The 71,223-nt window shown below is 35.7% G+C and overlaps 6 protein-coding genes across 8 annotated transcripts; 4 read left to right on the top strand and 2 right to left on the bottom strand.

Annotated features, from left to right (window-relative positions):
* Positions 1-5,147: 5,147 nt before the first annotated feature.
* On the bottom strand, positions 5,148-6,451 carry LOC115971617. The gene is made up of 2 exons (XM_031091618.1): positions 6,437-6,451; positions 5,148-5,648 (listed from the first exon to the last, which is right to left on the bottom strand). Exons 1-2 carry the CDS (start codon positions 6,449-6,451, stop codon positions 5,148-5,150), a joined length of 516 nt encoding a protein of 171 aa, XP_030947478.1.
* Positions 6,452-6,746: 295 nt separating this feature from the next.
* On the top strand, positions 6,747-12,171 carry LOC115971932 (syntaxin-22-like). Its single transcript, XM_031092037.1, has 7 exons — positions 6,747-7,286; positions 8,098-8,191; positions 8,625-8,764; positions 9,112-9,186; positions 11,134-11,291; positions 11,381-11,481; positions 11,686-12,171. The coding sequence occupies exons 1-7, from the start codon at positions 7,099-7,101 to the stop codon at positions 11,749-11,751; spliced, it is 822 nt and encodes a 273-aa protein (XP_030947897.1). The 5' UTR covers positions 6,747-7,098; the 3' UTR covers positions 11,752-12,171.
* An 11,112-nt stretch (positions 12,172-23,283) lies between these two features.
* On the bottom strand, positions 23,284-31,785 carry LOC115970850 (bZIP transcription factor 16). 3 transcript variants are annotated; one of them, XM_031090467.1, is made up of 13 exons: positions 31,405-31,785; positions 30,899-31,015; positions 30,717-30,773; positions 30,549-30,623; positions 29,897-29,983; positions 29,737-29,796; positions 29,430-29,599; positions 28,746-28,800; positions 26,277-26,313; positions 25,876-26,165; positions 24,070-24,147; positions 23,826-23,951; positions 23,284-23,733 (listed from the first exon to the last, which is right to left on the bottom strand). In XM_031090467.1, exons 2-13 carry the CDS (start codon positions 30,971-30,973, stop codon positions 23,617-23,619), a joined length of 1,227 nt encoding a protein of 408 aa, XP_030946327.1. In that variant the 5' UTR covers positions 30,974-31,015; positions 31,405-31,785; the 3' UTR covers positions 23,284-23,616. The 3 variants fall into 3 exon arrangements, with proteins under 3 accessions (XP_030946327.1, XP_030946328.1, XP_030946329.1); XM_031090468.1 differs by having other exon boundaries at positions 30,549-30,773; positions 30,889-31,015; positions 31,405-31,689; XM_031090469.1 differs by lacking the exon at positions 31,405-31,785 and having other exon boundaries at positions 30,889-30,971.
* Positions 31,786-44,838: 13,053 nt separating this feature from the next.
* LOC115970003 lies at positions 44,839-47,046 on the top strand. The gene has a single exon (XM_031089652.1). The coding sequence runs from the start codon at positions 44,984-44,986 to the stop codon at positions 46,871-46,873; it is 1,890 nt and encodes a 629-aa protein (XP_030945512.1). The 5' UTR covers positions 44,839-44,983; the 3' UTR covers positions 46,874-47,046.
* Positions 47,047-55,847: 8,801 nt separating this feature from the next.
* LOC115970002 (protein IWS1 homolog 1) lies at positions 55,848-63,617 on the top strand. The gene is made up of 11 exons (XM_031089651.1): positions 55,848-56,094; positions 56,181-56,712; positions 57,309-57,428; positions 57,803-58,023; positions 58,128-58,257; positions 58,359-58,421; positions 58,513-58,590; positions 59,111-59,202; positions 59,301-59,366; positions 59,480-59,633; positions 63,281-63,617. Exons 1-11 carry the CDS (start codon positions 56,075-56,077, stop codon positions 63,377-63,379), a joined length of 1,575 nt encoding a protein of 524 aa, XP_030945511.1. The 5' UTR covers positions 55,848-56,074; the 3' UTR covers positions 63,380-63,617.
* Positions 63,618-65,714: 2,097 nt separating this feature from the next.
* Positions 65,715-70,353, top strand: LOC115972009 (ATP-dependent Clp protease proteolytic subunit 4, chloroplastic). Its single transcript, XM_031092145.1, has 2 exons — positions 65,715-66,214; positions 69,549-70,353. The coding sequence occupies exons 1-2, from the start codon at positions 65,838-65,840 to the stop codon at positions 70,030-70,032; spliced, it is 861 nt and encodes a 286-aa protein (XP_030948005.1). The 5' UTR covers positions 65,715-65,837; the 3' UTR covers positions 70,033-70,353.
* The last annotated feature ends 870 nt before the right edge of the window (positions 70,354-71,223 follow it).

The raw sequence follows: 71,223 nt of genomic DNA, 5'->3' as shown, positions 1-71,223 counted from the left end.
ATTTAATCAAGATTAAATTAAAATCAAGCTTATGGACACTTATTCCCAAATATTGGCTATGTTTTTAGCGTGTTTCCAATATTTTTGCGATTTCTTGCTCCTTTTTAAGCCATATTAGGGCTCATGAACACACGGACCATTGTTTTGAGGAGAATTTAGTAGCTCACAAAATTTTCTTGAATTTATCACAATTGTACAGTTGGATTTTGATAAAATTTGGATTGAGCCTAGGTTGACCGAAGTTAAACTACTTTTTTTTTTTTTTTGAGAACCCAAACCATGAGGCCCAGGGAGGAAAACTTTTATTAAGGAACATCAAGTAACAGAAGAGGAGCCATGTCCTCTGGTACGTCCTCAAGCCTAACAGCTAGGCCCGATAAAATTTTAGCCTTCTTGGCGAGAGCATCAGCAACTACATTACAGTTGCGTTTAACATGAATGAAATGACAAAAATCAAAATCTGCAGCTAGAGCCCTGATATCGTCTATGATGTTTCCGTACTCCGCTGACGCTGAATCGCCTTGGATGAGAGCCTGAATGACCATTGCAGAATCACCTTCGAAGAGAACTTGTCTAAGTCCAATTTCCTTGGCGAAGAGGACCGCCCTTCGACATGCCAACGCTTCCATTGCTGCAACTGAAGTAGAGAGGGGTGTTGGAACTGAGAGAGCACCAATTGCATCGCCCTTATTGTCTCTGATGATCACGCCAATCCCAGCTGAGGAGCTTGCTTTGAAAACCGCCGCATCGAAGTTGGCTTCGTAATACGGGAACTCTGGAGGGTGCCACTGAGTTGAGACCGCAAGAGATGGTGGTTCGTCTGGGACTTCTTGAGCTATCACGAACTCCTGAAGAAGAGAACCTGCTCTTGGGATGATATTGGTTACCGGTATTGCCGGACGCCCAAATTTCAGAGAATTCCGGCGGTTCCATATTATCGATGCTGTCATGATGAAAATCTCCTTTCTGTAATCGTCCTACCCTGCAAAAAACAATCCAATTAAGCGTTAAAGGATGAAGGGCGGGCCTGGGCAGCAAGAAGAGTCCAAGACAGAGTGCGCCAGACTACTTCCAGCTTGCTGCACGCCCACAATGCATGAAGGGTGTCCTCGGGTTCAGTTATGCACTGCTCACAGAGGTCGATGGTGCTGATATGTCTGTGCTGAAGGTTAACCACTGTGGGGAGGGCATTATTACAAGCACGCCAGGTGAAATGTTTCACTTTGTTTGGCACTCTCAAAGACCATAAACCCTTCCAAAATTTCAACTGGGGATCAGGGGAAGAACTACCTGCCTCACCATTATTATCCAAGGCAACCAACATCTTGTAGGCACTTTTAGTTGAAAAAATACCATTAGGGGTTAGACCCTATGTAATGTCATCAGGAGGCATTCTAAGACTCAAAGGGATCCCCGAAATCAAAGAAGCTTCATGGGGGAGGAAAAGCCTTTGCACCACATCAGTATTCCATATTCCCAATTCATGATTGATCAAAGAGCACACCCTTGCTTCGGCCTGGACTGAAGTAAGGGGTGATATAGCAACTCTATTGGACTTAATCGGAAGCCATCTGTCCTCTTTTATTCTAACATCTTGACCATTCCCTATTCTCCACACCATACCCCTGCGGATCACATCTCTAGCTCCTAGAATACTCTTCCATGCGTATGAACCAATGGTAGAGTCTTTGGCATCTAGAATTGAGCAATCCAGGAAAAATCTTGCTTTGAACACCTTATGGCAAAGGGAGTTTGGGTTTGGGTTATTTATCATGCGCCACACTTGCTTAACCAATAATGAGTCATTAAACTTCTCAATCTCTTTGAAGCCCACACTCCCAACTTCTTTGGCCTCACATAAGCGCTTCCAATTCACCCAATGAACCTTCCGACTATCTCCATTATATCCCTACCAAAATTTTCTAATCAAGACCTCCAACTCCTTCACCAACCCCTTAGGGAGTTTGAAACAACTCATAGTATACGTGGGGATGGCCTGAATCACCGATTTTATCAACACTTCTCTGCCTGCATGAGAAAGAATTTTTTCTTTCCACCCTTGGAGCTTCCTCCAAACCCTCTCTTTTAGGTAGACGAAACTTTGTTTCTTAGCTCTCCCCACTAAGGCCAGCAAACCTAAATATTTTTCATATTGCCGAATGGTTGGTACTCCAAGGAGCTGCCGGATATTGCTCTAAACCTGTGGAAGAGTATTAGAACTAAAGAAAATATCGGTTTTCTCTCTATTAATTTTTTGCCCCCACCCTCTTTCATAGATTGCTAACAAATCCAAGATAGTTTGGCATTCTTCCTCCTTGGCTCGACAAAATAGGACACTATCATCAGCAAAGAAAAGATGGGATACTTTAGGACCATTACGACAAATCGGCACCCCATTTATATCACCCTGCACTTCAGCTTTTTTTTAACAAGCCCTAGAGACCAAGAGAACAAAGTAGAAAAAGGTATGGGAAGAGTGGGTCACCTTGTCTTAACCCTCTAGTGGGTTTGATGTTACCCATGGGTTGGCCATTCAAAAGGATAGCATAAAAAATAGTTGACATACAGCCATACAAGACATAATAGTTTTGATCAAACTGTCAGCAAACCCTAAATGCCTCATAACTTTCTCCAAGAAAATCCATTCTACCCTATCATATGCCTTACTCATATCCAGTTTTAAAGCCATATAACCTAGTTTCCCTTGGGTGTTTCTTTTTAGGTAATGGAGAGTTTCAAACACCATAAGTACATTATCTATAATCAACCTCCCCGATAATAAAGCACTTTGAGAATCAGAAACAATATTGGGCAACACTTGTTTAAGCCGATTAACCAACACTTTTGAGATAAGTTTGTAAATCACATTACACAGGCTTATCAGTCTAAAATTGGAAACCCGTTTATGATTTTTGATTTTTGGAATAAGGGAAATAAAGGTGGCACTAAGGGAGTCATGGACAACACCCATATTAAGAGCATTAAGGACAATTTTGGTCACATCATCACCCACAATTTTCCAAAAAGACTTATAGAAGATAGGGGACATACCATCAGGGCCAGGAGAGTGGTGGGTGCCATTTGTTTAAGTGCTTGGTGGACTTCCTTAGAAGTGAACTCACGAGTGAGTGTTGCATTCATGTCATCTGTGATTGAGGGTTGGATTCCACATAAAATTTCATCAAAGCCTAAAGGATCTGATATGGTGAACAAGGTGCCAAAATAGTCCTCAATGATCTTTCCCATTCGGCCTTCCTCCATTTGCCAGGTACCTGAATCATCCTCCAAACTTGCAATATAATTCCTTTTGTTTCTTTGGTTAGCTTTACAATGAAAAAACCTGGTATTTTGATCACCCTCTTTTAACCAATCTAGTCTTGACCTCTGCCTCCACATACACTCCTCCCTCTTCTTAAGTTTCTCAATCCTAGACCAGAGCTCAAAAATATGCCCAGGATTGTTTCGGTATCCATCAGATTCCTTAGCTTGCTTTAGATCTTTAAGACTTCGCTGTAGGGTAATCCGGACATGCCCAAAAGTATTTCGGTTCCACTCCTTAAGACCCTCCTGACAAGACACAATATTCTGATTAAACTTATCCACCAAACCAGACCACCTAGCACTCTTCCAAGACGTTTGGATGACTTTCTCACAGGAGTTGTCCTTAAGCCACATGGCTCCAAAACGGAAAAGGCAACCGTTTCTATAGAACCTGTTCACTTCAAAATCTAAGCCAAGGAAAACCGGTTTATGATCTGAATGGAAGCAATCTAAATGGTGGACTCTGATAGTGGAGAAGCGAAGGATCCAATCAACTGTAGCAACTCTCCGATCAAGCCGAACCCAAGTATTGTGGTTACCCGGTCTCCTATTGCACCAAGTGAAGGGAAAACCATTAAAACCCAAATCTTTATAAAAATCCAATGCCTCCCTGAAATTTAGCATATTCCATTTAGGCCTATCCAATCCTCCTTGTTTCTCTTCAGCTAACAGAATTTCATTGAAATCACCAAAAACCACCTACAGATAATTGCTTTGTTGACTCAAAGCTTTAAGCAGAGACCAGGATTCTTCCCGGCTGGCAGTGTCAGGGTCTCCATAGAAACCCGTGAACCACCAGGCGTCACCCACTCCATGGTTAATGAAAGCATCAATGTGATTATCAGAGTAGGTTTGGATATCCAAACTAATCTCCTCCCTCCACAACAAAGCAAGACCACCTCCTCTATTAATACGTGGAACCACAAAAATATTACGAAATTGCATACAACGACCTATTCTCTCCATTGAAGTTTTCTTAAGTTTTGTCTCCATTAAGAAAACAATTTTGGGATCTTTGTTGCTAACTAAAGCAACTAGTTCATCTTTTGTCTAGGGGTTACCAAGCCCCCGACAATTCCAACTTAAGCAACTCATTGCTGGCAGTGGTGCTGGAAACCAGCCACCACCTGAAAATTTTACTTATTCTCAATATCACAAATGTCCATACATTGCCTTTTACCACCCTGTTCATCACTAAATTCTAATCCTAGTCTATGGTCAAAGTCCATCAGAATTGGTGCAGCTTCATTCTCTTCATTACTATCACAAAGCAACTTGGTCCATTTCCTAGTTCGCTGTGCAGGGATCAGTGGAGATGCCACATTAGTGCAATCACCCAAAGGCATGGGTGGAAGGTTGTTTGCATGGGACCCCACGTTCTCCATGCATGGGAATGAGTTTGCACAAGACTCCTTATTTTTTTTGCTCACATTAGGACCCTTCTCATTATTAATCTTCAACCCCTCAATATCCCTTACCATGGTCACGGGACTACCAACCACAACAATATTCTCATTCCCTAAACCTCTAACCGATGCAACCTCAGACTGACCAGTGGAGGAGTGAACTTTGCTTCCTGGTTTCCTCCGCCATGGGGCTTGTGATCATGAAGCCCCCAATATTACAGTGACAGATTTCTTAGCCAAGCGAACCGAATCAGCCCGAAGCCATTCGCCAAACTGTTGGTCCTCCTTCCTTAGATTACCCTTGCCACGGAGCCATCCCTTGCAATCTCTCTCACCATGAGTCACTCGGCCACACCAGTAACAGAAATTTGGGAGTAGTTCGAACTTGAACCCCACCTAACCAATCTATTTACCTTCTGCCTATAGCTTCCTACACCTCGGAAGAGGTTTTGAAATATCAATGGACACCCTCACCCGAAGGAACTCATTGCCTGCACCATCATCCTTTGGGTCAGCAATTTCCAACACCTTCCCAATTGTTTTACCCACTAATTTGCCGGTGGAATGGGTTAGAGATCTCTCAGGTACATTGTGAATTTGAACCCAGAAAGTAACTCTACCAAACTCCAACAATGGCACATTCTCAATCTCTGAAACCCGTTCAAAAGCAACCATATGCTTATCATACGACCAAGGCTCTGACTCTAAAACCCTCTCCATGTCAAGCCCTTCTTCAAAATCAAAAACAAGAATGTTATCACCCAGATCACGGATTTTTACCTCTCCTTTCAGTTTCCACAACGGTTTGAAGGTGCGGCCCACTGCTTCCACGTTCAGCACCCTTTTAGTGAAAAAACGACCAGCCAACTTGTTGATCTCCTTAACATCGTCCTTTGAAACTTCTACACCACACTCTTCTTCCTAGTTTAGTGAAAATTGGGACCACATGTCCGCCAGACCATCCATTCTGCAGATAAAACCACTACGAACATAGAGAAACACAACCACTAATAGACTAAACAAACACCACCACGGGTTCACTCCAACCTAACAAGAGCAGCGATGCTTGGAGGGGACAGGAACCTAAACTGCATAAGGGACGAAAATACTACAGGAAGCCAGAAAGGAAAACCCTAACCCTAACAGCTAGAGAAACTCCATTATTTAGATTTAAACGTCTAAATTAAAGTAGATGAATATCGAAATTAAACTTGAGATAAATGTTTGAAATTGTGAATTTTGATATTAAGTGACAAGGTTTAGTGTAAACTTGACTTCATTTGACTGTTAGTCAACTCAGTCAAAGGTTAACTTAAAAAGAGCATTTTGGTCATTTCAACTTAACACTATAAAATTGGGCATTTTGTCATTCAATTTGGGCAAATTAGATCACTTTTGTTGTTCCTACAACTCCAACATGAAAATATATGTATTTTGACATATTTTAAGGTGAAAGTTGGCATTTGAACACAAAATGAGATTGAACATAATATAATATATTGAACATAATATAATATCAACGCTCTCTCTCTCTCTCTCTCTCTCTCTCTCTCTCTCTCTCTCTCTCTCTCTCTCTCTCTCTCTCTCTCTCTCTCTCTCTCTCTCTCTCTCTCTCTCTATATATATATATATATATATAAGCCATTTTAACTTTATTAACCTGTAGTTTAAAAATTATCATTTTAACCAACTAAAATTAACTACGTTACACCATCGTCACCCATCTTATTACTCTCATCATTAAAAACTTAATTAACATAAAAACAAGAAAGAGATCAAGATGTGAATACCTACCTTTGAAAATCACAATGAAACAAAAACACACGAAACACAACCTAGAATTTAATTTGGCGAATTAATTAAAAACAAAACAAAAAAAAGGGGCCACCACCACCATCACCAGCACCAGTTGAAGAGAAGAACAATTCCCCAAAATAGAAACAGAATGATTGTGTCCTATCCCAACCCCCCACGTGTCCCTTTTGAGAAGTGGTCCACATCGACGTGCCCGCACCGAATAATCAACAACAACAAAGCTTCTTTCCTTTCCTTTTTCCACAACCCCGCCACGCCACAACTGAAAGCTCAAACCCACCTCACCTCACAACACAACTAATCATTTAGCTGTGCCTGTTTCTCTCTCTCTAAAAATTCATATACTTTTTTTCTCCACCATCGAATTCCTTTCTCTCTCCTCAATCTCCGCCCTTAGACCAGGATTTTCCAGATCCCTGTAACCAAACACTCCCCCTCCTCCCCCCCATCTTTTCTCTCTTTTGATTTTCTCGAGAAAATAAATATATTTATAAAAAAAAAAATTAGGGTTAGGGTTAGGGTTTCGAGAAGAAACTCTCAGAGACAGAGAGATATAATGAGCTTTCAGGATCTCGAGGCTGGGCGGCCCTTGTCTTCGAGGCGAGACCGAGTCAATGGCAAGCAAGACTCAACCCAAGCCGTTGCCTCCGGGATCTTTCAGATCAACACCGCCGTGTCCACGTTTCAGAGACTCGTCAACACGCTCGGTACCCCGAAGGACACGCCTGAGCTCCGCGAGAAGCTGTCAGTTCCATTCTCTCTCTCTCGCTTTAATGCTATGAATTTTGCTTGGAAGAAGAATTCAATTCTTGCGTATAGGATGTATTTATTTTGGTTGAATTGAATTGAATCATTGAGATCAAAATGTAGGATTGATTTCAAGGCCTGGTTGCTATTTGTAACCTTTTGAATTAGGTTCAATTTTTGAGCAAAAATCGTAGTTGATGTTTGCTTTTGAAAGCAATGCCGGTTTAGTGTTTTAGTGTTGAATATGATGAACTTTTATTTTTTTTTATTTTTAACTTGTATTGGTAAATTACACATGCACTTAATGGGTTTTGAACTCACTGACCCACCTAGAAGGTGCATTTTGAGCTAAATTTATATGCTTTGTTTTATATTACTTATCAAAAAAGAACCTTTTTTGTATCATGAAAGCACAGTTAGATGCCCTTCTAATATATGTGGTATTTGGAGATTGGGTTATAACAGAATAGAATAGTCCATTTCTGTATGCAGTCTTAGGATTAAAAATAAAGGGCATATGATATGATGCTTATTTTTTAGATGAAGATTGGGTTATAACCTCAATTTTGTAATGAATAAATTTCAAATAAAATGGCTGCTAGATGTGGTGTGTATTAGTGAAATTTAAGTTGTGTGCTCTGGAAATTCTATACATGATATCTTTAAGGGCTACAGTTTCAATGTGACCGACTTGTTTCTTTATTTCTTTGATTTGGTCACTGCCTCTGTTTTGAGCTTTGTCAAGAAATTAATTTTATGACAACTTCCCACCTTTGCTGGTCCTCATTGATTTTCTTTGAACTTTCAGGCACAAGACAAGGCAACATATTGGGCAATTAGTGAAGGATACATCGGCTAAACTTAAACAAGCTAGTGAAATAGATCATCGTGCTGAAGTTAATGTAAGTAGTTTATAATTTTAATCTCTCATCTCTGTCTGTCTACCTGCTTACTTCTCATAAATGGTGTAGAAGCTCTCTTTGACCTTCATCTAAAAAATTAAGATGAATATCCAACTATAACTTTCCCTTAAGTTTTTACGATTGTATACCGAAGAATTATTGTGCCAATAGTTTTAATTACTGAATATTTCATGGGCTGTTTGGAATTTCATAGACCTGGTTAGTTGAGAATAAGCTTAAAGCTCACTGTTTGTTAGTCTTAAGGTGATGGATAAGAATCCTAGTATGGGGATTGATCCACTATCTAGAAGCACCACTTGGATGGTGCTAAAAGTGAAACCAAATGTTTTTAGAATTCAACATTTTTCCTCTTTGCTTTAATTTTGTTTTATACTTCTGGTTTTTAAAGGATGTGTCTTCCATCTAATTTCAGGCCAGCAAAAAAATTGCCGATGCTAAACTTGCAAAAGATTTTCAAGCAGTACTGAGAGAATTTCAGAAGGCTCAGCGGCTGGCAGCTGAGCGGGAAACAGCATACACTCCTTTTGTTCCCCAATCAGTTCTTCCTTCTAGGTAATTTGGATGGTTTTTAACAATTAAGCATGCAGCTTTATTAGTTTTTTCCTTCTTTGTCTGTGACTTTGTTCACACATGCTTGCAAGAAACGGAACTTTTTGAAAACTGAAAAGTGAGCTGATCTACCAAATAATGAGAATACTCTAGTTTTTGGTATGCAATAAATGAGAATACTCTAGTTTCTTGTTGTTTAGAACTTTCTGTGCATTCATTAAAAAAACAAAGGACTTGCCTGTGCAGCTCACCTAGTGGTTGGTAATACATTATACCATTATGCAGTTTAATTTTGAAGTTTCCTTTCCATGTATAATATCTATCTTACATTTGTTCCATGCTTTATTCAGCTACACAGCAAGTGAGATAGATGTAAGTTCAGATAAGAGTCCAGAACAGCGTGCTCTTCTTGTGGAATCCAGAAGGTGAGTTTTGTTCGCATTAATGATGTCTTTACATCGTCCATTTGGGCCCTATTCAATTGTTCTAAAACAATTATTGCGAAATTAATATTATGGTAACCTTAAAACTACGTTGTCCAATTTTCGGAGTCTTTTTTTATTAATTATTTTCTTAGTCTTGAGCGCTTTCATTTTATACTTATTCCTTTTTCTTTTCTTTTTTTGGGTTGGGTTTCAGAATTTATGGTTATATTTTAAATTTCAAACCAAAATTTGCTGATTGTGGTTTCTCTTCAAGTTTAGGTAAAATGGACATGTATCTTTGCTAATCTACATACAAGCATACAACAACAATAGCAACCATGCCTCCAAACAATGAAAAACTCCCATTTTTTAATCCTTTCCATTTTCCACCCAACTAAATGGACCATAAGTGAGATTGATATATGATTTCCCTTGATCTCTATTATATTGTATCGTGGTCAAGATCATATTATCAGGTTGTTTGGTCTCCTCATTTTAATGAAGAATGTCTCTGAACTTATATTTTTTAGGGGTAAAATACTTCTGTCTCCCTTAGAGGTAATGAAAACTAAAGACAAGTCCTCCCTCATAATTTTTGAAATTCCTCAGGCCTTCCATGTGGTGCATATGTGGCAGACACTCTGGATCCATTCCATCACACTGCCAAAGATGAAAACTATTAATTGCATTGTTGAAATAGTACGAAATGCATGCAATACCTGTAGTCTTGTTTGCTCAAAATGAAGATAATCCTAATTTTTGTAGAAAATGCTAGGACCAGAATGTCAGTTTGCATTTAATGACAAACTTGGATTTAAGTGTAGTTATAGAAAACACAAGGGATGTCTGTGTCTTTGCCTAAATCAAAGGGAGTTTGGCATATTGGATCCAATATTTTATAGGAAAGGGTCTTGAAGTAACATATTGAAAGAAATCTCTTCTTTTTTCTTCTCCTAAACATGATTGCAATATATTTAGGGGCAAAGTTTATATCCAAAGTAGTTTGGATATAGTCGCTCCAAACCTTTAAAAAGATGATATGTGTCCTTCATCATATACAAGGCACATGACTAACTTGACAAACCACACTAACCCCACTTAACTCCAATTTCTCTCTCCCTCCTTTGTACAAGACCCACCCACCCAACCGGATCCCCTCTTCTCTCTCCACCAATCAAGCCTCCCAATCCCTCCACTGTTTCCACCGCTGGCCAATTTCCACCTTGTATCCACCACCTCACCCACTTTTCCACTCCACCGGTCTCTCTCCACTTGATTTTCTAAAAAAATTACGGTATGCTCGATCAACTAGATCTAATAATTGATGTGAAAAATTCAAAATTCTTATCTTCCCATAGATTGATTAATGGGTATATTGTTGTAAGTTTTGAGCTTTAGATAGATATTTAAACCAAACACTAAATTTGGGTGGGTGGATATGAAGGAGAAAGAGAGAGAGAAAATAGGAGGGTTGGCCGGTGGTGGATACAGGGTGGATGGGTGGGCTGATGGTCGAGGCAAGGAAGGGGTTGGGAGGCTTGATCAGTGGAGAGAGAGAGGATCCGTGGGTCTTGTACACAGAGAGAGAGAGAGAGAGAGAGAGAGAGAGAGAGAGAGAGATTGATTGATTGAAGTCAACCAGGGTTGAGTGTGGTTAAATTTTGTCAGCTTAGTCATGTGCCTTGCACATGGTGAAGGAAACGTCATCTTTTTAAGGTGGTTTGGAGGGACCGTATCCAAACTAGTTGGATATAAACTGTCCAATATTTAATGCCAGAAGAACATTGAAACCTCAACCATGGAGGCCAGTGCGCATGTGAAGAGTTATATATATTGTGTGCATTTCTCTTTTTATATACTTTGATTATAGAGTTTGCATTTAGGCTTTGTTTAAACGAGTTTCATTAATTGCATCCACTTTTAACTTTTGAGTGATTTGTGCTGCAGACAGGAGGTCTTGCTTCTGGACAATGAAATTGCCTTCAACGAGGCTGTAATTGAGGAAAGAGACCAAGGTATACAAGAAATCCAGCAACAAATTGGTGAAGTGAGTGAGATCTTTAAAGATCTTGCTGTACTGGTCCATGAGCAAGGAACCATGATTGGTAAGTCATCTGACTTATTCTCTAGAAGTCACCAATTTTTGTTTGTGTCTGGCTCATGTCGTCACATGTCAAGCTTATTTTGTTTGCAGATGATATTGGCTCCAATATTGAGGGCTCTCACGCAGCAACTGCCCAAGCAAAGTCTCAACTTGCAAAAGCTGCAAAGACCCAAAGATCTAATTCGTCTCTGGTAATTTATGATGCCTACCCCCCCCCTTTTTTCCTGGGACAAAATGACAAAGGGCGTTGACCTCCTTGTTTACACTTGTATTTCAGAATGAGGGTCAGAGTGTGGTTGCCCTCCTCTTGAGCCACTGATTTCATCTGTTAACCTTCAAAATTTTATTTTATTTTATTTTTTTTTGGTTAATCAGGTTTTTATTTTTCTGTGCAGACATGCTTGCTCTTGGTGATATTCGGGATTGTGCTTCTCATTGTAGTCATAGTACTTGCGGCTTAATCAGAAGCTCTCTGATTCGATAATAGAGTGAATTCAGAATGTGGTCACTGCTGCAGCAACAAGATAGAATTGCTTTGTTAATTCTTCAAAGGTGTTGTTTTACGAGGCATCAAGGCTGACGGAAGTGTCATTTCTAGTCCAAGGTAGTATATAAATCGGTTGTCTGCTTATGATATTGGGTTGTTTTTATTTGGGTGGTGGGGTGTTTGTTCTCGTCTGTAAGTCGGTGTTTGGGGTTTTGAGATGTGTTACATAATTACAGCTTCTTGTGGTGTTTGGGGTTTTGGAGGATGTGTTTTACAGTCTTACAGCTTCTTGTGGTGTTTGGGGTTTTGGAGGATGCGTTACAGGCTTACAGCTTCTTGTGTAATGGTCACTTTATTCTATTTATAATAAAATTCATTATTCTTTGGGTTTATTTATTTATTTTTTCATCCTTATGCTGTCAAATTGGCAATAGCTTTTCCCATGTTTCCTTTCCATCTACACAACCATTGGCAGGGACATTTGACTTTGTGCCTCGGTTGGCATGTACTTTTACAATGTTGGAGTCGAAAAAAATTCTTTCCTTTATTACCATTTTAGTCTCCATTTTTCATGGACTTTTTTTATTATTATAAATAATTTGAGTGATGTCAAGATACTATAAGTTTGTTTCAATTTTTTTTTTTTTTTTTTTAATTTTTGGTAGAAAATTGTTAGTAATTTTAGCATTATGCTTTAAATTTTGCCGAAGTACATTTTCCGGAGGGCTGATGCTCGCTCCAACGAGTATTATTGCTAAGCTAGAGTCGCTCGTTTAGGATCCAAAGACCATCAAGAAAAGAGGTAGGCCCCTTGGCGAGGCATATTTTCGAAATGATTGCTTATTCCCTCTCTTGAATACCCTACACCAACCCCGATCGCCAACCAAAATCTTCCCTCTCCCTTCATCATTAAAAAGAAGAGCCACCATAAAGTTGGGCGTTGGGGAAATGGTTGAATTTTCCATGTGTGTGTTAGGAATAGCTTTGGATCTTGAGTAAGAATGTAGGGATTGTTGCCTTTGGAAGTGATATTGCCAATGCCGTTTGTGCTTACTGAGCACAGGTTGACAACTAATTCGATCTTCAAACCCAAAGTCAAATCTTGCTACTAGAAAATTGAGGTTAAGAGTAACCTCCAAGCATATTTTAAAATTGATTCTCAAAAAAAGAAAACAAAACAAAACAAGAAAAGGATATTCTAAAAACGATCCTTACAGTTTTGTATTTAAATTAGGGTGTGGCTTTTGTCCAGTGTCACAAGACACTGGACCCGTTGTGATTATGACACGTGTCTGAAAATGGACATGTGTTATGATCGCAGCAGGTCCAGTGCACTGGAGGCACTGGACAGAAGCTACACTCTTTAAATTATATGGTTACTTCAAGTTAGGGAAATTGTTGAATTTGTCAGCTTTTCACACCAAGTAGACATTACTGCCTGGAGGAATATAGAAGTGAGTACGTTAACAAGAGAGGAACTACAAGCAAAAATTAGTAGTCACTCTGGGGCAAGGGATATAACTCAGTGATAGAGTGTTACTTTTGATAGGCGAGAGGTGTAAGTACCGCAAGTTGTGAAGTGATCTTGTACTAAAGAAACAACTTTTATTTTCCATAACAAAAAAGAAAGAAAGTCAACTTATACAACCTTACTCTAATAGGGTGTGGCGTTATATTCCAAACTTAATTGTGCACTCTTTCAAATGAAGTAGCTAAAGCGTGAGTCTCTATTGCTCCAAAAACTAAGGATTTAGAGAGGTAGACAAAAAATGTAGGGATTGTTATCTTTGGTAGTGATATTGCTAATGCTGACATTCAAGCACAAGCTAATCATTGATTCAAACTTCAAATCAAAAGCCAATTTCTATTTCTAGAAAATCGAAGGATCAACAGCTAAGACCTAAGAGTAATGGCTAAGAAAGCAAGGCAAAGATAATTTCTTCTATTCAATAAGAAAGGAAATCAATGGGAAGTAAATTGAAGCGAGAAATGCTCTCTCCCTCAGGTTCACATATCTTTATTCGTTCAAAACCTAGTTAGTAAATACACGTACGTATGAACAAAACTCCCGTCCAATGTTATGTTTCCAATGGTACAAAAGTTCCGCGTTTTTTATAAACTAAACTACAATAGGCGTTTGTTACGGAAGCAATAAAAATCGGCTTGTTAGAGCATCCATAGCAGTGGAGCTAAAAATTTAACTATTTGGCACAAAAAAAAAAGTTATTTTATTTATTTTACCTACTCACTTTACAAAACATGCTGCAGCAGTGGATCTATTTTAGTTTTCATCACAATAAAATAATATAAACATTACAATAAAATAATATATTTACTACAATAAACAACAATCACAACCACCCACAACCGCTACCGCTACCACTACCGCTGCCGCCGCCACCAACTCTAGTTAAAAGATAGAGTAGGATAAAACTTTAATGAAACTTACTGGCGTTAAACATTGAACCATGGTTATAGTGTAAAAAAAAAAATGTTTAAGAAACCTATTTGGTCAAACACAATGATTCCTATCTAATATATTTATTTTATTATATCCTTATTCTTGAACTTAAATCCAACCATATTTTCTCAAAAATTAAAAATTAAATAGTCCAGACTTAAAATAAAAACAAAATCTGCAAATAATGAGAATTAACTCATGTTCCCAAGTATCAACACAATATATATATCGAGAACCATTTTGAGTGGCACAAAAAGTTTTGTGTTCTCACCAAAACCAACTGGACCAAGAAAAACAAAGAAATTATCTGGTCTAGTCACCCTTCTCTAGAAGCCATAACCTTTAAGCACAAAAGAGAAGATGTAGTTGCTACCCCCTTTAAATTTCCTTCCGCATAAGAGGAAATTGTCAAAAAGTTGATAGAACAAAACAACTACACTAACCAGTGTCTAGAAGTCATAGGAAAACAGCTCGATAGGGTAGAAGAAAGGATAGAAAACAAAGTTATCCTCCAACTAGGAAACCAAGCCAAACCTATCCTAACTCTAGAGAAACCTCTAGTCAAGCTACCAGTTACTAGGCAAACCAACCTCAGGTCTAAGGATAAAAAAGCCTTAGAAATTGTCACCCAGAAGCTTGAGGAACTAGTTAAGAAGGAACCAACCACCCCTTCAAGGAGTATTGATCCTCGACTTGCTGTCTTAGACACCCATACAGCCTCTAGTAGTTCTAGCAAAACCTCCTATATATATATATATATATATAATTTTTTAAATCAATAATAATTAAAAAAAATTAAATCAAAATTTTCCTAATAAAAAAAGAGGAGAATTTATCACTAAATTACGAAACTCTTAACAATTATTTTTAGTTTTGTAAACGTGGTTATATTGGGTTGTTTCGATAATTATTGAAATGAGTGTTTTTTATATAATAATTCAATAGTTTGAGGTAAAGGGAATTTAAACTATGGATATCTCCATCATTAGAAAGTGTCAACTAGCTGAGTTACAAGACTTTTTGCCATGTTTGACAAGAGTTAAAAGGTTATGATGCAAAAATTATTGTATTTATCTCAAAAATATATGTGGTATATGTTTCTGTATTTTTGTTACAAATTTTTCATAAATAAACATATTATACTTGTACAATATGTTCCTTTTCTTCACTGTTTTTGTATTTTTCTACCAAATTTTTGAAATGTACTTTTTTTTTAAAGATGTCGATTTATTCTCATCCGTATACTTACTGTATTAAACATGTACCATGTTTTACTAACTATGGTTTAAAATAGAGAGATAATCTTAAGAGGAAAATATAAAGAAGAAAAATTTATAAGTTTGACCGTCATCTTCCCAAGTTCAGAACAGGTCAAATCTTTGTAAGATATCGAAGTTAGTGATAAAGATCTTACGAAATCTTGGGGGAATTCTTGTACTGTAAAACTTTGAAGGTCACCTTCATTTGTTTATAACACAAGAATGATTAGTTTAATTTTTCCAGAGAAAATCAATCATATTTATGAACATATTATGGATTTTTTTTAATAGATTAAAAAAGGAATGATTTATTCAAGAAAAAGTAAGGGTAGAAGAAGTATTAGGGATCATTAAAAATACGAAGTTGTCATGTTGGAGTTGTCATGAGATCCCAAACAAGAGATTGATACAAAATGAAAATGGGGGGATAACCTGATGAATATGTTGGCTCATGTTCGATCTTCTTCCTACAGTTTTCTCAAAATGTGAACAGTACACATGTTGGCTTCACGATACCATATGTTGGAAAATCTCGACTCAGCACATTTTTTGCAATCACGCAACGAAGGAGAGAGCTTACTCTAATTCTAATATGATATGAGGAGACCATATAACAAACAAACCATTAGTCCAAAAATAAAATGAGACACCTCCAACTCCTTCATGCTTTTAATTTCCTGAGCTAGCTGTGTATTGAATTTAACAAATGGAGGAGTTGATGGAAGTTGCCATGTGAGTCTGTGACCAATGTTTCTACAGAATAGGTACAAGAATTCGCCCTCCGTATTAAAGCCATTATTAGACTGATTTATCTTCAAACAAGCCGCAAACTCTAAAACTAGCTGTTAGGGACGTACGCACCTGTTCCTTTGAAATTTTTTTTTACTTATTATTATATGATAAAAAAAATTAAAGATATTTGTTATAAAAGCACACTACGAACTCCAGCTATGACAACTTTTAAAGGAGAGTGAAACAAATTTTTTATGTAATAATATCATTTTAAATTTTAGTATACTTGTTATTCTTGAATATTCAAATATTCCAATTCATGTTCTCCCCCCTCTCCCCTCTCAATAAAGTCCTAGTTAATAATGAGTAATTCTATAGATACAACAAAAAGCCACAACAATTTCACAACATTCCCAAATTAACATGCCAATTGGAGATTGTGGTGGCCCATGTGTGTAAGTTGGGTCACTAATTTAAGAATATTGTGAAATTGTTGTGCTTTTTTGTTGTATCCATAGCATTTCTCTTTTTTAAAATGTTGCTAATTTATGATATTCATCCACAATGCTTTAAATGAAATCTTAGTTCTCTTTTTTTTTTTTTATAGGTAAGAAACATGTATATTCAATAAATTGCTAAATGCAAAGAAGCACTAGCATATCAAACGTACAAGAAAAGAAAGAAAAGTACAAACATAAGAGAAGAAGAACACTAAGAACAAAGAAGAAGAGAGCTAAGGAAGAACGGAAGAGAATCACTAGATGTGAGTCCCCAAACCCTAGCCTAATCAAAAAGGGAACCCGAAAAAAGAGCAAGCCTTTGGTCATCGGATTTATCCAAATCCTCAAATGTCCGCCGATTACGTTCCTTCCAAATACACCACATCAGACACAATGGAACTAAATTCCAAATGTGAGATGAACGCTTCCCCAACCAATTTCACCAGCTAAAAAGAATATCAGACTTCGTACCAAAGGGGAGCCATGAAATCCCAAAGATTCTATAGACAAAGCACCACAGTCGATAAGCCTTTCCACAATGTAACAACAAGTGATCCACTATCTCCCCACAACACCAACACATAATACACCAATCAACAAAGTCATAACCTTTAGACCTCAGATTATCTCTTGTGAGAATCCTATCCCATGCCGCTATCCAAACAAAGAAAGAGACACGCCGGGGTGCCTTAACCTTCCAAATACCTTTCCATGAAAAGACAATGGAAGAAGAATCATGTAACTTGTGATAAAATGAGCGGATAGTAAAATCCCCTTTCTTTGTCAACTTCCATCTCATACGATCACCCTCAATTACAAGGGGAAGATAGGATGCCAAGAATCAAAAGAAATCATCCACCACATTTGCCTCCCAATCATAAGGACCCCGAATGAAGCGAACATCCCAAGTTCTCCTATTCTCCGCTCCTTGGAACAACAAAGATGATTCTACGGAAGCTTCTTTGTTTGCAGCAAAAGTGTACAAGGTCGAAAAAGCCAACTGGAGAGGAAGATCTCCACAAGTTTGTCCAGAAATTCACTCTATCCCCCATCTCAACCTTAAAGTGGACATTTTTGCAAACAATTTTCCATCCCATCCGAATACTTCTCCACAGACCACACCCATGAGCACCCCTTTCAAACTTAGAGGTCCATCCCCCCCCCTAATCTTCCCCAAATTTCAAAGCTACCACTCTCCTCCACAGCCTATTCTCCTCGATCCCAAAACGCCAAAGCCACTTTCCAAGTAAGGCTTTATTGAACGTGGTTAACTTCCTAATACCCAAACTGCCATCAGCCATAGACATGCACACCTTATCCCAACCCAACAAATGTGTCTTAGTGTCACCCCACAAGAAGTCCCTTTGCAGCTTCTCAATTTTGTTCACCACATGTGTAGGAATGGTGAAAAAAGAGATAAAAAATAAGTAGGGAGGCTAGATAGCATGCTTTTAAGCAATGTCAGTCTGCCACCTTTTGACAAATACAACTTCTTCCAACCTGCTAACTTTCTTTCAATTTTTTCTAATATAGGGTTCCAAATAGAGGGGGCTTTATGGGACACTCCCAGCGGCATACCAAGATAAGTCATTGGCAAGGTCCTAACCCTAAAACCCAATATCTCTGCCAAAGCGCACACTATTTACCTTTGCTATAGGAACCATTTCGCTCTTAGCTACGTTAACCTTCAAACCGGTCATAGCCTGAAAACAAAGTAGCAATAATCAAATATGTAGGATTTGCTCCACCGCTGCCTCACAAAACAAAATGGTATCATCTACAAACAGCAAATGCGAAACACATTCCTTTCTGCCCCTCCTGCCATCTGCCCTAAAGCCACTAAGAAATCTTGTCCCCTCCATTCTCTTCTCCATCCTACTAAACACCTCCATCATAATTAAAAATAACATGGGAGACAGCGAATCCCCTTGTCTCAAACCTCTAGAGCTTCCAAAGAAATTAGTTGGAGACCCGTTGACTAACACAAAAAACTGCACTGTCGAGATACAAGTTCGAATCCAGCTGCACCATTTCTCCCCAAAGCCCATTTTCTTCATCAACTTCAGAAGTGCCTCCCAATTCACATTGTCATATGCTTTCTCAATATCTAACTTACAGATTACCCCAGGAATCTTACTCTTCGTCCGACTGTCCACACACTCATTGGCAATGAGAACTGAATCAAGGATTTGTCTACCTCCCACAAAATTATTCTGAGATTCAGATATTAGTTGATCTAACACTACTTTCAATCGATTTGCCAAAACCTTGGCCAAGATCTTATACAAGCTCCCCACTAAACTAATAGGTCTGAAATCTCAAATGTTAGAGGCATCATTCTTCTTAGGGATTAAAACTAAAAAGGTGGCATCTAGAGATTTCTCAAACTTACAGTGCTGATAGAACTCTTCAAAAATTGCTAAAACATCACTTTCTACCACTCTCCAGCAGTGATGGAAAAAGGCCATAGAAAAGTCATTTGGACCTGGAGCTTTATCCCCTTCCATATCTTTAACCACTTGTATTATCTCATCCTTCTCAAACCTCCTCTCCATCCAACCCCTCTTCGCCTCCTCAATTTGATCAAACTCTAGACCTTCCATAAAAGGTCTCCACTCTTCGGACTCTTGATACAGAGTTTTATAAAATTGAACCACCTAAGCAGCCACTTCTGCTCCTTCCTCATAAATCACCCCATCCACTTCTAAGAAACTCAAATGATTATGCCTTCTATGGGAATTAGCCATCTTGTGGAAGAACTTAGTTTTATGATCACCCTCCTTAATGCACAACATCCTCGATTTCTATCTCCATGAGATCTCCTCTAAAGAAAGAAGATGCTCTATTTGCGATCTCACTTCGTTTCTCAAACATCTCTGTTTCAGTGAGTCCAAGAACCCCATCCTTAGCGTCTAGCGACTCTAAAGCCCCCAATAATTCTTTCTTCTTGCAGCCAACATTGCTGAATTCTTGGCGATTCCATTGAATAATGTCTTCTTTCAAAACTTTCAATTTTTTGGCAAACACATAACTAGGTGTACTCGAGAAAGAATGGTGATTCCATCATGAATCAACTCTATCAACTAACCCATCCGTTTTCAACCAAATATTCTCAAATCAGAAGGGACTTTTCCCCCTCGCCATACCCCCTGCCTCCAAAAGAATTGGGAAATGGTCTGAGATAGGTCATGGTAGAATCCGCTGGATCACATCAGGAAAGTGTTGCTCTCAGTCATATGACACCAGAGCTCTATCAATCCTAGACATGGATGGTTGGTTAATACCACTAGACCATGTATAACTCCCTCCCTCCAAAGGAAAGTCTATCAAGTTTAGGTCCTCGATAAATTTAGAAAACTTTTCCATAGCCAAAGTAAGCCGAGATCCACCCCTCCGTTCACTGGGGAAGCGAACAACATTAAAATCCCCAAAACATCACCAGGGAACATTCCAGTACTGCTGAATACCAACCAACTCATCCCACAAATAACCCCTCATATTGTTGTCATTTGGGCCATACACCCCTATACATGCCCAAATAAAACCATCCTCCACCCCTTTCCATTGAACCGACACTAAGAATGAACCCACTAGAACCTCTAACTTTTCTAAAACCCTTCTATCCTAAATAATCAAGACTCCCTCAGCCGTTTGATCAGCATCTAGAACTACCCAATCCACATATGGACAACACCACAAACCCCAAACCATCTGTCTATCAATGTCGACAAGCTTTGTTTCTTGAAGGCAAATAACATCATACTTCCACTCCCATAACAAATTTCTGACCACCAAACGTTTCTGGGCGTCGTTCAATCCTCTAACATTCCAAGAAATCATTTTCAACTTCATTAATACTATCAATTCCCCACTACTTCTTCTACTACACTACCAACACCCTATCGCCCATCATAATTAACCAAGGAGATTAAATTCCTCAACTCTCTTTTCCCTTTACCCGTTGAGAAGGCTGCCTTTTGGTTAGCCGTTGCTTTCTTCCATCATTCGATAACTACCTCCATCCCCCTTTCTAGACTTTGAAGATAGTCGATGCATAACCTCTCATGAAGATTCACAGAAAGCTCAACCACTTTACTAAAACCTAGGATCCTATGCTTCACCCAACTTGAGACATCCAACCTACTACCCAGACCCAACACCTCATTATCCTTGTACATTTTCGTCAACAAGTCCAGCCCCGGAGGAGCGATAAAGGATAACGGCTTACAATTTGTAAAACTCTCCTCCTCACCCAAACAAGCTACTTCTGAGCTAGCCCCTCCCTTCTCCATCGAGACCCCCAGATCGGGCTGATCATTCTCAAAAACAACAATCTGCCTAGTGCACTTGTCATCCACCCCCTGAGACAAATGCACTCCATTCCCACTTCTAGCCTTATTCACACCATAAACACCATTATCCACCAACCCAGCACCCATCATTCTAAGAAGGGTTGCTGCCAAGAAGAAACCCATAGAAATTGGCATAACTACCCAATCGACCTTACCCTGAAGCATAACAGAGTCACCAGAGCTGACCCCAGCTCTATCCAACTCCATTGGAGTCACTATGTGTCCATCGGAGCTAAACCCATCATAGGAACTACAACCAATCTCCATCGGAGCCACCCCAAGGCAAAAAGAACCATTCCCAGCCGTCATTTGAGGCACCACTAGGCCGTCGGAGATGAACCCATCCAAATAGCTACAAACAGCCTCTGTCCAACCCACCGTGAGGCTATCGGAGCCGGTTGGAGACTCTGCTTGACGATCTGCCATCTCTTCAGTAGGCGTCAAGGACTTGGGTTTATCTGAGGAGGCTTCTGCCGTTGTTGCAGATGACTCGCCCATTACACAAGTGCTTGGGCTTGAGAAAATTGCCTCGGGCAGCTGGGTATATCCCAAACCAGGTTGGGCCAGCTTGGTTTTCACACTTAAACCCACAATTTTCATTTTATTACTTTCCCTTGAAGCCCACTCACAATCAAAGCCCACCACAGGAAGTAGTGAAACTTTGATCTTCTAGAGGGACCCACCACGTGTTCCCTCTGACTGACCCACTTGGAATACCTCAATCCACCTTTATTCACCTTAGGATTTGTGTGAACCCGTGACCCTCTTGGAGTATCCACCACCAGCTCCCTCCGATTTCTTTTCACCAAATAGGACTCCTCAAACCACCTTTATAAGAATTCCATACCACCCTCCTTTTTCCTTCCCCATTCACCTCTATAGTCAATCATATTGCTGTCCAGTCAAGATTCCTCAAATCACGTTTATTTCCATAACCATGTACACTCCAATTTGACTTGAATTTCAATAGAGATCTCTTATTAATTCCTATCGGATTTTGCTCACCTAATTCTGTCTCCACATTAATGTCCTGCTCCCTCCTATCCCCTCCTCCCACCACCATCTTATCAGGCTTGTCCACCGGAAGATCCCCCATCTTGGCACCTGAACATCTCTGATTCATCACCAACTGTGTCATCTTCCCCTTGTCTGTGGTACCTAATTGCTGCTGCTGCTTTCTATCCTCTACTTTTCCATGATAGCCTTGCACAGCTTCAACAAAAATTCTAAAGTTTTGAACCTCCAAATTATGCCTATGCACCTGAGGGATAAATTTTGGATGACCAGTTCCACCCACCACAAATTGGGAAGGATACAACATCTTTCTAAGTTCAAGCCCAAAAACCATCCAACCATATTTCTCTTTGCCTTCAGGGATAATAATCGACCTCCTAGACCCACCAACTTTAAGTTCAGTCAATAGTAAGAACTGACTAGAAAAATTGGTGCTCCGTTGGAGAGTATAAGCAATGTCACCGTCTCTGAATGTAAAAAACTGTTTGGAATTTGCCCCAACAACAATGTGTTCAATATTCCATCAGCCATTGTGCTACAATCTTGCCCATGAAGACTGGTCTCATAAAGTATTTGCCCCTCTCAAAAATACGTAGCAAGAAATAACATCCCCTTCCTCTACAACTAATTGAAAAAACTTGGATTCAATGAAAAATCTGCGAACTCCCCCCATGACTGATTGGAGAAAATGATGAGAGAAGAATGTCTGGCTAATCAGAGGCAGCCGGGCCTCTCTCCTAAACTATGGTATCCCCTTTTTTTTTCCACAAGCAAGTATTAAAGTCTAGGATTGTTCATTTGATTTTTTTTCAAAGACCCTTCCATAATCCATACAATACAACTTCTGTGCCTGATTTTCCCATCAGGTTCTACACATCTCTCAGACACAGAAAGTCTCTGGATTACTATATTATAGTAACTGGTGAACTCCCACGCTTTCTATGGTTTAAAGTGGACTGACTTCTGTTGATATGCAATTCTCTTCTTGGAATAGGATTTGGAAGTGAACAAAAACAAAAAAGGCAAAAGAAAAGTGCTAGAATATGATGAAATCTTAGTTCTCAGATAGTCAGATGTATTCTTATGCACCAGAAACAACTCGGTCCTTTGGTCCAACAAATTCAGCATTGCATCATCATCAATTAGCATGAAGATTAACAAGGAGATGGCAAGAAAAAAAATAAAACATTGAAGGAAAAAAAAAATCTATATAAGTTGATTATCATTCCATCCGAGTTACACTTTCATTAACCAATCTAATACAGATATAAGTGTGAGTATTACCCTCTAAAACAGTTACGGGTACGATCAGTTTCACACTTAAACACACCATTCAGGTACTTAAAATGTTATATAGGCCAAATTGGAAAAGGGGGAGGATGTGAAAATAAACAGATCCTAACGCTATAAAGGTCAGCTTTGATAAAATTTCAACTACACGCTATGCAAAATAGGAACTTCCTGTTGCTAATTGGTTAGGTTATGCTCCTGGAAAGCAGCACGAAGCAAGGTAGCTACATCCTAGTGACTACCCTGCACAAGCTCTGTTTGCCTAGTCTGTTGAGTGTCACTACTCAAATGTTGGTCATTCCTGCCAGACCTTAGATCTTCATGCCCAGGAACTTCCCCAAGTCTCTCCTGCAGATACAGTATTTTAATAACTAGATGAGTAAGAAAGTTTAAGCAAACAGAAAACTTAAAACTTTTAGTGGAACTGATCCAACCATCACCTTGAGTGAAGCATTTTCTGCAAGTAGCTGGTCATACTCGCTCCTGATCCGGTTCACTTCTGATCTAAGATTGGAATTTTCTTCTTTCAAGGCTTCGGCACGCTGAGCTAGCTCATCGCATTCCGCCTGACTCAAAAGAATGCATGCATAAATCAATGAATTGATATGGAAGCAAGTGATGCAAGGCAGCTAGAATGGACTTCAGGAAAAAAAAAAAAAAAAGATTCAAGGGACACTTCCTTACCTGCTTACGCAACCTGGATCGACGAGCAGATTCTCTATTCGACTGCTTCCTTCTTTGTCTCTTAAGTTCTCTTTCATCCTAAATCCACAAAACAGTGTATATATGTAAAATACAATTTACATATGACAGTGAAGCTTCAGAATAGAAAATGCTTGGCTTTTAATTGTAGCTACTATTAGCTGGAAGCTCTCGAATCAGGTGGAAAGCAGTACATAATAATAATATACATACAAGTGCAACAGTAAGTCTTGAACCATCACAAATGTCAACAAAACACAAATCAAATTTAAAACACCTAATAAAACTGCTACTCTTGACATGAAATATGGTTGAAGGATAAATTTTTATTTACTGTTTTTTTATATGGAAAAAAAAAAAAATATATATATATATATATATATATATTCCTCTTATCCCTTTCTATGTCACCTGTGAGGGTTTCTAGCTAATTTTTGTATTAAATCCAATATGAATTTTGTCGAACAAATGTGAGACAACAGTGCTCGACAGTTTAGAACAGGAGGAACTTAAGCACACATCTTTACAATTGAGAATAGATCCTCTTGCCGCAAAATAATTATTGCCCAGCACTGAATGCCCTTGCCTGGAAAATTCTGAAGTCACTTGATCAAAAAGATATAAAAACATAGAAGCAGAAAAAGTTATCTTTTTCAAAATTTCATCTTTATTTTAAAACCGGTTTAAAAAATGTTTGGTTTCCAGCTATCAGCAAAAAGGTTATGGATGGGTAAGTGATAACTGATAACAAAATGTAACAGAAGCAGTTGAGACCAGAGCAACATTGTCTCAAATAGGCTGGGTTGAGTCTGTCATCAAACTGATTTATTGCAGATATACAATACCAGAAAAGAAATGATGATATTGATGGGTAAGTGTCCAGAAAAAAAATAAAAAACAAATGTACACACTCGAAAGAGACTACAGTAAAAGCAGAACAGGAGAAAGAAAGGAATTAGACCGAGCTGATATGGGGATGGAATGAGAATGAAAGGTTACAATAGTAAAATAAAGTTCTGGACTACGATTATATGGGCTTTTACTTGAATGAGGCTACAGTGAAAGCAGAACAAGAGAATACAAGAGGAATTCTAAAGATGATACAAGCATGGCAAAGAGAATGAAAGGTTACTTTGGTTACTTTGGTTGTGCACAAGATGGAAGCCAAATATAAGTAAAGCAATTTACTATGAGCTGTGATTTGATAGAACATATAGCTCCAATGAGCAAATCATAAAAAATAAAATAAAAAAAGACTAAGGTGGTAAATGCTCTTTTCAGTAAATTAGATATCAGAGTTGTGTCCATTTATATATATGCTTGATCCACACAAACTCTTCCAATTTTATGCATCATTAAGAACTCCATCTGATCAATGCATATCATGATCAAAATAATACAGCCATTTCAGGATCTTATGATAACCGCATATCTGCATAATTTCCTATCTAGACACATAATATCATTTTCACATTGCAGTTTGTACAATTTTCCATACAGAAACTTATGACTTGAATCATAATATTGAGCCCATATGCATACTTGATTTTCAAACTTAAGCAACTTGGAGATGCACACTTCAGCATGCACTGAAATGTATCCATCTTCACCAAGTTTCACAGCCAGCAACCAAAAATTTAGAATGCTATTACTAAGCCCATGTTTCATGGGTTTTCATAAATGGGGAGGACCTGTGAAAATAATTTAACATGGCCTTACTAGAGAACTACTGCGGTTTAAGCAGGTCAACAGAATTAGAAATTCAACAATTCTTGGACTCAGATTAACCTGTAGCCAAAGCTGTGACTGAACACTGTCCCGTGATCCAGTAACGATTCCTCCTGCAACAGGAGTAGAAGGAACCTTCCCGCGCATTCCAGGAATAGCTGATGAAGTTGGAGCACCCCAATAATCCATTCCGATATTTAAATTTGTGGTGGGACCAGCAACAGCTAAGGGAGCAGCACCAGCACCTGACATTGGCACCATGGCCATTGCTGGATTCACCATTGCATGAGGTGTATTTGGTCCCCCATTCTGAGGTCCATGCGCAGAATTTCCATTTTGAGATGCTTCAGCTGGGCAAAAAAAAAACATGGAATTATTCAAATATGCATATCGTTGCAGCTGGAAGATAAGATCATTATCATGTATGCTTTTTTCATTAATAAAAAAAATCATTGTTAAACCTTCCATAGAATCTTGCCCCGACTTCAGTTGTGAATCCTACAAAAACCAAAGTAAGATGTGAGAGTTTTCTCTTATCTGGAATGGAAGACAGGAGAACAAAACACAAATAATAACTGCTCCAGGGATTACCCCACGCGGTGATGGCAGATATAAACACTAATTCAGACCAAGTAACACACCATCTCCAGGTTAAGTATTAATAGGATGCATTTTCAGAAGCTCAATGTAGACTTACCTCAAGGCAAGGCGGTCAAAGGATGGCTTGGATGTTATTTCATTTAACTTAACATACACCTAAAATACATATGTTGCTATAGACCTGAATTTTTTTTTTTTTTTTTTTTTAATATCTAATAAATTTTATTTCAGAAGAGTATCTCATGTACATAGGATATACATACTGTAAAGCACAGACATGGCAATTTGCCTGCCGTGCCAGTGTCGGACATGTACGGGACACAGCTGCATGCATGTCCTTCCCTTTTTTTTGAATAATCGAACATAGCTTGGACACATTTGGGACATGGTCAGGACACGCCTCATGCAAAAAAAAAAAAAAAAAAAAAAAAAAAAATGACTAACAAACACAGTATGGTAGGTCGCCACCTTGTGCTGGTTGCCTGAAGAACAACCCCAGCCCATCGCAGACGAAGCAGAGCAGTCTTCTTCCTCTGGTCCTTCCTTTTGTTCTTCATTTTTTACTTTTCATTTCCTGCTCTTGTCTAGTTTCACTGCCTTGTTTATCTTTTATCTATCCTTTTTAGTTTTGTGAGCCTGGGCACGTGACAAAGCATTGGAACTCTCAGACTTAAATAAGTCTTGGACCCTTCCCCAAAGTCCAACGTGATATTTGAATTAGACACACATACGCACACAAGTTATATATATGTATAACTTGTGCCCTTTTTTTCATTATCAAGTCCATAATGCTGTTTTAACTTGTGCCCTATTTTTCAATCTTGTATTCTAATTTCTAAAAACCATTTAATAGTTATGTATTCACTTTATTATCCACTATTGCTCTTAAATTGATATATGTTTTAACATTATATATAAAAAAATACTTAACAATATATAGAAAATATAAATAAAAATATATTTAATAAATAATTAATATATGTATCCTTGCCGTACCCATGTCCTACTTTTTCAAAAATTGCCATGTCACCTATCATATCTGTATCCATGCTTCCTAGTACATAAATTACTTTATCTTACATACATAAGATACTCTCATGTACACAAGACCACTCAAAAGAAAATTTTAGCTGGATAACCACGACTTCCACACCTTTGAATGCAAGATGATTCCTCTCCCTCCACAAAGAACACAACAGGGATAAAGGGGTTAGGTTCCTCCAACAACAAAGTAGCTCAATAACACTTTTCGACATAACACAACAGACCCCAAACATAGAAAAGATCTGAAGCAATACATTTAAAACTTCATCTAATCGTTATTGCTCCTTTTTATGCTTTTAGCTGTGAAAACAGTGATCAATTTGTGCTTAATTGTTTCATTGGAGAACTATAGTAGTTATGAAGTACTTCTACATTGTCTAAGAAAGATTAATATTTATCCTCCACATAAACCTTCTATAAATTAATTGTTATAAGTTTTTTTTTTTTTTAATATCAACTTTACATTAGTCAGAGTTATTCCATTAGTCAGAGTTATTCCACAGCACACTTTTTTTTTTATTGATAAGCCTACAAGTCACACTTTTTTGTTTGCTGTCACATTCCAGTGATAACTTATCTCCATGGGTTTTAGAGGGCAAAGCACAATAATAGAATAGGTGGTCCAAATGACTAGCCAAAGATAAATTATAAAGCAAGACTGTTCTCAAATGATACAGGTGTTGCAACAACAGGTTGGAAAATCAGAAATCAATTCTAGCAAGGCTTTTGCAGCCCAATCTTGTATTCAGACCCTCGCAGTTGCTTTAATAATCAGAATCTTTTTGTTTCAAAATGCCTAAGAATTTACCACCTGATACTTGTTGCCACCATATAATTGTGGCTCACATAACATGCTGACAGTAAATAGAACACCGGACAAAAAAAAGCTCACAACAGCTCAAATTCAAGCAGAATCATCAAGAATCACCAGTGACCTCCCAAACTAAAATGAGGGGAACACAACAAAAAAAAATGTATTGCGAGAGAGAGAGAAATCAACGATGTGCCAACTACTATCAAGCAACCTGTAAACATATTACTCAAAGCAATGCAACACTACAAATGATAAGGGAACAACGACCATGGCAAAGTATTCAAATAGGGTCACTAGATGTTAAAAACCAAAAATTTAACTAGTGCATTAAAACAGGAGCAATAGATTCAGACACAGAAAGTTCTATCTATAAATAGCAAGATGGAACGAGCATGGGTTCCTAGCCAAACCAAGCTTATAAAAAAATAAAAAGCATATTAGCAAAATAAATGATTGGTGGCATGGAACTTACACTCTGAGAATTTGCATCACTTCCATCACTTGTACCTTCACTTGCACTCTCAGCACTGCATGTCCCGAATACAGGTTGGTAACAGCATGGAACAGTAACAATGATTATTCAATGTTATAAACATTCACAGTGACATACACCATCAAACCAGGACAGAAATTGGTAGTAGTGACAGCTGACAGGTCAATAAAGGCAAAAGCAACATGACTCAACAAAGCAACATAGGGATCTCAAATCACAAATCATGAATTCTATACAAAATAATCTCTGAAAATGTGAAGAGTATTTATAAATTCTATGACAACATTCATGAATTTTCATGAACTGTATCAGTAATAAAAATTAAAAAAGAAGCTTTAAAGAAAAAATCTCTTTCTTCGCATCCAAAAAGAGCCAGGAGTAATTATAAAGCATTCAAAAAATAGAAAACAAGACATTTTTTTGGGTATTAGTACGTTATATACACATCTAGCAGGTCTTGAACCCACAACCTACCCTCTACCTTGCTCTTACAAGGGCGGAGTGCCACTGAAGCTGAAGCTCACTAACCCCCCACCACCAAAAAAAAGGACCATGAGCAGTAATCAATAGTCAACAGTCATAATCATCTAACTAACACCAAGCATAAACAAATTGCCAAAAGATATTTTACAATCATCTAATCGCTATATATGGCCACCATACCTTTTAGAATAAACTCCATTAGCAGATGCACCTGATGTTTTACCATGCTCATTATTCTTCCCTGTTATCATATTCAAACTGCCCAAACTTCCTTTCGATCTTTTGATGGGCAATTTTTCCTTCACCTCAGATGGCTTACCATCTGCTTCCATGTTGCCAGGTGTATTTCCCTAATAGCAAATTCAAAAATTATTCTCTTCATGTAGTCAGACAAAGGCATGTCTTTTCAGTAGCAAAATTAAAGACATAATGGTATAGGAAACTCTTTTTTTGATAGGTATAAGACATAATAGCATAGGAAACTCACAGAAGCCTCAGCCATTCCATTTGGAGAAGGCATGGCAAAAGGACTAAAAGGATAAGATCCCTGTTTGAAATTATTTCATAGAAAAGAGTTAATTTACAAGCGGAACATAAGGATATAGTGACAATCTGAGAACTGCAACTAAAGTATTCACAAGAAATACCGGAATGGATGGGTGCGCATATATGCCACCATGTGGATACATTGCAACATATGGATGTGGAGGGGTACCATAGGGAGGCATAATATGCTGCAATCCAACATTATTTTAAACTCATTAAGGTGAACTTGAAGAAACTTTCTGCAATCTTTCCAAGATAGTTAAGAGGCATATATGCAAGACATTATAAGTGAACAAGGAATGACACCTGATGCCTTCAAATTTTGGAGCAGCAAATATTAAAATTTTATCTTGTTCTAGCACCAAAATTAACAATGAACTAAATGAAAAATAAGCTCAGTAAGGCACAAGAACATGCCCAGGCTCACATACACAGACACTAATTTATCCCAGCTCTCTAGATTAAAATATTAGAACAAGGAAAAACCTGTTATTGAAATTGTGACTTAAAGTCACGAGTTCAGTGTATTTTGGGCAGTGTGTGAATCCACACCTGTAATAAACACTGCCCTTAGAATTAGACCAAACAATGTTTAATTACTGTTCGGCCAACACTTTCCACTCTTAGAAATCTAAAAACCAGTTAGAAAGGTCAGTTGACTACCCAAATTGTGTAATTTCATAACATGCACAAGGTTCAATTAATCATCATCATCCCAATATTCTTGTAATACCAAAATAAAAATAAATATACCTGAACCCCCCACATATATGGGGGAGCCTGGGGACTTGAAGCCAAGAACCCATGTGGAGGTATAGGAGAATATGCCTGTGAAGGGGGGGGAAAAACAACCAACCCATATAACAATCCAAACACAACATAAAACATAACTGCCCAAATAACAGCTTTTCACTATAGAACCTGAAATCCCGACCAGTCAGGATTAACTGCACCAGTGGTAGTAGCGGTAGACTGCTCCTGCGAAACCAAATAAATATCTTAAGTAAAAATTATAAAACATAGCACATATGATCATGAGACTACCCCCCACAAACTTATCAGTGACAAACTCATTAACAAATTTAGGAATTACTCAAGTAAACCTGCGCAGTTGTAGTAGCTGGAGGAGTCTTCGGCTCCTTCTCTTTTGCCTGTTTATCAATCTCACTGCTACCCATGTTTCAATATCACCACTTGCCCAAAATTTCCTTCAAACCATCCTACAACATAAATACCACCTAAATCATTAAGCCCTATTTTCCTCCAGAATTTTCCCAGGAAACAAACAGAGCACATAACTCAAAATCTTTTTTGCCTTGTATCTCGTTACACTTGTGTACACGAAACTAAAAATTGTATTGATCACAATGGAATGTCAAAAAAAGACACAAATTTGAAGCCAAACAATCAAAGCCCTAAAGTTCAAAACTCAATAATTCCTACGGTTTCTCAGCAACCAAACAGATCATATTTCACACGAATTTCTCTACTTCCGCAACCAATCAAAAACCCCCAAAAGAAAAAACAAGCAAACAAATTTAACACGAAAGTAATTGCTACAATTCAAATTGAACAATACATATACTAATTATAAAAAAAATTGAATTACCGCTTTTAAGTTAAAAGTCGAAACAGTCGAAGAGAAATAGGAATCTGATCCAGAGCGAGAAGAGCAAAAATTGGTGAAGAAAGCTGGCGATGGGGACAGGGAGGTCAATTTGAAAAAAGGGTTAGGGCAAGATTGGGAGATTGAAGTTTTGAGAGATCAGAAAATTAGGGTTTGTTTGAGTTTTGGGGTTTGAGAGTTTGAGTTTGAGTTTGAGAGTTTGGGTTTGCGTTTGCGTTTGGTGTGTTTTGCGGGGTGAGGGTGCACGGAACCAAGTCTGTGGCTCTCCGTACGCTGTCACTGTCCCGTTGGTGTTTTTTTATTTTTTTGTTTTTTTATTTTCCTTTTCTGTTGTTTCTCGGCTGTGTGAAATTCCGTTTTTGTCCCTGATAAGTGGGGATCCTCTTTATAGTCTTTTCTGAATGATATTGTGACGTGTGACTCTGATGATGAATGATGATATGGATAATGGACGGTAGGGGGTAATATTAGTTTCGTCTTTTCTGGTTTCTGTTCAAAGTTCACACTACCTTACACAATTACCTGCAACACCATTTCTCACAACTATTTTATATATATATATATATATATATATGGTAAATTGCGATCGGTTGTTGTTGATATCATATCTTGTCCACCTCAATTTGTATGCCAAAATCTTATCTCTTTTTACAAAATTGTATAATTTATAGTTTTAAACACGGGGTTATGGGAATGTTTAAAATGTTAATATTTATCCCAATTGGACGGTAGGTTATCCAATTTTTCATGTTTAACATCAAAATAACCAAAATGCCCTTGTTAACCATTCTTTGACCAAGTTGATCTGCTATCAAACTAAGTCAAATTCTTACCCAAATGCTAAACTTCATCTTTTCATGTTAAATTTAATTTTTCCAAATTTTTTAAAAACTTTTACTAAGTTTGACTACGGTCAACCCATATGTTGACCCCAAAAAAAGGGTCATTCTACCGTACCCCCAAAAAAAAGGGGGTACGGTACCCCTCTAAATCTGAATCCTTCATTTAGTATTGTTTTAATCTTAACCATTGATGTAATTTTAATAGGTTTTGGTTACCCGTTAAACAAGTTTTATGTATAAACCAAAAATTATAACATTCATCAAACTTTTCTCCTCTCACGTTTGCTTCTCTACCTCTGCTTGCTTTATCTCAGTTTGCCTTTCTAAACAAAACCCTCAAATCACAACTAAAACCATACAAGAACCAGACAACTGCACACCCACAACCTCAAATCAATGGCGCTTCTTCTCATCCTATCCAACTCGGCGACGCCGCTCTCTAATTTCGTCTCTTCCAATCCATCCTCAAATCGGCGACGCACTTATATCCAATCCAACTCGGCAGTGCTTCAACTCTTCCCGTACGACTTGGTGGCGCTTCTTTTCTGCCATTCTAAATCGGCGACACCACCCACAATCTTCAGTTTCTCTCTTTACATATGATTAAAGCTAATATGGGTTTATATTATTTCTCTAAACTTTGTGGGTTTATGCTATTATTGTTTTGTTTAAGTTTCGGTTCTTATATATTTGACAAATTAATCTTTACACCGAAGGGCTTGATAGTCCACCATTGACTGCCTGGATCACTATTGCCATGTGAAACAAAATTGTAATAAGGTTGTCGATGCTTTGGCAAAGAAATCTCGGGTTGGGCTAGAACTTCAGGTTTGGGTTGAAGACTTACCTGGGGACATTATCCCCCTTGCTTTGTTTGATGTTCATAGTTTTCTTATGTTTTAATAAAAGCATCGATCATAGATAGTTTCAGGTTTAGCCCAGTGATTACTTTCAAATTAGGATTAGCTAACTATTTTTCTTTTTTCTTTTTTAGTTCAATTACTGTGAAAAATCAGGTTAACATTATTTCTCATTGAGAGTTTATTTTAGCTTTGGTTTTTCCTAGGTGAGGTAAGGTACTCTGAATCAAGATGATACCGAATAAATGACTAACCATCATGATTGGCTCAATCCCCCTTTCTAAATTAAAAATACAACTACCTGCAACACTTGCTTAATAAAAAAATTACAGGTATGATTGCAGCATGTATGTTATTAAGCACATGTATACAAAAATTATCAAACAAAATCTAACCTTGTTGGTAATATATTTATTGGAAGTATGTTTTACAGTTTTTGCATAATTTGCTTAAGCTTATTATTCATCAACAATGTCTACTTTTTGCAGGAGAGTTGGTCGGAACGTATTCGATACAAGTTGGCATTAAGTCTAGTGCTTTTAGATGAAAATGAACAACGTTCAAAAATAATAAAAAAATGCTAGAAATACTCCACTACAAGATATTTTTCAATCACTAGAATGACAGTGATTTGTTTTATTTGATGGCTGAATTTTTTGGAAAATGCTGCAATTTAGTGAATTTTATTTTTAATTGAAAGGGAGATTGAAAGCTTGTTTGGATGGGATGAGTTTTGAGTGATATCACTCAATTTTCTGTTTCCATCAGCCAAATCGTGTGGGTCCCACGAATGAGCACTTGTTTGGATGAGTTTTGGATCATTGTTTCCATCACTCAATTCTATGATTTTTGAGTAATGAGTTATGGAAACTGAAAACACATTTTAGGTGTTTTCAGTTTTCATGGCATTTTCGTAATTAAACCCACATACCCATTCGCAATGTTTGACAAACGGATTTTTTATTTTTTATTTTTTGTGAAACCCAGCCACAATGTTTGAGAAATTCTCTGATTTTTTTTTTTTTTTTTTTTTTTTTGTGAAACCTAGCCGCAACTTTTGAAGTTGAAAACTGGGTCTGAGTTAAGGTTTCAAATAGGGGGTTTGGGAAATTGAAGTATTTTAAGTGATGAAAATTGAGTAATGAAAATTAAGTGATGAAAATTGAGTGATGACAAATTACAAACCAAACGAGCCCTGAATTTCGTGAGTTGCATTACCCTTGTTTAGGTGAGTTGCCCTGCATGTTTTTAGATATCAATTTATGTTGTTTGATTGGTGAGGATGCTAAGATGCATATATATGAAAATGCTCTTAAAACATCCATGATTATTAATAGAAAATGAAGCCCATCTATATTAGCATTTTAAAACATCCATGATTATTAGTTTTATGGAGGGACAATGCTCTGTCATTATTCAGTGAGGCCCTTCATTAATTGGTTTTATTTGATTTTGAAGTAGATGTGAAATGAATAAATCTCTGTAGGTTGATGGTATCAAATAATTTGAGCTTCTTGTGGGAAGTGATTAATGTAAGTGGTTTGCTATTTTTCACATTGTAGATGTGAAATGTATAAATCTCTATTGGTTGATGGTATCAAACAATTTGAGCTTGTTGTGGGAAGAAAAGTTCCAATGGTTGACCAAGTATGATATTGAATATTTTTTCACCATGTTCCTTGTCCACCTATAATCATGAAGTCCTGAAGTTTTGAAATTCAACCTCTGACTTGGTATTCTGAATTCTTTATATAAAAAACATTTCTTTTTTGGTATTGATGGTGAAAATTATTTTGATAAACTCTCAATGACAAAATTTTTTTAATAATTTTTTTAAAAAGAACTAGGTTGTTCGTGTTTGGTAAAATCGGCCAATTGTACTTAATTGTTTTTAGCTTTTCTATTGGTAATTTTTGTTATTGTGGAAATTTTTTGAGATGTATATTTTGTTTTAGATGGGTCTAAATATAATAATAATTTTATGAAACAAAACTGCATAGACACTTTAGTTGGGGTGGTTATACTTGTGTCAAACATAGTCATTTGACACTTCCGCACACGTGAATATAATGAAAATGCCTAAAAAATATAAAACCTGGTGTAGTAGCCTTGATTGATGACTATTTTATATTGGATTTGTAGTTTCAATTCAAGTGTTTACTGAAAATTTCAAAATTGTCAACAATCTTTGTATTGGATTTTTTGCACAACTTGCTAATTGTATAGTCACCCTATTTCCAACCTTAGACACCACAATAGACACACAACTATGATTAAGTTGCAGATGTTGTATAAGAACAATTAGAGAGCACATAAGGTTATACATCTTCAGTTTTATAGTATATGTTGATGATGCATAGAAAATCAGTAGGCTGAATGCTTCGGGCATCAATGGGCTTGAGATTGCTTGGAAGGCCTGAAAAGAAAGAAGCATAAGATCAAAGGTGACCGGGGTGAATTGGCCAAGAACCTTTCGATACTTAAGTTAGTTTTCTCTTTTGAACTCAGGAATTTCAACTCTATAAGTGGTGAAAAACTTACTTTGATTTCATATGGCTGAGTCCTTTTATTGTGAGTTTTGGAGTAGTTACTTGTTTAGTAACTTCCTCAACGTGGGTGGAAGTTAAAAGGTTCAGACTTAACTTCTACAATTGCCATCAGAAGTTAAGAACTTAGTGGGAAGTTAGAGTGATGAATAAGAATTTTGCTCCTACTTCAGAATAGTAGAATGTGGCCCAAATCATAAGCTTTTGGATATAGATTTACTCCGAAAATTTCTAAGTGATTGGCGGCCGTCTAGGTGACTCCATGTTGGACGACCTTCTTGTACTTGAATGACCTTTCTAGTCTTGAACAACACTATGGACAAATTGGAGATAGTCTAATTTTTGGTTCACCATCATATATAAATAATAAAAATGTAAACATCAAGAAAATGACCTCAACTATGTTATTTTATAGGGAGGTATGCCCCTGAATGTGATGAAAGCTACCAAGGGAGATACATAGGAAGTTAATTGGTATGTTCAAATATCTGTGGAAGAAACCAAGATAATTCCAGCTGATTTTTTTTTTTTTTTTTTTTTTTTTTTTTTTTGTGAACAAGAGTAATTATTGTGATTGGGCTAATTTCATGGGATGCTTTTTTTTTTTTTTTTCTAGATTTTAGATCTAAATTTTTTAATAACTTTAAAAAAAATTACTATTGTGATGAGCGATTATTAATAAGTAAAAAGGTGACCTCAATGATAAGCCTAAATGTAAAATTATGGTCAGATGTGATATTGGTAATGTTTACTGTGGCGATTGAACTGTCAATTGTAAGGAAAAAAAATAGAGTACCACCGAATGTGACAAAAGTACGATCAGAAGTAATGTTGGTACTACCCAATGTAATAATGGAATTGTCAAATTAGAGAATAAAAAAATAGGGTACCACTGAATGTGACAAAAATAGAGTCAGATGCGATGTTGGTACCACTTAATGTAACAATGGAACCATCAAATGTGAGAAAAAGTAAGGGAACCATCAAATATGAGAAAAAAAAAGTAAGGAAATCACCAAATGTGAGAAAAAAACTATCACATGTAATGTTGAAACTACACAATGTGAGAATAGAACTGTCAAATGTGAGAAAAAAAGTAAGGGAACCACCAAATGTGAGAAAAAAATTGTCACATGTGATGTTCGAACTGTACAATATGAAGATGGAACCGTCAAATGTAAGAAAAAAGTAAAGGAACCACCAAATGTGAGAAAAAAATTGTCACATGTGATATTGGAACTGCAAAATGTGAAGATGGAACCGTCAAGTGTAAGGAAACAGTAAAGGAATCACCCAATGTGATAAAAGAATTGTCACATGTGACATTAGAACTGCACCATGTGAAGATTGAACCGTCAAATGTTAAAAAAAAAAAGTAAGAGAACTACCAAATGTGATAAGAGAACTGTCGCATGTGATGTTGGAATTGCACAATATGAGGATGAAACCGTCAAATGTGAGATAAAAGTAAGGGAACCATGAAATGTAAAAAAAGAACTGTCACATGTGATGTTGGGACTGCACAATATGAGGATAGAATCGTCAAGTGTGAGAAAAAAGAAAGGGAACCACCCAATGTAACAAAAGAACTATCATATGTGATGTTAGAACTGCACAATGTGAGAATAGAACCATCAAATGTGAGAAAAAAAATTAAGGAAACCACCAAATGTGAGAAAAACTGTCACATGTAATGTTGGAACTACACAATGTGAAGATGAAACCGTCAAATGTAAGAAAAAAGTAAGAGAACTACCAAATGTGAGAAAAGAACTGTCACATGTGATGTTGGAACTACACAATGCGATGATGAAACTGTCAAGTGTGAGAAAAAAGTAAGGAAATCACACAATGTGACAAAAGAACTATCATATGTGATGTTGGAACCGCATAATGTGAGGACGAAACTGTCAAATGTGAGAAAAAAAAAATGTCATAAGTGATGTTGGAACTGCACAATATAAGGATGCAACCGTCAAATATGAGAAAAAAGTAAAGGAACCATCAAATGTGAGAAAAAAACTGTCACATGTGCTGTTGGAGCTGCACAATGTGAGGATGGAACCATCAAATGTGAGAAAAAAGTAAGGGAACCACCAAATGTGAGAAAAGAATTGTCACATGTAATGTTGGAACTGTCAAATGTGAGAAAAAATTAACTTGATGTAGCAGGTTACCTACTAGTGGGTACCGTACCCCCTTTTTTGGAGGGGGATACCGTAGAATTACTCAAAAAAAAAAAAAAAATTTAAACATCTAATCAAAATAATTTTTGACTGATGTTGTAGATTATTTAATTCCTTTCAGTTTTATAGTTCACGGACCCAAATCAAACTTAAAACAAGCAAGATATCGCAAAGGGAAAAAAATCTTACCAATTAAATTTGGCAATGTGTCATTTTAAGTTTAGTTATAGTTCAATTTATTGAATTATAAGTAAACGACCTCAAAATGACCCAAATAAGGTGTCATTGTAAAGGTCTTGTGATTAACCTTACTTTGGTGTGCTTAATTTTCTAAAATTTCATTTAATAAAAATCAATCTAATAAAACCCCAAAAATTTACCTCACTATTATTATTTTATCAAACCTTGTTTTTTCACACTTTTTTCAAAAGCTTTAATCTCATTCAATTTGAAAGTTGGAGATAATAAGCAAGTAGCTTTAGAAAGTAGACCTCATAAATTTTCCAATGACACCTCATTTGATCAAAATGGAGGTTGGGAAGTCCAAAAAGATTTGCCGAAAAATTCTTAAAAATGCACTTTTGGTACTAACTTTGCATGCAAATTCTTAACTGCTCATGGATGTTGGACCCAAAAAAGCACATACTTTCCTGGACTAGGAGCATTCCTTGATGTCTCAGAACAAACGGCTCGACAAAAGGACACATGGATTGAGAGATATCTATAGACACCTTATTTTACAACTCCCATTTAACTACATTTGCATTTCATTGCATCTCACTTGTATTACATTGCATATCATCATCATGTCACAAGAGCAAAACTATTATTTTGGCCATTTGATCTCCAAATATATTTCATGAAATAAAATCTTGAGGTCATAAAAATCAAAATGATAGTTCATGGGTTTAATTGGACAATCGGATTAAAAGATATCAAGAAAACAATTTTTAACAGTAACATGCACTTGCATGAATTAAGTCACAACCACACATGATCATGAACTCTTAGTTTTACTTGGTCTAATTTTAGTATAATTTAAAATAAATGATGTGTCATAACACTATTAGTTAAGGATATGATTTATGGTGTGGCTTGGACTTGAATCCCCAAAAATCTTCCACTTTTCAGCTTGTCTTGCTCCCACTCAATTTGACCTTGCACCCAACGTTTTTACTTCAAAAAATTCAAATTTTCTTTAAACCACATTGCCCAAAGACTCATCCTTGACCCCCCATCCTCCAATATAAATGCCCCTCTCCATCAACAATTCAAAGCTCCCCAAATTTCAGAGAAAAACCTAAAATTTATTCACTTCTCTCTATCAGCATTCTCTAAAATTTGTAGTAGGAAGGTTCCTTTGGTGTTTTGATCCTCTCGGTCTCAACTTGCTAGAAGGGATAGCTTGGTCCTAGAGACCAACTTCCTATTCACAAATCATCACCTATAGATGATTTCTTGTTTGGAGTGCAAGTGCATGCAGTTAAGGTTTCTAAACCTCCTATTTAATGTATGCCCCAGTTCTTAAGATTCAAGCATGTTTTATTTTCAAGTTCTTCACATGTTCTTGATTTTTGAATATGTTAGATTTAGGTTGTTCATAGTTTTGCATGTTTTTAGGGCTTTTGATTTAACAAGTTCACATGCTATTAGATTTGGGTTTCTCACATCACACAGATATTCACCATGTTTTCCAATATCAATTCCTTACATGCCTATAATAGGGTTTTATCATACTCTTGAGTGTTTTTCTTTTCAATCACATGTTCTTGGATGACATAAACTCTTGAATGATATGATATGATCATTGCCACCAAAGTATAGAAGTCCGGTTTCACCAAGCAGGTTTTTTTTAAAAATTTTTTTTTTTAGAATGATCATCAAGCAGGTTGGGTGTCTAACATCTTCCCAATCATGTAACCTAGACTCCGAACTTAGGTCAAGGACTAGTAGATTACGTTTTTCCATGTAATTTTCTATTTCTAGAATGTAACTAGAAAACAAAGCTCTATACTTTTGTTTTGGATTGTATCTAGGATCAAAACCATTTAACTTTCTAGTTATTTTCAAAATATGTACATTCAATTAAAATTCATCAATAAAGATGCACTTTTCAATTATTTTGGTTTTTTTATTTTTCCAATTAAATAAGTGGCAACTCCATTGTAAAATTTTTAACCTAGGAGGGATGATAAAATCAGCAGAACCTTTACTCTTGAGAGGCACTAGCAAAACTCCACCCATTCACATGGGTTATGCTGATCCTTAATTTGAAAGGTTGGGCTGGGGGTGTGGTCTCTCACAATATCAAGTTGGGGAAATCAAACAAAGTTATGAAAATTAGTGCAAACATCCAACTTTGGAGGCTAATAATTTTTAGCACGGTACTACAAATGACTTGAGGTCAAAACCTATGGAAAGTATGCTATGAGATCTTTCCATGGACACCAAGATCATTCAAATCAGAGTTCGGGAAGGCCTTCAAATCAGTGTGCAATTTTAGTACCTGAGATTGATCAAAACTGGAACTGAAGCTGGAATAAAAATGGGATTTTTGTACATGCACAGCTTGAAGCTAGCTCATGGACCAACTTGCATAGCTTCAAGCTGTCCATATTGTGCAAGGCCTTTTATTTAAAAGCTCTAGCTCCCTTCTGTTCCAGCGGAGCTCCTTCACATAGAAAAAAACGTTATGCCTTCTCCTATGCCTCTGGACAGCCCTCCAACCTCTTAGAAAAAAATTTCTCCTCCATTTTCATCAAAATCAAGCTTTTGGGAGGGTCTAATCTCTAAATTCTTTTAGTTTTCCATCATTTCCATGCTTGTTTTCTTTGTTTTTAGCTTGAATGATGGTGTTTGCATGTTGTTTGTTTGAAAGCTCTTCCTTTTATATAAAGCATGAGTTTCTAAGCATTCTTGGTTATTATCTATCCTTCGTTTGCTTTGGTTTTCTTTGTTTAACACGTTAGATGATTAAATAACGATACACTTTTTTTTATCAATAATCTTGAAAGTTTCATCTTTTATGGATTTTGATGTAAAGTTTTGGTTTTTAGATATGGTAGCTTAATATCTATACATCTATGGTATTTATTTGTCTGTTCTATCTTATGTTCATCCATGTTTATCATGTGAAATATTTGAATCTATGTTTGTGAGCCTATATGTGATGATGCCATAGTTGTTCCATGAACAAAGTTTGAAGCTTTGTAAAAAAAAAGCCTCTTGAGCTTGAAAGCTTCAATTTTTTTGCTTATAAAAGTTCATTTATTTGTTTAAAAGCAATTAGCTTTGCATCAAGGTTACATTTTTATATCTATAAGCTTTAATCTTTGTTAAAGTTAGAGCTTTTCTGTTTAAAATGTCACACTGGTTGAAAAGTTTCAAGCTTTTTTCACAAAATGATGAGTATGGCATGTTGACATGAAAAACTTGCATTTTGTTCTGAAGCTTTCTTTTTTATTATATCCTATCAACTCTTATATAAGTTTGCATTTTGGCCTAAAGTTGGTTCCTTTGATATTTAAATTCATGTTTACCTTATCAAAGTTTGAACCTTAATCTTTAGTTTACATTTCCTTATATAAATCTGACGAATATCAACATAAAGGTTGTCTAGATGAAAGACGACCTTAGCCATGTTTGTGACAAGAGCTGGGAAAAAGATTCCGTCAACATGTGTCACCTTCATGGACGAAGCAGACCACCACTCATTAAAGTACGGATAAATGCCCACAGGACAGCTATGAACCAATAATTGTGCCGGAACAGTTACCAGTGTAATGATTGTCCAACGGCTATCCGTTACACCATTAAAGAAATCATTAGTGTCAATCAATGCTGCGTTACTCTCAGGAGAAAAATGTCTGGAAGCAGCATTAATAGACATAATTACGCCCATCCATAGCAAGCTATAAAAGGGAAAGAAGAACTCAGGTAAAAGGCATGTTAGAATTCCAAATATTGACTTGCAACATATTTCCTTTAGAACTGAATTTTGCTAACTTAAGCATCGGAGTATTTTCAATCGGCCCCACGCCAAGGAGACTTCCATTGCTTTTTTTTCTTAACAACAGGTAACGGAGATCGTCCATTGGCCTTGATGAGGAGCATACTGACGAGGTCAATTTTCAGTTTCATCAAAATCCATCTATGCATGTTAGTTTTAATGTTAACATTCAAAGTGTAACCTTTTGAGACAAAGTTTCAATCTGGGTACCCAAAGGTTGCATCTTTACATCAAACTTCGCTTTTTGTTTATTTATGTTGTCATGTTTAAGGTTTCCTTTTGAATAATGCTTGCATCATGTGCTTTAAAGTTATATCCTTTTTGCTTGCTCATCGTAGGATTAGATCTTTTGATATCTTGACGATGCTGGTATTTTTATGATGTTGGTTTAATGATGTATGATATGCTTTGTTTTAAAATTGGGTTTTCACCAATAAAATTTCTCAAGCTTTTCAAAATAATATGCATGGAATTTTTAATCTTTTCCCTTTTTAGGGACTCATGGGATTTTTATCCTCTCCCTTCTATGGAACTTTCCAAAAATTTTACCAAGTTTATATATAATATATAGGGCAAACTACGTATTTGGTTCCTATTTTTTATACTACAATTCAATTTGGTCCATAACCTTTCAATTGTATGTCAATTTGGTCCCTAACGTTTCAGTGTTGTGTCAATTTAGTTTTTGTCATTATCTCTTGGATGGAAATTGCTGACGTCGCGAATAGACAAAATAAAAAATTAGTTTCCATTGATGTGGCAATGAATCACTCTTTTTTTTATTTTGGCTATTTGTCAAGTTAGCAATTTCCGTTGATAATATTTCATAACAATATAACATGTACACAGTTTGTTTTCATAGAGATGTGATGCTACATTTACTTAATGCAGATAGTGTTACACCACAATTTCATATGAATAAGCAACAGACCTCCAAGAACTTCTCTGACCTTTCCTACCCAAAAATTGACCCAAATGTACGTAATTGATGATCTATACATTAGAAAGATTGCTCAAATGGTAATGGTAACTACATTTTACTAATATGATAACAAATTTTTTGATAAAATTCTACTGTTGTTTTTATTCTAAAATTTTTGTTTGTATTATTCATGATTTAAATTTAATAAATGATGTATATAATTCTTCCGATAGTACTTACATGACCCTACTACCTAAAAAGTTCACTATCTACATTGGTCATGGTCAGTATTTCAAATCGTTAGCTTCTTTCTCCTTTGGGTTTTGTCTATACTACTATTTAAGAGATTTCCCCTATTTGGATTCCTCATTTTTTATGACTAAAATACCCTCATCATACCCACTTACAAGTTTTCAACTAACGGGGATAAATATGTAAATTAAAATTTTTACACTTTAAGACCTACAAACTCACATACACTTTGCAGTTTCTATCTCACTTTCTATCTCTCATTCTTCTTCAGATTGAAGACATTTAGTTTAGCTCTACATCCTCCTTTCTTTTTCTTTAGATTAAAGACATTTACTGTCAGAGATTCCAACAAATTTTCAGGTTCTATCTTTTGCAAGTTCCTCTTTGTTTTCTTTTTCTTTTGTTTATGATTGACTTTCTTTAAGTTCTACTTTTTTTTTTTTTTTTTATGTGTATCACGTTAACTCTTTTTTTTTTTTTTAAATATAATTTTAAAATGAATGGTTCCTTCATATACTCTACCACTGTACTTCTTAATGAATTGTCATTTCATATTGTAGGTATTGTGATCCAAATACAGGGCTACTTTATGCTACAAAAGAAGCATTCAAAATCATATGTGAATAGTTATACAATATGGCTTCCCTTACCTCCTTTAGTAGCCTTTGTTTACATTTTATTTAAAAATTTGAAATTGAAATAAAAATAGTTACCACAATACTCCCTGATTAATGATCAAAATATAAATGATCAATCACTATTTCATTCTTCTTCCTCACTTTTTTTTTCCTTCTTCATATTTATTTTTCTTTTTAAGGAAGTTTTTTTTTTTTTACCATCATTGTATATTTAGGAAAAAATATTTTCTTTCGCTCATTCAGCCTTTCTCACAATAAACTCTCTCACTTCTTCTCCTCCCTTTGTTTTTTCTCTCTTCTCACACTCTCACTATCATTCCCTCTGGCCTCTTCTCTTCCCACAGATTCTCTCTCTATCTACCTCTCTTCTCTTTTTTCTCCCTATTTCTTCTCCCCTCTACAACACCGTTCTTTAATAAGTTTTTTTTTTCTTTTTTTCTTTTTTCTCCTCACAGATTGGTCAACGATTCTATAACAATTTTTGGTATATTTATCAAACTATTTGCACAGGATTAGTTTGCTAGTAAAATTATTTGCCCTATATGGCATTTTGAACTTTTTAAAATGGAACTTAAGATTATAATGGTTATTTTGAATTATGACAAGTATGGTTTATATATATATATATATATGATGTACGTTACCGTTCATATACATGAGCAATATGAGTATTTGAGATCATGAAAATTAGATAGGTAATTTTGATTATATCCATTGTCAAAATTTTAGTTTGAAACCAAATTCATTCTTGGTTTATTATTATTTATTTATTTATATTGATTACATTAGGTAAATTTACACAATACACATATCATACATGTTTTAAAAACCGTGGATACCAAATACCATAAAACATTTTCAAGCCCATTTTCAAAGTTGTTTCCAAACATCAAAAACTAAGATAATTTTCTAAAAAATTAATCATTTTTCAAAAAACATTAATAAAGAAAGCGTTAGTTCTTATCTAGAGGTACCACTAACATCTCTTTTTATTTACAAATGAGCACTCTAACCGTTTGTAAAATTTTCAGTAATAAAGTTTGTATTTCTAATATTTTCTTTTCTTATTACCTCTCACTCTCAATTTTTTGTTAGTTCTTATCTAAACGTACCGCTGACATCCTTTTCCATTTACAAATAAGTACTCGGGTCGTGTGTAAAATTTTCTGTAATAGAGTCTGTATTCCTAATATTTTTCTTATTATCTCTCACTCCTAAAACCCCTATTTATCTTCCTCCCCCAAGCCAATTGCTGCTGTTTCAGTCAGTGAGTGAGTCCCAGAGATTAGAGATTAGAGAAAGAGAAATGGGGGGTCCTGAAGAAGAGGAAGAAGCACTGCGTCTGAAAGGCATAGCAGAGACGAAATACAAGAAGTCGAACCTGAAGTCCGCCCTCAAGTACGCGAAGCGAGCCCTTCGGCTAGCCCCCAACCTGGATGGGCTCTCGGAGATGGTCACATCCTTCAAGATCCTTCGCTCCCCTGATTCTGATTGGTACACCATCCTCCAGGTAGAACCCTTTGCTCACATTAACACCATTAAAAAACAGTACAAAAAACTCGCCTTGCTTCTTCACCCTGACAAGAACCCTTATGCCGGCTCCGAAGAGGCCTTTAAGCTCGTCGGCGACGCCTTTCGGTTCTTGTCCGATAAGATTCGTAGGAAAGAGTATGATATGAAGCTTAGGATTAGGATTCAGGATGACAATGTCAATGCTGCTCCTGCTGTGGACACTTTCTGGACCGCTTGTTCCACGTGCCGTTTGTTGCACAAGTTTGAGAAAAAGTATTTGGGTCATAGTTTGGTGTGTCCTAGTTGTAGGAAGAGCTTTCTGGCTGTGCAGGTTGAGACCAATGATGGGGATGATGCTGTGGAGGAAACTAGGGTTCGGAGTGAGAGGTTGAGGAAGAGAAATTTGGGTCTTGTCAGGAGTTTTGAGCAGTTGGGTTCTAATCGGAAAATGGGTAGTGGTGAGAATTTGACAAGTGCCTGTGGTGTGAAGGGAAAAAGGGGTAGTGGTGTGAAATTGGGAAGTGTGAATGTTAAGGGGAGATTGCACGGTGGTGGCGGAGTGACAAGTGGGGAATTGGAAAGGGAAGAGGATGAGGATGAGGATGGTGATGGTGATGATAGAGGTATATGGAGTGGTGGGAGATTGAGGAATTCGGGTTTGAAGAGAATGAGGACTGTTGGGGATGTGTTAGAGAGGTCAATGCCGAAGAGGGCGAAAACTGGGGAGGAAATGATGACATTGGCGGAGATGCAGTTGGAAGCAAAGCAAAAGGCGCATCAACAGAGGATGAAATTGAAGACAAAGGAAAAGGAGAAGAATGAAAGAGAAAAGAGGAAGGAGAAGGAGAGGCATGGAGATTTGAAGAAGAGTAGGGATTCTAAAAGTGGGGATTTAGAAATTGAGAGGCACAGGAAGAAGGGCATGGGCTTGGAAATTGATAGGCGCAAGGATTCTAGAAGTGGGGATTTGGAGATTATGTCAGTGGAGGATTCAGACTATTATGATTTTGATAAGGATAGAGTAGAGAAAAGTTTTAAGAGAGGGCAAGTGTGGGCTCTCTATGATGATGATGATGGAATGCCAAGGCATTATGGTTTGATAGATGAAGTTGTTTCGGTCAATCCTTTTGAGGTGAAGATGAGTTGGTTGGATTTTCAAAGTAATGGGGATGAGGGGCTTATAATTTGGGAGAAAATGGGATTTCATATTTCTTGTGGAAGATTTAAGGTTGCTAGGAAGACTTCCATTAACTCAGTGAATGTCTTTTCACATATTGTGGATTGTGAACGAGCAGCAAGGGAGGTTTATAGAATTTATCCGAGGAAGGGCTCAGTGTGGGCACTTTATAACGATGCTGCTGTTGATGCAGAAGGAAGAAACCTCTCTGCTAAAGATAAGCGGTGCTATGACATAGTTGTATTTTTGACTAGTTTCAGTGAGATTCATGGTTTAAGCATGGCATATCTTGAGAAGGTTGATGGGTTCAAGACGGTGTTTAAGAGAAGGGAGATTGGTTCTCATGCTATTAGATGTCTTGAAGGAGATGATGTTCGGTTGTTTTCACATCAGATTCCTGCAAGGAAGCTTTCTGAGAATGAGGCTCCAGAGCTTTTGAAAGATTGTTGGGAACTTGATCCTGCTTCACTTCCTTCAGATTTGCTTAGTATTGATTGGCGGAGGTAATTCTGGTAATGAGTGCTCTGTGTATAGCTTTTCATCAATTAGGGGTTGAAGTATGTTAATGTACAGCAAGCACCCTTATGAGCTAATGACCATTCTCAGTCACCCTTTGTGACCTCTGTAGCAAATGAGGGTACTTCACCTTAACATAATGCAGTCAGTTTATAACTACATTATCTTGTCTTTAATATCCTACATAAACAGAATCATGAGGTCAATGTGCTTCAGATAGTTTAAGTTCTCCACAAATTACAATCTTTGTTTATTAATTTTGATGTGTGGGGATGATCGGATGGGTTGTGTTCTTGAGTGCATATCAGGTAATGGGGCACTTGCACCTGCACTCTGCATTGCATATGCTTACTGTTAATGCTACTAGTTATTCATGCAATTCTGAACACTTCAAACTGTATAAGATTGTTAAAATTGGTGTAAAGAGGTCACTTCGAGCCCTAAATTCAGTCAATAGAAAAGCACACTAGCAAATTCTATTAATTGAGGAAGAAAACAAACATAAGTGAGAAAAATTGCGCAGAATTGTTTGATAGGCTTCTATAATTTAGTCTCGTGATCATCATAACAGTATTGTAAAATAAGTGGATGCTATTGTTTACATAATGTGAGGTAGAAACTGCATTTGTCAAAATCGCAACCATTCCTGTCCTATTTATTTATTTTAATAAGTATTTCTGACCTATTTATTATCGAGTCCTTCCAATTGTATACTAACAATCTTCAAATAAAGTGTTTTAACCCTGCAGATTGATTAAAATTAGGCTGTTTAATGATTTTGGACTAGTTGGTTATACCTTTTTTATTTTTGTTTTGTTTTGTTTTCCTGGGGGAGAGGAGGAGCAAGTTTCCCTATTCTAATAATTCTATGCTTTTGTCAATGGTCCTCAAGAAAAAGGACTACTAATTAGTTGTTGTATCTTATATATTGCATTTATAATTTCCTAATATTGAGTTCTCCTCAGTGATTGGTTCTGCACAACTTCATCTCTGATATGTCTAGTTGCTATGCTTGAAAAGCCTGTATTGAGTGTGAAATTTATATGCAACTTGTACATGACTGGGTTTACTAGTTGCATGGTGGCATTTTTCTAGTGTGTATTTTGGGGGGAAGGTTGGAGTTGTTATAAACCTGCTTGTGTTTAGATACTGCTTGCATAATCAACACTATAAGAATGACACTATGGATTGCCTGCTATTTATTTTGTACTCCCTTTAAAGTATTTTTTTTCCTTAGTTTATCATGTGATAAACATTTTTTTTTCAAAAATTTAATTGTGCATAATAACAGGTATGTGCTTGTTGAATTTTCATGCCACACGTGTGATGTAGGATAGAACTCATAGAAGCCAATTTTGATGTAGAATCTTTAGGAATATAGCACTAAATTAGGGTTCTTGATGAGATCTTGAAGATTCTTGATTAGGGTTGGTGTTTAAGGATGTAAGCCTAGTTAAGTAATAAAAAAAATTGGATAGTGATTAGTGAATGAGCTTCATAACATTTAGATGTTAAAAGTTAAAACCATGAATAGAACAAGAAACAAAGCAAGATAAACCCTAGAAATAACATCTAGTTTCCTACACAAAATCATTCTTAGATAGGAGAAGGCAATTACACTCTTAAGCTGCTGGCATTTTATTATAGTTAATCTCGCCATCTGTCTATTATTGAATACATTAAATACTCTTGTATAGGCTATTTGCGAGTACTACTTCTAGAAGGAATAGGATTGCTAAATAACCTTTATCTAGAAAGACTGAGACTCCTAATTATAAAGAGAAGTAATTAAGAACTTTTAAACCAAAATAGAAAAAGGACTCAAAACATAAAATAAGACTCATGTGACTCTAGTACAACCCATTCCAGAAAATATGCAGTGACCCAGTTTAGTGTGTTGAGGATCTATTGCTAGGTCAAAAATTTGGGACTTGGGCCTTGTCGTCATTGTTGTTTCTGTGTCTTTCTCTGTATTGTGGCAATAGTTTGGTATTAGAAAGTATGAAAGAAATCAAGACTTTTGAATATATTATTACAGAAACATCTTTTTTACAATATTTGTATTGCAATAATGAGAAATGCTTTTAATTAAAAAAAGAGAGGGGAAGAAAAAATAGACTTAGCATCAAACAAGAATGTCTATTTTGTTTTGATACCAATTGGAATATTAAAAAAAAAAAGTATTTCAAAATTTTGGGGCCAAGGTCTTTTCATTGTTGTTATTTATGTGTCTTTCCCTTTATTGTGGCTTTATAGAAGATCCAATGTAAAGGAATATTTTTAGAACTTCAGTGACCTTTTGTGTATGTTATTACAGAAAATTTTTCTTTTTATCATATCTGTATTGAAATGGTGAGAAATGTTCTTAATTTTTTTTTTTTTTAAAAAGAAAGAAAAGAAAAAGAAAAATAAAGAAAAGAATAGTCTTAGCATCAAACAAGAATATCTATTTTGTTTTTATACCAATTGGTGTAATACTTATAGAAAAAAAGTGTATTTTGAAATTTTGGGACTAAGGTCTTTCGTAGTGTCGTGGCTTTAGTGTGGTATTAGAAAGGATGGAAGATCCAATTAAAGGAAAGTTTTTAGAACTTAAAGGACTTTTGTATATATTTATTACAGAAACATTTTCTTTTATTATATCTGTTAATGATGAGAAATGTTCTTAATTTAAAAATAAAAATAAGGGAAGAAGAAGAAAAAGGAAAAGAAAAGAAGAGTCTTTAGCATCAAACAAGAAGTCAAGAATATCTATTTTGTTTTGATGCAAACTCATTCGTTATTTTGATACTCTATTCTTATTATGGTCATTCTGGATCTTCTTCCAACAGGGTTCATTAAAACCTGTTTCATGGTAATAGCTCTTTGAGGGATCTAAGAGATTTCAATGGTAATAGCTTTCCATGGAAGAGTATTTGGTGCACAAAGACTCCAAAGATAGTTGCTCTTTATCTAGACAGAAACATAGGGAAATTTTTTGACAGGTGAACCCTTGTTAAAAGAGGAGTTGTTTTGGTAGATTGGTGTTGCATGTGGAAATAAAGTAGTGCAGCAATGGAACATTTGTTATAATTGTGTAGTAGCCTGAGACTTGTAGCCTTGTCATTTGTTCTTACTATATGTTTGGGGTACGTTGGATGATGCCTAAGAAGGTTGTGTGTGCATCCTCTACTGTTAAACATCATAGGTATTTTGTTTGGATTATAGCCCCGTTATTCTAGCGTGGGCAATATGGAGCGAGAGGATCAATCATACATTTAACGTTGTGCGGTAATCAGTTATGGTGTTGGGAGTCCTTGGTTGTGAGATCCTTGTTTGAATGCTCTTGCACTCTTGGTCCTTTGGTCTTAATGATATTTGTTTGTTTGTAAATTTTATTGATTCTCTTTCTTTTCAATATGTAATTCTCATTATCATGTAATTCTTTAGGAGAACTTTTGTTATACAACTATGCACCTTGTGTGTGTGTGTGTGTGTATATATTGTGGGGGTCAAAAACTAACTAACAAAATGAACCGCTAATCAGAATTTGATCATCACAACTAATTTGTAATGAGTGGAAGATGTATAATCCACATTGGGAGGTTAGAACAAGAATAGAAATTAAATGATACGAACTTATTATTGATAAACAGCTTGGAATTAATCTTGCCAAGGATACATCCATCCAAAGGCAAATACAAGTGTTCCTCTAAACTCTTTCCTCTCTCTAAGTTTTTCTGCCCCTTTCTATGTGTGTTTCTCCTCTCTATTTATACCCCTAAGCCCTCTTATCATTAGTGGGCTGTCATAATGTGCATCAAGAGATACTTGTCCCATTAGGTGTTTCCTCCTCTTTTTTGATGATGAAAATGGGTTTTTGGGGTATAAAACACTGTTTAGACCAGTCATTTAGTAATAAATGCGATTGTGTCAAGTAAGAACATCTAATTAATGCGAAAGTGACTATTGCTTGTCTTAAAGAGTTATTTACCTAGAAACCTCAAACGGTCCTTATGGGGCTGTGTTTGTTGTCAGCTACTTCTTCGGCATCAACCTCCTAAAAGCTGTCTTTGTCCGAGAGTCATATATTATCTTGCATCAATTCAGGGATGCAAGCCACTTCTGTTGTCAGACCTTAGTTTATTTATTGGGCCTAAGATCACAGTATGGGTCCATTTCCTTGGACAGTTCTACTCTTTAATGAGTTTATGTTCTATAACCCGCGATGTGTGATTTGGGGACCACTCTCCTATATATTCTAAGTTATATTATACTACTCGATATTTTTTATTGGATATGAATGTTAACCAATCCACTATTAGATTATATTAAATATTATTGGATATGAATGTTAACAAATCCACTGTTAGATTATATTTTCTTCTTATACTCTAAATGCTTGCAAAATTTCAAGATAATATGAAATTAATAAATATGTCATTGATCAAATATTTCAATTTCAATTTTTTGTATATAATACTATGCATAAAAGATGAGATTCTAGATTGAATAGTAAATAACATCTGATTGTTATGAAACTTGGTATGCATGTCAAGAATATAGAGAACATATAATTAAACGGTAGGATTTTTGAAATATTAATCCAATAAAAATTTATTGTGAAAATGAATTTTTCTGTCCCTATATTTTCACCCTATTTCCATTTTGGTCCTTACTTTTTCATTTTTCAGTAGAACCTTCACTCTTGAGAAAAATAACACGACTCCACCCATTTGTTGGGTTGTGCCAAACAATTTGAAAGGTTGGACGGTCTCTAAACAAAAAACCCAAGGGCTCCTAAGCTAAAAAAAAATAAAATAATGTGTAGAACCAAAAATCATAGATTTAGAAATTCGATTACATGAGAGGAAAGTGTTATACATCCCACAACGCCTATTCAAAAAGATAGTACCTTGTTTCAAATTTAATTTTTAAATCTCACAATTTAAATAACAATTGAAATATTTAGCACTTGGTTTTAAAGAAAATATATTATGCGTGCAATGACATGAAACAAAGGTAAAATCTATTCTAGGATGACATATGAGAATGACATGGACAATCTATCCTAGAATGACATGAGGATGCATGACATATACATAATCTACCATAAGGTGACCTTTTGTGTATGTATGGACATGTGAACAATTTATTTTAGAAAGTGGGATAAAAAAATATAGCTAAACATGTGATCGCAAAACATTTATTAGGAAAGAGGGCATCAATTAATTTTTACTTCTTCTAAAGAGAGAGAAAAAAAAAAGTCATGTTTCTTCTTTATCTTGCAATTTTTACTTTTTATTTTTTTTATTTTTTTTAAGACAAGTAACATTAACTTTATTTTTTTAAAAAGAAAAGTCACAATACGATCCCAAGTTTTTTGGCACAAACTTTTTAAGTGGTAAGTTATGGACTTATAATTATTATTTAGAATAATATTATTTTCATATTGAGTCATGTTAGACTATTTGTAAAAAAATAAAAAAATAAAAAACAAACAAACAAAAACAAAAGGTGAACTTTTGCATTCTAGACTTTTTTTTTTTTTTTTTGGGTAAACAAAAAATGAGTAAAGGGGGCGACTAGTGTGGCTTTCCTACCTGGACGTGACCATAGTAGCACCTTACTGGTCCCAGGTGAGAACCCATAATCCCCGTTTGTGAGAAACTCACTTATTATTCTTTGGATCATTTTGCATTCTAGATTTATTGTTTTAAAATTCCAAAGTTAAATTTGATAATAATATCTAACTCATAAATTTGATAATAAGATTTGAAAATTTTAAATTTTGAATATGATATTGATGGTTTGTTTTAGATTATATAACTTATTATTTTGTTTATTTGGATGAATGCAACTTTTAAAAAAAAAAAGTTTTAAGTGCAAATATACTTTACACAATGAATTTCCCTTTCTTGTTATCCAATGGGTCTAATGACAATGATTTATTGTTTGGGGGTAAATTACGCAAACTTTCCTTGAGATTTGAGAGGATAACACTCTACCTAATCTTAAGGGAAGTAACACTCCCCTTCATTGAGATATGAAGAAATCATCACATTATTCATTTTGGTAATACAATAATAAGAATATTAAAAAATTTGAGATTGTCCCCTCGACGAAACCCTAATCATTGGTTAGTGAAAGGGTTTTATTTTTGGGTGTATGTTATTGTCACCAAACAGTGGTTAGGGTTTGGCTGAGAAATTTTGTTCAAAATTTGAAATATTTTGTTACTGTTATCAAAGGAGTGATTAATATGTTGATTTCTTTAAGCTCAAAGGATGAGAGTGGACTATGGAGTATTATTCCCCTCAAATCTCAAGGGAACTTTGCGTAATTTATCATTTTATTTTTTTGGATAATTACAGATTACCTACATGTAGTATGACCTAATTCCACTTTGTCTACTTGTGGTTCAAAAGTTGGCACTTTACCTAACTAAGTTAAGTTCCGTTAAACTTTACCTCAATCACTTTCTAGAGCTCAATATCCAATGAGCTAGATATTAAGCTCACCACAAGTGCGTTGATGATACTCCCATTTTTTTAGGGCAAGGATTTGTTGTAGCAATTCTTGCATAATGATGATGTGTCAAGCTATTAAATAGACACATGTTCATAAATTTTTCTTTAATGCCTTGTTTAGGAGGAGGGAATGGAATGAAATGAAAATGAATGAAAATAATAATTTTAGAATATTCTTCCCTTCCCTTATTTTAGAGTTTTAATGAAGGGAATGGAAATCACATTCCTTTGTTTGAGAGTTTAAGTGAGAGGGAATGAAATGAGTAGGAGGGAACACTCATTCCTCTCTATTCCCTTAAAACCTCAAATTTTCATTCGCCTCCCCCGAAATTGGGAGGAATGAGAGAGAATGAAATTAGATTTAATGATTTTTTTACTAAAACTTCCAAAATACCTCTATATATTTAACCATTTATTTTAAAATAGGGGTCTAATAGTAATATTGTTATAAAATGATTCCATTCCATTCCCTCCATGTTGCTTCCAAACAAGATTACTTACATTCTATTCATTTTCATTCCTTTCCATTCTTTTATTTTAAAACATCCAATCAAAATTACTTAATTCCATTCCATTCCTTTCCCTTGCTTAAATACATTCAATTCCATTCATTTTTATTCCCTTATGATCATTTCATTTCATTCCCTTATGAACTTCCAAACGGAGCCTAAGTGCTTCAAGATTTGTGTAATGTGACAAGTTATTTAAGTGAATTTCACTTTTACTTTATTAAATTTGATATCTACCGTTGATTTCTTTAAAACAAAATGAATACAATGATTTATGCAGGAATTGTTGCAACCAAATTCTTGCCTTTTTTTTAATGAATAAAAAGGGAGCTCATGCATATGGTCGCTACCTTTGCTTAAATACTACTATGAATGTACAAATAATAGTGAAACTTGTTATTATTCAAACTCACAATTTCCTATACTTGAACCAATGGATTCAACAATGAAACTTAGGGGCTGCTTGGATTTTCAGTTTCCATTACCAATAACTCTGTTTCCATCACCTATAACTCAAAATTATTGGGTCCCACGGTTGAGTAGTGTGTTTGGACATGTTTTCAGTTTTTGTTTCCATTACTCAATTTTCTGATTTTTGTGTGATAAGTTAGGGAAACTGAAAACACATTTTAGGTGTTTTCAAGTTATTAAAACTCAGTTTTCATGGCATTTTCGTAATTAAACACACATGCATGAGACCCACTATCTTGTCAAGTCACTTTCCTTCTCTCTCCCACTGGCCACTCTCCTCTTTTCTTTTTTCTTTCTTCTCCACTTTTCTTTCTTTTTGTCTCTCTTGTTTCTTTGTTCTTTGTTGCTCCATTTTTTTTTTTCATCACAAAATATTTTTGGTCTTCACTGCACTCCACGATCGAGTAAGGATGTCTCAAACCCATTAAAAAAAAAAAAAAAAAAAATCAAGAAACAAACTTTTCAAGCTTCAAGCTCCACCCTCTTCATTTTTTTTTTCTTTCTTTTTATTTGCTCAATTTTCTCTTTTTTCTTTGAGTTGAAAGTTCCTTCCTTTGTAATGGTTTGTGGATTTGGGGATTTGGTTGATTTAGGTTTGAGGGTTTGATAAATGGAATTTGGATTTGAATTTGGTGTTTCAAAATACAAACATGAATGGGTTTCAAAATACTCATTACTTGTTTAGATTTTATTTATATTTTTCTTTTATTTGTCCTGCTTTTGTATTTAGAACACTGTGGTGTTGTGTGTTAGGTGTTTTTTTTTTTTCTTCTTCTTCTTCTTGTTTAGGATTTTTGAAACTTTGGTGGGAGGGTTTGGAAAATTTATCACAAAATCAACACAACTTTCTTTCATGGATGGGTTTACATGGTAGCAGAGGAAGGAAAGGAAGGAAGAAAATATTATCATAAAATCCAAACATTTGAAGAACAGAGGTTTTAGGGGAAATATAAGAAGCATTGGGTGAGTTGAGTGATTCTTTATTTTACATTTTATGGGTTCGGGTTTGCATTTTGGGAGAGTAGTAGGGGTGAAGGGGAAATGAGAAGTGAAGAAAATGGTGGGGAATGAGGGTTCCGCCCGTAGGCTAGCAGAAGGTTCTGACCAAGTGCTCAGGTACGAGTCCCACAAAAAGTAGAAATATTTGAGTGATGAGAAACTAAAAATAGTGACCACCGCATATTCTTGATACGATAGTCACTCTATAAATATAAATACTTATGGGATATGAGGGTAAAAATCGAGGTTCAAGTTTCCGAAAGAATTGACGGTTTTTTAAAAACCAAACCGCCCTCGTATATTCATCTTAAATCTGTTGGTCGAAAAATCTCTCTCTCTCTCTCTCTCTCTCTCTCTCTCTCTATATATATATATATATATATCTTTTGGGTAGGGAGGGTCGGGGGAGAATATGGTAATCCTATATCCTAACGTGGCTTGATCGTTGACCATACGATAAAATACAATACCCGAACCGACCTTCAATGCTATACAGATCCGCACCGTATTAGACCACACCTCCACCTACTACTCTTTTCTTATGCTTCTCTCTCTGCGCTCAAATTCAAACTCCATTATCTCTCTCACACTAAAGAAATTTTCTTTTTTGTTGTTGTTTCGGTTGCCTTTTAGAGGATTCGTTAAAATCTCTGAGAGCAATTTTCTATTCGCACTGAAATCTCTCTAATTTTCATTACCCAATTATGGGTTTCCAAGACGATCCGTATGTATTTTTTGCTCTCTTCCTCTCAAAATTAGGGTTTTTTTTTTTACTTCGATTAATTGAAATTAAATTTGGAAAATTTTCAGGTTCCGTGACGAGGATGGAGAGCCATTGATGGACTTCGACGACGTACAGTCGGATCGGGAGCAATCTCCGGAGCCGCGGGGGCAGGATCTCTTAGATGACGACGATGAGGAAAACTGGCAACAGAGAGAGCGATCGGAGACGCCGGTGTACGACGAGGCGTCGTTGAAGACCGGGAAACCCCGGAAGCGGCTGGTGAAGAAGAGTGGAGACACGGCGAAGGAGATCGTGGCTCCGAGTTTGATCGATGAGGACGAAGACGAAGACGACGGTTTAGGGTTGAGGAATCTGGTGGGGGAGGAGGAGGACGATGATTTTGAGAGGAAGAGGAAGAAGGGAAAGGAAAGTAGTGGGAAGAAGGAAAAGAGGCATAGTAAAGGAGGAGAGAGGAGAGGGTTTTCTTCTTCTTCTTCTTCGGGAAAGGGAAAGGGTGGTGGTGACTCGAAGAGAGGCTTTTCTTCTGGTAAGTCTGGCAAGGATCACGATGGTGAGGTCAAAGAGATGTGGGACACTATTGCTGGTGGCGATTCTGAGGTATTCTAGGGTTTTGATTTTCTGTACTTGGTTTATACTATTGACATCATCATCTATGACACCTATCAAAGAACAAACGATAATACTAGTTTTAGGTGAAGTTGGAATTGGTTGTGAATTCTTTGTTTATGGTTTTGATTTGGGACGCGAAATCTATTTCATTCTTCAGCGTTCAAAGCCTGTGCTTTGATGTTTTTGTTTCCGTGGAATTTTGTGATTAAGATGACTGGAATTTGGGTAACTGATAATGCTCAGAGCCAGTTGTGATATGTTCTACATTCCGGCATTATATTTATCTAGTTCATTGCTGATTTCTTTTAAGTTTTTATTTGGTTCATACAGAACTCTATCATTTTTTGCATTCAGATGTATTTTGTGTGTGGTGTGTGTACAATAAATAGATTATGAAGGGATAAACCTTTCATTTATTTGCTTTGGGAATTAACATTCTGATTTTAGTGTTTTTTTTATAAATCTTGGGACCTTGGAGATTAATTCATCATAGTTTACCACAAATCCACTTGTTCTGTATGTTATCTATGCTTTTAGTACCCTAGTAAACATTTTTAATTATTTCCCACTCTTCAATGGATTAGGATGATCAAGAGGGTTCCAGGACTATGGATGATGACAACTTCATAGATGACACTGGTGTGGAACCCGCCGATGGGTATGGAAGTGGTAATGAGCCGCGTTCTCCTGGTGAAGCTCCTCAGGTCAATTTTTCATTTTTGTGTATATATATATATATGTGTGTGTGTGTGTGTGTGTGTGTGTGTGTGTGTTTATACATTTCAGGTGAAGTAGGGATGATGTAATGCTGCTGTGCATCTCTTTTTGTTGTTTATGTTGTTTTTTCATTTAATAAGCTCTTCCTAGAATAGCATAAAGTACATGCTGATTGTAGTTGATTTTTTTTTTTTTTCTTCTGTTGTGTTAGTGGTTTGTAGCTGATATTGTATTTTCCTATGTTGTTGACTGAGTAATCTGCTTATCAACTCATTCCTATTGATTGTTTGATTTCTGCCTGGTTGGTATCTTGATTCTTTTTTTTTTTTTTTTTTTTTGATCCATCATTGGATGCTTCTAGGCAGAAGAGGGTGAAGAAGATGATGAAATTAAGGAGCTCTTTAAGATGGGGAAGAAAAGAAAGAAGAATGAGAGAAGCCCTGCAGAAATTGCGTTGCTAGTTGAGAATGTCATGGCTGAGCTTGAGGTCACAGCAGAAGAGGATGCAGACCTTAATAGACAGGCGAAGCCTGCTGTTAATAAATTAAAAAAACTGCCTCTTCTGACTGAGGTCCTTTCAAAGTAAACAGTCTGCGATCAGTATTTTTGGATTTCTCTCTTTTAATAGCTTCAGTAATTCGTATCTTTTAGGTTCTTATGTTCTGTGTCAACCAATCTTGGTGCAGGAAGCAGCTTCAACAAGAATTTTTAGATCATGGAGTGCTAACTCTATTAAAGAATTGGCTTGAACCTCTTCCTGATGGAAGCTTACCAAACATTAATATTCGTGCTGCAATTCTGAGGATTTTGACTGATGTAAAGTCAGAGTTCCCAGCATTTTTTGGTCTATAACATGTAGTAATAATGATCATTGACGGACTATATGTAGCCTCTGATATGTTGCTTCTGTTATGCAGTTTCCTATTGATCTGGAGCAGTATGATAGAAGAGAACAACTGAAGAAGAGTGGTCTTGGAAAGGTAGGAATGACCTTGGAAGAATCAGTCCATAACTTTTGCAGCTCGGATATGGAAGGAATAACTTTGACTGATTGACTATATTTTTGGGCAGGTCATTATGTTTTTATCAAAATCTGATGAGGAAACCACATCCAACAGAAAACTTGCGAAGGATTTGGTTGATAAATGGGTAATGTGATACATGTTTCAACCTCTAAGTATATACATGTTTTAATCTACTAGTGTTATTTTATGTCTTCCTCTACCTCATTCAATTCCTTAATTTTTAGTCAATTGATTTTTTTTTACAAGGGTTCCTATTTCTTTTGCAAATTTCTGATTCTTATGTTTTCAGTCAGTGGTTGCATTTTTGTTATACTTTTATGGATTTTTTAAGAATGGTTTTTTTAAAAAGAGACCATGAATTTTTTTAAAAAAAAGTAGTCTCTAAACAATTACAACTAGAAAAAGTTATGTTCAAAAAGGCAAGGACTCTATAAACAATACAAGAGAATCGCCAAACTTCCCTGTGTGGGACCACTCATGTATGGAACGAATGAGGTTTCTAATAACTGATTCCACATATTTTCCATATTTTTTTAAATGTAGTCTCTTTCTTTTCTTTTTTTAACAACCCGTGTAGATCTGTAAAAGGGTTTCATATTGTATTCATTAATATTGAATATTTCTTTTCATTACTTTGAGTGCAGAGTCGACCAATATTTAATAAGAGTACTAGGTTTGAGGAGATGAGAAATGTTGATGATGAGAGGGTTCCATACCGAAGGCCACCTGTGAAGAAGTACTGTTTGTGAACTCTTCTGCATATTTCTCCAAATTTTTGCTTTAACATGCAAATTTATATATACTTATGTTTAATTTTTATTCTAATTTTGGTAGGCCGGCTAATAAGGCTGCTGGAATGGAATCTAGAGACGGTGATCTTGGTTTGGATGAATTTTCACGGTATGATGCAATGACAGACATATATTTGCTCCTATGCGCCTTAATTTATTTATATTTGTGCACAATTTTCCAATGCCATATCATATTAGATGTTAAGTTTTATTACACTGCAGGGAACGCAAGTCTGGCCAATCATCTTCCAGGTTGCACGCTACAAGGCCAGAAGCAACTCCTTTAGATTTTGTGGTTCGTCCACAATCTAAGATTGATCCAGATGAAATTAGAGCTCGTGCAAAACAAGTTGTACAAGATCAGCGTCGTTTAAAGGTTTGTTTTCCTTTGCTGAAAAGTTAAATATTAGAATTAGTGAAACTACCTGTGGGCATCTCTTGAAGTCAGCATGAATAGAGTGATGAAGATGTTTAGTTTCCAATTAATTAGATAATTTACTCCAATTTGGACACAAATGAGTTGCTTTTGTTCGCTTTTCATATTCGGGAGAAAGAGTGGTTTAGAATCATAGGGGAATATATATATTCCATAGATAAATCTTAGGGGAATATTACCTTTAGTTATTACTTTTTTCTGCGCAATTGCCTATTTCCATTAAAGTCTTAATGGTCAACCAATGATATCAGAAATTCTAAAGATGATGAAAATTCACTAAAGGGGCAAGGCTCACACTTTTGCCTAAATTTCACCCATGCTCTTCTGCTTTGCTCTTATAAGTTTTTGCTTGTTGTGGAACGTAATTTTCACCCAAAATTCCTTCTCAGTCTTTTTTTTTTTTTTGATAAGTGAAATTCCTTCTCAGTCTTAGAACAAGAGCATTAGCTTGTTGAAGTCCTAGGTTCCGGCATTAGCTTAATGGTGGTGAACAGGAATGGTCTGATTTGAAAGTCATTATATCTATTCTTTCAAAATGATTATCTGATGGCCCAAATGAATATGGTATTCATGAAACTTTTCCAAAAAAACTTCTCTTTAGAGAATCCAGTGCTTTTATGGGTTACAGGTTAATGTCAAGCTCTGATTTATTTATTTTTTTGGGTTCAAATTTGTTTCTTTAATGACTTCATTTCTGTGGGGCTGAAAATGAAGGGAGGAGGCTTGTACCGTGGGGCTGATAGAAATTTTAGTTTTTCAGCTTACAAGCTGTGTACGAAAATGCTGGACCCCTAGACATTATTATGGTTGTGCTCTCTTCTAATTGGTGAAAGAAAATTAGCAAGTTGGAAAAAATCATATTTATCCAAGGGAGGTAGAGTCACTTTAATTAAAAGCACTCTCTCTAATCTCCCTACTTATTTTCTATCTTTATTCCCTATTCCCGCTTCTGTGGCCAACCGAATTGCTAGACTTCAGCGGGACTTTTTATGGGGTGGCCTAGGAGATGAGCCCAAATTTCATTTGGTTAATTGGTCTACAGTGTGTACTTCGCTTTCTTCAGGTGGGTTGGGGATTAGGAACCTGAGAACCTTCAATGTAGCTTTATTAGGGAAGTGGTTATGGAGATTTGGGCAAGAGAGGGATGCTCTATGGCGTCAACTGATAGAGGTGAAGTATGATTGTGATTGGGGTGGTTGGTGTTCTAGCTCTTTCTCTGGTCCTTATGGAGTTAGTTTGTGGAAAAATATTAGAAGGGGGTGGCACTCTTGATCTCGGTTTATTATGTATGAAATTGGAGATGGATCAAAAGTGCAGTTTTGGCTAGATCGTTGGTGTGGAACTTCTCCTCTCGCAGACCACTATCCTGATTTATATAGGATTTGTTGTAACAAAGAGGCAAGTGTGGCAGATCTAATGAGGTTCACCAATGGAGTCCTCCATTGGGATTTTCAGTTTTGTAGGGAGGTGCATAATCATGAATTGGAAGCTTTCAGAAGCTTCATCAATTCCATTTATTGCACTCCTGTAAGGGGGACCGGGGAGGATAAGAGTTGTTGGCTGCCTTGTAAGAGTAAGGGGTTCATGGTCAGTGCTTATTACCATCTTCTAGTTGGCCATGGTGAGCAGTTTTTCCCTTGGAAAAGCATTAAGGAAAAGAAATGTTTGCATTTTGGATTGGTGTTATATGTGCAAGTGTAATAGTGAAACTATTGACCATCTTTTCCTTCATTGCCCGGTTGCTTCGGAGCTGTGGGATATGGTTTTTGGGTTATTTGGAGTTTGCTGGGTTATGCCATTCTCTGTTGTTGGGCTTTTGGCTTGTTGGCAAGGTCGTTTTTGCCGCCATTGTAATGGAGGTATTTGGATGGTTGTTCCTCACTGTTTGATATGGTGTATTTGGAAGGAGAGAAAATAGTAGGTGTTTTGAAGACAAGGAGCGTTCCATGCCTGATCTCAAGCTTCTTTTCTTTAGAACCTTACTTGATTGGTTCTCTGTGTGGAGAAACCATCATTTTTCTTCTATTTTGGATTTTCTTGATTTTTGTAATGTTCGTTTTTGATTTGTTCTCCCATGTATACCCCCAGTGTAGTTGGGTGTCTTTCTCTTTTTGATATCAATGAATTTTTATTACTTATAAAAAAAAAACCTTTTGTAGGAGGGTTCAAAATTTGATAATTCGTATTGTTAAAACTAAAGTGAGGCCATTTGTGCTTTGTTTGGAACCCCATAAATGTAAGAGAATTTTTATTTTATTTTTTTAATAGGTTAGTTTCACATGCACCCTAGTGGTTATTATACCAAAAACCTTACCCTGTGCCCACACTTGTGAGAGGAGGAAATGCTATTTGGGCTATTGCTTATTAGCTAAATGTCGGGAAAGTCTTAATCTGTCTGGATTAGTGAAAATTTCTACTTTTAAATTTTTAGTTATCATTTTTTTTTTTGATAAGTAATAAGATATATTGATAAAAAAGGAACACCCTAGTGCACCGGAAGTGAACAAGGGAAAGGAAATCAAATACAAAAATTGCAAGAGTCTAGGAAAACAATAATGAGCTTAACCAATAGTCACGCCTGAGTGGAGTGAAGGACCTGAAGGGCTAAAACTTACCTGTTATTCCCATTCAGAGGCATCACAAGGGTAGAATGGTTTGCTGGGACTCTGGGTCATGCCCATGAATCAGGGGTCTCATGCTCTACTCTTTTGGACTGCTAATGCATGTGGTTTGTGAATGACTGCATGATTGGTATAACTAAATAGACAAAGTTTAGCTACAAAATTGGTTGTAGCAGCCTAAGACTACAACCTTAATAAAATAAACATTACTATATATTTTGGAAATCTATTTTTTGAATTGCATGTTCTTTATGATCTCAATGCACATGTCAAATTTTGTGTCAATTGGATATCTTTAACTATATGATCTATAAACTTATATTTTATGTATAATTTTAAACAACAAAAACTTTCAATTTAAACAATTTATTGATGACATAGTTATTGATCTTTAATTTTTTAGAAATTTTGCAAGTATGGAGAATATAAGAAGAAAATATGATTTAATGGTGGATTTGTCAAAATTCACCTTCAATAAAAAGACAAGGTTGTAGCTTTAGGTTATAACCAATTTTGTAGTTAAACTTTGTTCGAACTAAGGAAAATCTAAAAATTTGAGCTGTGTGAATGACAATTTCTTGATATCTTGCATATGCAATCCTTTCCCCCCTCTTGTGCTACTCTTCTGGGCTGCTAATGGATGTGGTTTGTGAATTACTATACGTGATATAACTAAAATATAAAAATTTGAGCCGTGTAAATGACATTTTCCCTCTTCCTTTTTTCATTGGGATGGGTTGAATGATTTGTTGGACCAATTTGTAACTTAATCTGCGTTAAGATGTATATTAATGAACCTCACAAGTTCATTATCTTTGGTGTGATTTTCCCTAGGCCGCAAGTTTGCTTTTGTGAGCATGTGTATGTCTGTGTAAGCAGGAGTACACGTGACTAGTTTTGCCTATATGCATTGCGAATTCTTTGTTTTTATATTTCTAAACTCAGAATGCAACTTGTTAATCTCAGATGAATAAGAAGTTACAGCAATTGAAGGCACCGAAGAAGAAGCAGCTTCAAGCCACAAAACTTAGTGTGGAGGGTCGTGGTATGGTCAAATATTTGTAATGTTACAACTCAGTTACTAGGCAAAAGGGTGCCTTGGAAAAAAATTTATATTAAATATTCAAATTTTGTTACCTTTATATTATTGGAAACATTTTGTTCCTTTAATCTCTATATGTTATTATTGAGAATCAGAGGCGTAATGAAATCTCTAATCTCATCCTTTAATTAAATTAGGTTTCTTGAAAAAATAAGAGGTCTAAACAGAGACTAAAAGAATAAACTATCATTTCTTTTCTTATCTCAGCTTTTCTTGTGTTGTGTCTCATTTTTATAATTAGGCTGCCATTTTTTAACACATTATTGCCAAAATTTTTAACCAACAAATTTTACAAAGGTTATTTATAAATGTTATGTAGTAAAACTTGTAATATCTTATAGCATTCTTCATGTGATAATTTAACTATGAAAAAAAAAAAACTCTTGTTTTGTATCTATTATTATTCCCTTGCGGAAAATAGAGGGTCTTTTTGGATGCCCATGTGATGAGAATAAGGAAAGAAAATTGATTCTTTAGCCTTGGAGGTGGGGTTGTTTGTGCAACTTTAATTTTGGGGCAAATTTTAATGGGATATTATTTTAAGAATAATGATTAAAATTGACAATATTTTGAAACTATTTGAATATCTAATATATTTTTAAAATAAAAGGTACTTTTTAAAAAAACAAGATCATTTAAAATTCAGCCAAGTCAACTGAAATTATGTTTCTAGAATATAATTTAAGGTAGAGGCTGCATTCTCAAATAACTCAAAATGGTATCATTTTAAATAATTAATATTAAGAAATTACTTTACAAAATTCAGACTAATTTTGGGAATGAAAGAATGAAGTGTTTGTTTTTGGAAAAAATACACCATGTATTGGATACAAGAGTTCTTCCTTTTACAGGAATTTTTGGGCAATTCCTAAGATATGCAAATAAAACGAGTCAATGCAATGTAATTAAAAAAAAAAAAAAAAACACTTGATTACTTAGCATCAGCCATATTAACGTGAGCATTTAAGAAAACGTAAATGGAAGACCAAGTTGTTTTTAATTTTTTTAATTTTTTATATTCAAGACTTTTTTTATTTTATATATGAGATTAAAATCTTATACTATTTACGTGTATGTGTGTGAAACTCTCTCATTAAAACTTAAATCTCAATCCTTATTTCCTACTCATGAGCCTCTACATTTAACTTAGGAGTTCAAATGAACTCCCTGACCTGGTAAAAAAAAATTATATATAAATTTTAAAATTTTTGTTTTGTACTCTTTAAAATAAAAATTTGAATACCTTGACTATAATTTTTTCTTTTTTTTTAAGCTCAATTGAAAATAAGCTTAAAAATGATTATCTTAGTGTTATTTTCACAATAAAACTTTAAGTAGCAAGTTATAACTAGTTTTTATCTGAACCCATAATTGACATTACATTTTTTACCTATGATTAACAACTTGCCACTTAGATTTTATTTCAAAAGTGTTGTGTTAGTTATATTATTCTTGAAATATTTAATTTTATAAGAAAGAAAAAAAAAAAAAAAAGGATTCAAATGTTTGCAAAATTTGAAGTAACCTCCCAAACGTTGTATAAAGCAGATTGCAAAGAAAAACTTCTAAAGGATCTTGAAGTTTTTAAAAGATTCATATAAAATAACTTTATGTTCCTCAAATCTCTTAAATTTAAAACCTTACATTCAAAATTTCAAATACGATTGTAATAGTTCACATTAATAAGAAGATTTATTTATTTATTTTTATTTCTACATGTGCAATACGATACATATTTTTTTTTAAGTAAACAGTAATACTTATTAGAACACACACGAAAATAGTAATATTAGTATTTTAAATTGAGTTTATAATACATTACATTAGTATTAAAAAAAATGTATAAAAAAAAACCCACAAAAAGACAACCAAATAACGTATAAAAAATGTGAACTGAAAGTTGACAGAATAATATATATTTCAATTAAAAAAAAAAGCAGAATATGTAAATTTTTTTTTTTTTTTTGGAGAAGAAATGTGTCTTGAACTTGAAGGTAAAATTTCTAAGTACTATAAAATTTACAGTTCTCATATAAGTTGTAACCTAACAGCAAAATTCAAAACAACCTAAAAATAGAAGCATCACCCAAAATCATTATCCACTTTTTGAATACATAGCTAAAATAAAAATAAAAAAGTTGTAAAAAATGAATGGAAATTGAAATATATATATATATATATATATATATATCTATATAAAAAGGTCATCAGCTCTGAGAATTAAAACATAGATGATTTTAATGAGTTGTCACAATTTTAGGGGCTTTGATGTAACTATAAAATGAATCATGGGCCGTAAACAGGTGGATACTCTCCGTCTCAAAAGGGGATCCCAATCCAATCGAAGGTCTCTCTTTCTTTTGCTCATCCTCCAAATCTCCCTTTCGTCGTCACTTCACAACAGTAACAAGTAACAACGCCATGGAATTGCTCTCATCTTCATCATCGCTGTGTTCACCTCATTCCTTCTTCGTCCCTAAACACAAAGTCTCTCCTTCCTCGTGGTTCAAGCCCCCCGCAAAAGTAAAACCCTCGACCAAAATCTACTCTTCTTCTACGTCTACCATGAGAGGCAGCAGTCCAAGTCCAATTACTATTATTAAGAATAATAGTGAGACGCAGGCGAGAGGAGAAGCAGACCCGATGGGGCTGTTGCTGAAGGAGAGGATCGTGTTCTTGGGATCCAACATCGATGACTTCGTCGCCGACGCTATCATCAGTCAGTTGCTCCTCTTGGATGCTCTCGACCCCACTAAGGATATCCGTCTTTTTATCAATTCTCCTGGTGGCGCTTTGAGGTTTCTTTCTTTCTTTTTTATCAATTTTCCATTCAAAATTTCCCTAATTATAGCTTTAAATTTAGTGATACGAAGTTCACTCTCAATTACTCTGTTTCTATTAGAATTTCATTTTTATACATTTCTATATAATAAATGGGCAAATTATAACTTACATGTTTATTGGTTGAAATTTAAGTTGTCTTAGTGTAGTTTAAAATTTGACACCGAGGTTTGACTGAAATTTAAGTTGTCTGCCTGTGGTTTGAAATCATGAATCCCATGATGCAAGTATTTCTATGTTTTTTGTGTGTTTGGAGGAGAGAAACATAAAATTGAAGCAAAATCACATATCTAGCCATGTTTTTAACAGAGATGGGTTAAGGAAATCTAATTGAACTAACTTCAAGTAGGTAAAGTGAAATTTCAAACCATAGCTATGCAACATAAATTTCGGCCAGATCACAAGTGGATAAGTTGTAATATGCCCATAATAAATAAAATGCTTTTTTTTTTTTTTGGGACTAGTTTCTTGGTTTTCGTTTTGTATTTCTCATGTTCTGAAGCCAAAATGAGAATCCCCTCATACTCCATTTCAAAAAAAAAAAAAAAAAGAGACGAGTTTGTCTACAACAAGCAATAGGAAGATGGCGGCATGTGCTCTCTTCATTTGTTATTTTATTGATAGTTCAATAGTTGGAGGAGGGGATGTCTTCCTTAGAAACACAAGGAGGTGGCAATCTATCTCCCTCTCAATTCTGACTTCTTGTTGATTTGTTATTTGATGTTGTCGGGTTGATGTGGAAGTAGGAGTAGTTCTTGTGGACACTGAGGGCAGCCTTGGAAAGGGCCTGGGGCTGGAGAAGGCAGTGCGGTTGACGAGCTATGACCAAAGGTGATGATGTCATGTGAGAGACCATGCTGGAGAAGGTGCAGAAGGACGGTGATTGGGGCTTGGAATTCAATGGTAGTTTTGGGGTTTGAGATTGGGAGTATAGATGGAGTTAAGGACAACAACATAGTTGTTTAAAAGAGTTTTATAAAAAAACAAAGATTGTGATTCATTACAAACTCATTGCTAGCTTTTGCAAACTCATTACAAATTCACTGTTGAAAGTGTGATACGTCTTTTTCCTTGATTGAGTTTTTGTAAATTTTGCTTTTTGCCGTGTGTTTACTATTAGTGGTGAAGGTTGAGATCAATGGGTGTAAGATTTTCATATGAATGTGATTGATTGTTCAAATTTAGATTAAAAAAACAAAGATTTTTGTGTCTGTGTGTTGGGCAGTGCATGCATTTAGGCCTTGAATTGGGATTTTTTTTTCCTATTAATGTTGAGGATGAGAATTTTTTTTGTTGTTGAGAAAAAGAGTTTTTATTATTATTATTATTATTATTTTGTAGAATAAATGCATTCTCCAATGACATAACCAAAAAAAAATTTCATTTTGGACAATTACTTTTTAGTAAAATTTTTAGCATAATACCAAATTCTACTTAAAAAAAAAAAAATTCATTATGTCATTATGCATTTTTAGAATGCTTTCTGCCATGGCTACTGCAATGCTTTTGTTGTTGGTTAACAAATTTTGGATTCGATACTCACTGCCAATGAGTGTTTCTTTAGTATAAAACATAGTGGGTAGCTTGGGTTGATTTGTGATTTGGATATTGAAAAGTTCTACAATCATATGAATTGGAATTATTTGATGTATATGTTGGAAAGACTTGGTTTTGCAAGGATTGGAGGAAATGGATTTGCCTTTTGTATTTCAACAGTCCAGTTCTCAATTTTGGGTGAATGACTCCCAACTAGTTGTTTTGATAGTTCCAGAGACTTGATCAGTGTTGTTAGAAGATGCTCTTAAAGTGCGAAGTGAATAGCTCTAAAGCATAATAAAAAGCTCTTTTCTATTTTTTCCCTATACCCAAACTTTAACTCCTAAAACCCTTTGCATAAAAATCATTTACTATTTCGGTGTAAACCATATACATCGATGGTTGTTTGTTTTGGTACTGCACAAGAGAATTTTATAAATTTTTATGTTTGAATTCTTATAAAATTAGTTGATTATTATACTATATATTGATTATTCATTTTTCTGCTTTTCAGGGTTTATATTTTGTTTTTTAGGAAACCTATCATCTTTGCTGCCTTTTTTAGGCTGCATCAAGTTTGATTTTTCGCATAATTTGTGGTGTGGAGGTTCTCCTTTGTAAAAAAAAAATTCCCAATTTGTTTGCCTTAACTTTAGATAAGGAGACTGCTATTGCTTTGTATTTATGTAGATTGGAGGAGCAAGGAGCACATATGAGATCTCCAGGATTAGGGTTGGAATTTGTTGTTATATATAAATCTTCTGTACTCTAACATCCTAATGTATTGGTGGTTATTATAATCTGGTTATTAAGAGGAAAGTGGGATTCTGGGTTTCCTTAGAAGAATAGATGGAACTTAAGGGTTCTGTATTCTTTGGTTAGACAGCTTCATGGAGGAAGATTTTGACAATCTTCTGAAAAAGGGTATACTTATGGTGGATTGGTATTAAATATGCTAGGAAAGTAGGAAACAATAGATCACGTTATACTTGGGCTTCGGCATGTGTGCAAGCATGTGTGCACTACGCTCTCTTGTCCAAATAATTATATTTTATTATTTTATTATAAGTGGTGGGACAACTTTGCCCGCTTGTCTTTTCTCTGTTTGGGGTTCGATAGGTGATGTCAAAGACAGTTATTGATTTGTGCACTCGTTGGCAGGGAGTATGGTCTTGAAATTTGGAAGTCTATTTCATTATGTCTTTTGTGGATGATTTGGAGGAAATACCTGGACTTATGAAGGAATTATACTTTGACTTATAAAAGATAATTGGGTGTTTGGCCAAGAGCCTTGTAGCTTAACTAGCACCTCTTGGCATTTCCAACAGAGATGTCCAGGGTTCAATCCCCCCTCCCCATTGTAACTATTGAGTTATCAAAAATATGATTGGTTGTATTTGTCAAGGTAGTTATTTTTTATTTAAATTAAACACTATAATGCTTTAGGATTTGTGCTTTAAAATGATAATTTACTTATCACTGCCATTGAGCTCTAGCTCAATTGGCATCTCCTCCCCCTTATATAGGTGGAGGGTGAGGTTGTGGACTCAAGACTAATCGGGTGTGTGTAACTTACCACAAAAAAAATTGATAATTTACTTATCAAAACCTTGGGAAAAAAAATTCAATTATTAACCTAGAAAGATATCATCCCTTAAATTTCCATTTTTAGATATGTTGTTTTTCTTATTTGCTGTCTTAGTTACCCTACTTTATCTATTTCCTAATTGTCTTTTGCTGTTATTATCTGTTCAGTGCTACAATGGCCATCTATGATGTTGTAAAGCTTGTGAGGGCTGATGTTTCCACAGTTGCACTTGGCATTGCAGCATCAACAGCTTCCATAATCCTTGGTGGTGGCACTAAAGGCAAGCGTCTAGCAATGCCTAATACTCGAATTATGATTCATCAACCTCTGGGAGGTGCTAGTGGCCAAGCAATAGATGTGGAAATTCAAGCCCAAGAAGTCATGCATAACAAGAATAATGTCACAAGAATTTTTTCAGAATCTACTGGTCGCTCATTTGAACAAGTCCAAAAAGATATTGATAGGGATCGTTACATGTCTCCTATAGAGGCAGTTGAATATGGAATAATTGATGGAGTAATTGATAGAGATAGCATTATTCCTTTGGTGCCTGTGCCAGATAAGGTGAAATCAAGAGTAAATTTTGAGGAAATGAGTAAAGATCCAAGAAAATTCTTGACACCTGAAGTTCCAGATGATGAGATATTCTAGCTTTGGGTGTATGTTAAAGGTATGACATTCTCACTGTTACTCCTTCACATCTTATTTGTCCGGAACTTTGTGTAAGCTATGGAAACTTAGAATGAAGAGATTTTGCATTTGTAGTGAGGAAAAGCCCTGTCAAATTGCAAACTTTCAGAGTGATTTGCTTTAGCTTTTGACTATTGAAAGAAAGCGTCAAAAGAAGTTGGGGTTTTGTTGCATGTCGTGTGTGGCAACTCCAATATGTCTCTCTTTCTTTTCTTCTGAGCCATTCTAGTGGTGAACTGGGCAAGGGCAGTATGGTGCTTAGACACTTCAGATTGACACTAATCGCGCAGATTCTTTTGATAACAATTCATAGAATATATTGCTGAAAGACTTCAATCTCTGTTGGGCTTCTATTCCATTTTGGGATGTCCCAAACTGAAGTCCCATTTGAAAAGTCAATGAATAAATTTCCTAACATACATACTTTATTTAAAAATTCAATACCCTGCTTTTACTAAAATTTAAATTAATGATAGTTGTTTTTAAAACTTGTACATTTTTATGTTAAAGACAATGCATTAAATGATGTTCTTTTGAAAAGTCGGATTTTCTAAACAGGCCAAGAGATTTTTTCTGTAAAAGTGGGATTTTATAACGAGACCCTTTTAGTTGTTTTGTTTTAGGGTTTAAAATTTGTTGGTTTTTATGGAGCTAGGTTTTCCTACCTCGCAAGTTAGGCTTCTTGATCGCATTTGTCATTTCCTAATATATGTATAAAATAAGTGAATGGAACTCGTATTATAGTACCTATGCACTATAACATGGAAAGGGGTTGAGGTTGATACTCTTCCATTGCGTGTACTGTTCCTCGTTGATCTTTGGGTAAATAGCAAGGATATGTTCAAAACCAATTAATTTGGTTTAACACAAGGTCGTGTAAGAATATCTATTTCCTTCCCTATAATATGTTGATAACGAGCCAAGATGAATAAGGCCTCTAACTTTTAGGCCTTCGGACTAGAAATGAAGTTGACCGAAACAGAAAAGGATGAAAATAGAAAATATCATAAAAAGTGCCTCACACACACTTTGTTTATGTTATGTTTGGTTGGGATGAAAAGTGAGAGAACTGGAAAGGGGGGAGGGAAAATGGAGGGTGAATTATGGTTCTCTTGTTTGATCGTTGGAGAGAAAATAGGGAAAAAAAGAAAA

The sequence above is a fragment of the Quercus lobata genome, chromosome 12 (genome assembly GCF_001633185.2).
Source record: "Quercus lobata isolate SW786 chromosome 12, ValleyOak3.0 Primary Assembly, whole genome shotgun sequence".
In the NCBI taxonomy this organism is placed as follows: domain Eukaryota; kingdom Viridiplantae; phylum Streptophyta; class Magnoliopsida; order Fagales; family Fagaceae; genus Quercus; species Quercus lobata.
Note: the sequence above shows the minus strand (reverse complement) of the source record. Positions and strands in the feature narration are given on the sequence as shown.

What these genes read in the sequence shown, in the direction of transcription:
- LOC115971932 (XM_031092037.1), top strand. Translation starts at nt 7,099, where the DNA reads ATGAGCTTTCAGGATCTCGAGGCTGGGCGGCCCTTGTCTTCGAGGCGA. An exon ending in CAATCAGTTCTTCCTTCTAG is followed by an intron (nt 8,765 to 9,111) that starts GTAATTTGGATG and finishes TGCTTTATTCAG; the next exon opens with CTACACAGCAAGTGAGATAG. An exon ending in AAAGATCTAATTCGTCTCTG is followed by an intron (nt 11,482 to 11,685) that starts GTAATTTATGAT and finishes TTTTCTGTGCAG; the next exon opens with ACATGCTTGCTCTTGGTGAT.
- LOC115970850 (XM_031090467.1), bottom strand. Translation starts at nt 30,973, where the DNA reads ATGGGTAGCAGTGAGATTGATAAACAGGCAAAAGAGAAGGAGCCGAAG. An exon ending in CTGACTGGTCGGGATTTCAG is followed by an intron (nt 30,624 to 30,716) that starts GTTCTATAGTGA and finishes CCCCCTTCACAG; the next exon opens with GCATATTCTCCTATACCTCC. An exon ending in ATGGAATGGCTGAGGCTTCT is followed by an intron (nt 29,600 to 29,736) that starts GTGAGTTTCCTA and finishes ATTTGCTATTAG; the next exon opens with GGAAATACACCTGGCAACAT.
- LOC115970003 (XM_031089652.1), top strand. Translation starts at nt 44,984, where the DNA reads ATGGGGGGTCCTGAAGAAGAGGAAGAAGCACTGCGTCTGAAAGGCATA.
- LOC115970002 (XM_031089651.1), top strand. Translation starts at nt 56,075, where the DNA reads ATGGGTTTCCAAGACGATCC. An exon ending in ATGGGTTTCCAAGACGATCC is followed by an intron (nt 56,095 to 56,180) that starts GTATGTATTTTT and finishes GAAAATTTTCAG; the next exon opens with GTTCCGTGACGAGGATGGAG. An exon ending in TTGCTGGTGGCGATTCTGAG is followed by an intron (nt 56,713 to 57,308) that starts GTATTCTAGGGT and finishes TCAATGGATTAG; the next exon opens with GATGATCAAGAGGGTTCCAG.
- LOC115972009 (XM_031092145.1), top strand. Translation starts at nt 65,838, where the DNA reads ATGGAATTGCTCTCATCTTCATCATCGCTGTGTTCACCTCATTCCTTC. An exon ending in TCTCCTGGTGGCGCTTTGAG is followed by an intron (nt 66,215 to 69,548) that starts GTTTCTTTCTTT and finishes TTATCTGTTCAG; the next exon opens with TGCTACAATGGCCATCTATG.